This window comes from Malania oleifera, chromosome 9 (assembly GCF_029873635.1).
Source record: "Malania oleifera isolate guangnan ecotype guangnan chromosome 9, ASM2987363v1, whole genome shotgun sequence".
NCBI classification, from domain to species: Eukaryota; Viridiplantae; Streptophyta; class Magnoliopsida; order Santalales; family Ximeniaceae; genus Malania; species Malania oleifera.
The window spans coordinates 2,653,619-2,725,707 of record NC_080425.1 but is presented as its reverse complement, the minus strand read 5'-3'; the positions used below and the strand labels follow the sequence as shown (position 1 = coordinate 2,725,707).

The window sequence follows — 72,089 nt, the reverse complement described above, 5'->3', positions numbered from 1 at the left end:
GATAATGCAAAGACCCCTTTTACAATACAAGTGATGACATATTTATAGCCTTACATGAGTATGCACATTACTTGCTCATGGCTTCTTAAGAGATCAAAGAAATTTAAAACTAAAATAAAACATTTAAAACATAGATAATGAGGTTCCTAGGAAATAGTTTTTCATAGGAAATAAATGCCTAGGAACTAGAATAATTATGATAGTGGAGTCTAAGAACTTAAAATGAAATAAATATTTCTTGAAAGACCAAAACTCTTTGACTTGCAAGTTGTCATCCTCTTTTTAAGCTAACTTCCAAGTGAAGCTTCAATTGTGAGTCTCCCCATGTAGTGGCCAAATTCAAGGGAGGCAAGGGGTGATTTTGGTCCATTATTTCATGGATCTTCAAGTGGTCGTCAATTCCATGCACCCAAGCTTAAGTATTTTATTTCATTCTTCAAGCCCATCCAGTGTAAAATTCCATTAAGTGATCATTTTGGGCTTGCACATCAAAGTACCTGCAAATAAAGTTCACATCCAATGGTGGACTTCAAGTGGTCTTCCATGTAACGCCCTGAACCCACCAAGTGGGGCCCAAAGGTTACATGTTTCATTCACTTGTTTCCGATACCATAAACTACAATCACGCAGCGGAAATAAACAACAATCTCAATTTAAATACCAGAGTTTATCTATAAATCCCAAAAAAAAAAAAAACAACTGCATCCATTTGTTTATATTACATCCCAGTATTTAAACATAAAATTTACATAAACTATTCTTACAGTCACCCCAAAATTACCAAAAATACTACCCTACCCGGAACTCTAAGTTCAATCACCTGATGGACCTAAAAATATAATCATTTGTTAGGATGAGACACATCTCAGTAAGGAAAAATAAATCATAACAGTGTGTGGAAGAAAGTTTAATATTACAAAATATAATCATTTGCTATTCAACATTAGTAAAGGAAGCACATACAGATTACGCACACACATACATAATTATTTTTAGTGATAGTTCTCGAGAATAGGGAAGATTACCCACCCATACAAGTAGCTTCCCTTTGATCTAGTACCAATACCAGGGCACTCACTTTACTCAATAAGCCCTCGGATTATGTAATAGGCAAAGTCTCTGAGAAAAGGGAAGATTACCCGCCCATACAAGTAGCTTCCCTCTACTCTGGCACCAAACTGAAAATTATTAGGGCACTCGCCTTTCTCAGCAAGCCCTCGACGGAGAATTTTACTTTGCCATAAATACTTATGTAATTAAATCCACACATATACATTATAAACCATTTCACTAAGATTCATGTATACACATAACCACACACATCCACACAGGATACCACACACTTTAATTACATCCACACAGGGTTCGTATTCACATAAGAACACCGTCCACACTCACATACACATGGGGAATATAGTCCACATAGGACTCACATCCACACAGGATACATAACATGGCCCACACAGGCGCCATCATCCACATAAGATATAACGTGACCCACACAGGCACCACTCCGACTTTTGCAACACATGGTTCACACAAACACCACTATTCACTAGTATCATATCTCCATGACCTACTTGTAGTATATCAGTAGAACAAACTCCTTAGGCATGCCAACGTTATATCGTGATTATATCTAGGCAATATAACGAACTCCTCAGACCTACCAACGTTATATTGTGATACACACGAATAACCACACAAAATGACCCATTCACATACATCAAAGTATTCATCACATAGTAATCACAAATAGCCAGTATTCACAATCAATCCATGCTCACAAATAAACTGTAACCACAATCAGCCAATATTCACAAGCAGTCAGTATTTATCACCAATTAGTATTCACAACAGCTAGTACTCGCAACCAATTAAATTATGAAAGTTATATTCATGCCACACAATTTTTCCCATATATGATATATAATCAAAAAACATTATTTTCCAAATGCCTAGCTGTTTAGAAAATCATACATAAGTATATAAATTTGTATAATCGAATTTAACCAATTCAAACTTAGTAAAACCTACTATAATTAATTCCCCTTACCTGATTCCTAAAGAAACCGCTTGAATTATACGAAAAACTCGAAACCCTAGGCTCCAAACCTACCGACGAATGAAAACCAATGAGCTACAACACAAACCTTACGTTTGGGAGTGATCACAAACCCCTCAATAGGCTTAGAAACACTTGCAATGCCCTAAAACCCTCCAAAGACCCGGACTAGCAGAGAGAGCGAAGGAGAAATGAATTTTTCTAAAAAAAACAATGAACTAGGAGCTATTCATAGGTTTTCTATCCCTGCAAAAAATCATTGACAGTTTTCTTGCACTTGACAAAACCATCGACGGTTTGGTTCTTAAAATGCCCGCTGAAGAGAAAACTGTCAACAGTTTTTCTAGGAGATCCTCAAACCGTCGACGGTTTGGTGCTGAACCAAACCATCTTCTTCTTTTTTGTTATTTTCCCTTTCCTTTATTTATTTTCCTTTTCTTTTCTTCATTTTAATTTTATTTTTCGGATTCGGGTTACTACAGTCCACGTGTCATAATATTCACAAAAGATACTCGAAGTGCATGTTAATCCCCATCACCTGTGATATTCTTAAGTAATTTAAGACTTATGTTGAGAAGCATACAAAAAATAAAATAAAAATTTTGAGAAATGATTAAGGCCAAGAACATATTGTCGGTGATGATTTTTTTGAAAATCATGGAATTAAACATCAGTTAACTGCTAGATACACTCCCTAGCATAATGGTGTGATGGAGAGAAAAATAGGACCATTATGGATATGGTTTGATGCATATTAAGATCTAAAAATTTGCCTAAAAATTTTTGGGCAAAAGTTGTTTCTTGTGTTGTTTATATTTTGAACAGGAGTGCAACAAGAAGTGTTTATGGAAACCCCGCAAGAAGCCTGAAGTGGATACAAACCAAATATTCATCATTTACGAATATTTCGTTGTGTAGCCTATGCACATAGTCTCGATGCTATTCGAAAGAAGATGGATGATAGAGGTGAAAAATGTATTTTCATCGACTATAGTATAACAACAAAAGATTACAAGTTGTACGATCCTAAGATGAGGAAGATAATAGTGAGCCAAAATGTCACCTCTGATGAGCAGGCTACAGAGGATTGGTCTCAGAAGAAGGTGGAACCACCAGTTACTGTTCCTGAGGAACATGCAGATCAGTCTATGCAGCTTCTTATTGATTCATTTTCATCAGTTAGGCCTCTTATACATGTAGAGTCATCTCAGCGACCTTAATGCACTTATAGGAATATGTTGTTAATGTTGATATTAATTTATTAGATGAAGATATTGTTAATTTTGACTTATTTGCATATTGTGACACTATTTCATATGGTGAGGCATCCTAGGAGGGTCATTAGCTGAGCAATGGATAAAGAAACTTATGTCATTGAGAATAATCATATTTAGGAACTTACCACATTTCCTAGAGGAGTAAAACCTTTTGAGGTCAAATGGGTATTTAAGACGAAGTACAAATCGAATGGCAAGATGGATCACTACAAGGCGATATTGGTAGTAAAGGGATATAAAGAGAAACCAGGTATTGATTTGTAGCACCCTGAACCCGAGTGTGGGCTTAGAGTGCTAGTAAAACATATACGTCTCTCTGATACTATAAATACTGCAACCCGCCCTAACCAAGGAATCCCGAAAGCACATGTCATTACTAAAAATAAAACCATACAGCAAAAGAAAATACCTTAAACATATTACCAGAGTTCTAACTGTTCCAAAATACATACATACATAACTCCATATCATGATATTACAATCCAAAAAGAATAAAAACTTTTGTCTAATGTCTCACCAACTCTGACAATTACTATTAATTGTCTAATCCCAACCCTGTAGTATACTAGGCTTGATTCCTTTTAGGACCTAAAAAATGATTTGTATAATGGGGTGAGACACTTTTCAGTAAAACAGATTATATTATTATCAGTGTGTGGCTAGCATGAGGTTTCGTGTAAACACATTACTGTCATGATTTAACTGTATCTAAAATGACATTTTAAAATTGTACTGCTCTATATATCTGCAGAATAATAAATTTTTAGCTCAATATAGCCCATTTTATAGTAAATTTACCCATATATGCATAGATGATATAACCTGGACTACTGAACTATCGTCGTCACACTTTCACATACTCATACGACATGCTTCCCCCTATGACGAATTGTGCAGCCTGAAGGCTAGATTTAGCATATGGTCGGCCGACCATAATTGAGTCAGAAAAGGCAGTAAGTACGATTGTGCCTACCCCTAACCCGGAACTGCATCGGGAAGGCTCACCCGAAACTACATCGGATGGGGTCCCCGGAACTGCCTCGGGGTAGTACTATACCAAGGTCTCGAATCGTCTATCCATCATCACACTATCATCCTAGTGAGATTGCACCACCTCCAAAAATTAGCTACGGTACCATGCTCATAATATGACATCTCATATCCACAGGATTCTTAAATCATAAATGGCAATTTACGCTATAAAAACTGTATAAAACATAAGCTGTTTACAATTCTATCATTTTCTATCTCGGTATAAAACCGGCATATCATACTCAGCATACAACCGGCACATCATGACTCGGCATATAGCCAGCACATCATCACATGGCTTATAGCCGACACATCATCACACTGTATCATACTGTATAAATATCCTGTTCACTTATGCCACTTTAAACCATTCTCATGCCACACAATTTTCATTTGATAAATCATAATTATATTATCTATTGAAACATGTCATCATACTAAATATTTGCTTTGTTAAAAATACGGGTTTAATCATCTCCACTATTTTTGTTTAACTAAGAATATATATACATACATATATATATATATATATATATATATATATATATATATAAAGGAAAAACGAAGATAACCACCCTACTCACTTTGATTCTTTATAAAACAGGCATAACAATTCGAAATCAATAATTTCAATCAGTCAAAACGTTTAGAAAATCCAGTAATCTCATATTCAAATTTAATCGGTTGGTTTTGAAAATAAAATCTATTAACCAAACCCTAGGCTTGAAAACCTCAGTTTGAATGGTTGGATTGGAAAGTAAAAGTCGTAATCATATGTATATAAACATATACTGCATTTTAATTGGTGAAATTTACAAAATTAACTTACATAATATAATCCCCTTACCTGTTTCTTAAGAAAAATGCCTAAACCTTCGAAACCATCGAAGCCTAACCGCACGAATCCACCGAAGATTAACGGCCTGCGTGTCGGGAGGAGGGAAAGAGAGTCAAAGAGCACTTGCGGAGAGCTCCCGGGGCTAGATAGAGAGAGGGAGTCAAAACCATAATTTTTAGAGAGAGAGAGAGAGAGCAAAAGAGAGTTATGAAGAAAAATGAATAACTTAGCCCTTAAGTAACTCTACCCACAGGAAAACCATACGGTTTTCTTGAGCTTGACAAAACCGTCGATGATTTGGCACTTAAACCATTCCCCGCAACTAAAATTGTCGACGATTTTTTTGAGCCTCTTGAAACCATCGACGGTTTGGTTTTGTGCCAAACCAATTTCTTTTTTTTCCTTTCTCTTTCTTTTTTATTTTGTTTATTTATTTATTTTCTTGGTTCGGGTTACTACATGATTATTTTATGGTTTTTGCTCCTATTGCTTAGTTTGATCTGTTCGTATGATTATTTCATTTGCTACACAAAAGTCATGAAAAAATTTTCAAATGGATGTTAAATCTGCTTTTCTAAATGGTTATCTGAATGGTTATTTGGAGGAAGATGTTTATATTAATTTGTCTGAAATTTATGTTAAAAAGGGTGAAGAAAATAAGGTTTATAGATTGAAAAGATCATTGTATAGGTTAAAGCGACCTCCTAAAGCTTGGTATACCCAGATTGATTCTTGTTTTCTTTCACATGGATTTCAGAGGTGTCCACATGATCACACTTTAAATGTGAAAATTAATTTCTATGGTGGTGTGATCATAGTGTGTTTATGTGGATTTTTATTGGGAACTGTTCTAAGTTAATTTCAGGCTTCAGGGAGGCTATGATAAAAGATTTTGAAATGGCTGATATGGGTTTAATGTCTTATTTTTTGGGTACTCAAGTTACTCAAATAGATGATGGGATATTTATTTCTCAAAAAATAAATAAAATGCTAATGAAATTTTTAAAAAATTCAAGATGGATAATTGCAAGCCAATATTGACTTCGGTTGAAGAAAAATTGAAGTTAGGAAAAATTGGGAGTGGTAACTGTGTGAATAAGTACATCTTTTAAGCAGATTGTTGGCAGTCTGAGATATTTAACTGCCAATAGACCAGACATTGAGTTTGGTGTTGGCATGATTAGCAGGTATATGAAGTTTCCTTATCAATCTCACTTGCAAGTAGCAAAGTGTATCCTTCGTTACATTAAAGGTATGCAATTTGATGGTATTTTTTATTCCTAAACTAATTGTTTGAATCTTGTTAAATACACAAATAGTGATTGGGTTTGAGATGTAGAAACACAAAAAAAAAAAAAAAAAAAAAACTTCAGGTAATGTGTTTGGTCTTGGTTATGGAATTTTTTTCTTGGTCATCTAAAAAGCAACATGTGGTTGCCAAGCTTTTCTCTTCTCCTTGGACTTCTTGTTCTTTATTTTTTTTTTCTTTGATCTTGATTAAATAATGTGGACACCCTAATTTTTACCATGTCTCCCTATTAGCTTATGTGCATAAGATCAATGAAATTTTGAAGTTCCCGTTTGGAACATTCATTTGAATCCTGATCCCGTCTGTAAACCCCTGAGAACAAGTCCCTGTTAGTTTAAGTCCATCATTTAATCATATTTCCTTTAAGTCAAGTCCATGTTAATTATACCCGAGTCCATATTGTCAAAATAGTAGCTAAGTCCTGTTCACTTAATCAAGGTCATGTGTTTGAAATTCGGTCTTTTTGTTAATATGCCTAGGCTATCTTCTGTATTTTTGAAATTAAGTCTTTATTTTGTTTTAAATCTTGGCTAATTCATGTGAACTTTTTAGAAACTAGTCCTTGTTCTTATTGTAATTACCATTGAGTTCCATTTTTGAGCCCATTGTTAAAATCCAAAAATTAGGGGGGCCATGTGGCGAAAAAAAGAAGGAGTTGACATTTTTATTATTATTCTATCATTAGAGTACACAGGGGCACATGCCCAATAAGATACACTACAGGATTGTAAAATACAAGGGGAAATACATGGCAAAATACAAAGAAAATATACAAAAAGAAAATCTTTAGAAAGGCCGAGCTATACCCGCATGGAGCTTAGGATATTCCATAGCATCTTCCAAGAAACCTGTTCACCAATTCAGAAACAAAATCAATGCAAATGGGAGGGAAATTCAAATGAATTAAAGAAGTTTAAGGAAATTGAAAAGTATGCGCAAAGATACCTTGATTCTGAATTAATTTGGAAATAATCCTTGAAAAATATCATAAAAATTAATTTAAGGATTTTTGAAAATTGGATTGTATCCACCCCCATATTCTTAGCCAGACTCTCCATCGAGAGGAGAATAAGCCATATCACAAGAAAATGGGGATTACCTTGCTATAGGAAGGAAAGCACGCATTAGGGTTGCTGCATAGAAGGAAAGAATGAAGAAAGGAAAGACTAGACACTGCCTAAAATGACCTAGGACTAAGCCTATAAATAGAGGAGTTTCGCATAGACCAATGGCACATAAGAAGAGAGGAATACCTAGAGAATTCAGAGTGAAAGTGCAGAAAGCAGTACGAGGAAATTTTGAAGAAAAAGTGTCAAAGTAGCAGAACCCTAAAGGACCCCAAAGGTTGGAGCCCTCTCCTCAGAAGGCACACCCACCGATGCTTGCCATTCACATTCAGCAAGCACATCAGTGTCTCCACTTGACACACAAAGACAGACCTCCTAGCCCAGGAAGGTATCCCAGACAAACCCAAACGACTATCCTAGAATAGACTCAGAAGGGAAGAAAATAAGATCAGAGGATTTGAAGACTGCAGGTAAGATTGGCTTTTCCTTCCCAATTCTGATCTATAATAATGAAATATTGGTGCATATGTTGAAAGCAAGAACTTAAACCTGAACCTAGACCTAAGCTTTGGGTCATTGCAGACCTGAGCTCACTGAGCCCTGAAACCTGAACCTGCACCCTGAAACCTAAATCTGAACTTGCACGCCAAACCTAGACAAGAACTTGAACCTAAACCAGAGTAGACCCAAGTCCACGGAACCCCACAAGCCCATACTGAGAACTCGGAGCCCCAGGCCACCCATTGCGAACCCAAAAGCCTACAATAATTTTAAACCCAGGCCAAAACCCCTATTCTAACAAAGGCCAAAACTCATTTTGAAACCAAGGCCAAACATATTTAAAAAAAAAAACCAGACCTAACATTTCTTTTAAAACCCCCTGGGCTTGAAACCCATTTTAAAAACCAGACCCAACATTTCTTTTAAAACCCCCTGGGTCTGAAACCCATTTTAAAAATAGGACCCAACATTTCTTTAAACCCCTCCAGGCCTGGAACTTTTTAAAAATCTAGGCCCAACATTTTTTTAAAAAACCACCCGGGCCTGAATCTTTTCTAAAAAATCCTGGCCCAGACCCATCTTGTAATAAAGGTGCACATCCCTTTTAAAACAATTTAGGCCTAAGCCATTTAAAAAAAAAAAAAATGGTCATGAACCCATTTTTAAATCAAACCCAAACCATTTTTAAAAGCAAATCTAGGGTCAGCCCATCCTTTGAAACAAGCCCCCCCCCCCCCGGGTGTTAGATTGACCCAACGAGTTTACTCTGTGACAACCTAATTTTTCTACCATATTTTTTTCAACAATAATAATCAATCATCATTTGTCAACTAACTCTGATACTATATATTACACATAATCCGACCACAAGGGGGGTACCGGGTATTCAGTCCATCCAAACATACTATCCATGCAGCAGATTACATACAATGTCTGAGCCCAATATACAATACCATCCAAAATGCTATACAATACCAGATTGCTAAGACCTTTGCGCACGCACACACACATATATATACATTCCCAAAAATCCATAAAATAGTCTAGGAGTTACACAAAACACATCCTCTAGTTCAAACACTACCCTGAATACTGGGGTACTACAGTCTCCTCTACCTCAGAGCTCTCTCTGCTGGTCTGAATTGGTTTCCTGAAATGTTTAAATTCTGGGTGAAACACCTCTCAGTAAGATGGAATAAATTATTAATAGTGTGTGGCACATGAGTTAAGTTATATCATAATACACTCATTTAAATGATTATATCATTTGAGAAAAATATACAGATATGTACTTATAATCATATAGATATAAAACATAGTTTCATAAGTTTTGATATCATTTCTCATATTCATATTCATAAGCTATCATTTCTCATACTCATATACATATACTTTCATATTTCATCTTTATATTCACACTCTTTCATTTCTCTTATCATATACATACTCTCTCATTTCTCATATCATTTCTCATTTTTATAATCGAGCTCATAAGTATCCATCAGCATAAAGCACAACTCATCTGTAACCCATGGCTGTTCATTTCACTTTTCACTTTTCATAAACGTTTTCTAACTCATGAGCATCCACCAGCATATAATACACGCCACGTCTGTAGCTTATGGCTGCATATTATCGCATTTGTAATGAGAAACCAACCTGTGGATATTCACATCGTCATGTACTCACCCCACATGACTGGGTTATGCGGCCTGAAGACTAGACCTAACCGTGGTTGGCCTATCTAGTTAGATGAAAATAGGGAATGCATCTGTAGTACGATTGACCTACTCAATCCTGGTCCGGACCCTAGGGGGTAACACAACCCTTCACTGGCCCAATTGACTGTCTCGCCACACTTTGTACTAGATGTGTGGTTGCACTAATCATAAATATTGGCAACGGTATCATGCTCTGTATACTGTGGTCCATCAAGGTTCTCATTTCTACATTTTTGTGTTCACATTTCATCATTTTTGTAATTCTCATCATTTCTATATAATTCTCTGTTCAACATTTCTGTATAAAACAACTCTATGTATTTCACATATCATCATTTCAATATAAAATATATCTGCATTTCTCATTTCATCGTTTCTGTAAAATATTGTTGTATATCTCGTATATCATCATTTCCCAGTAAAAACATATCTGCATATCATATTTCATCATTCCTTAGTAAAAGCACATCTATATATAAATCTCATATCATCACGGTAACATAACTGGGTTTCCCATATCTTCACATCCAAATAAAATCATATCTAGGTATCTCATATTCTCACATATTTCAATATCAATCACATTCTCCGTAATAAAACTATTATTTCATATTCCTCATGCCACACAATTTTTAACTATTAATCATAATATAATGATCACAGGGAAAATATCAATATCATAGTTTTTCCAAAACATAAACAATATTCACAATTTCACATACTTAATTCCAACCAGTTAATTTTTCCAAAAATATGTATTATAATTTATTCCCCTTACCTATTTACTGAGAGGGTGCTTGCTAAGATCTCTAAACCCACCCCACAGGGTTCGGAGCTCAAAACCCTAAAATCATATTTTTCTCAATTTAATCAACTCAACCTCAGAATTACAATTATCTTAATATTCCTAGGCTCATGCTCCCATTAACCGATTAAATTCTAAAAATGCGGGTTTGATCCACTTCCCATATTTAAATTTAATTTCTCTCATATTTAAAAATACCAATATGATCAAATCCCCGTAGTTTAATCTAATTCCAAAATATTCCCCCAAAAATTTCATTTAATCAAATCCCTGCAATTTAACTTAATCCTAGGAATATTTCCAAAAAACTAATAAAATCCTGCAATTTAATTTAATCCCAAGAATATATCCAAAAATATAATATAATTAAATACTATAATTTAATAATTATATATATTATAATTTAACCTGTTGAATTTCTAAAATAACTGACATAATTTGTACTCCTCACCTTAGCCTTGGAGTGGTGCCTAAGATTCTCAAATCAAAAATCTGCTCTAATTAACTCTTGCAGTTTAATTTAATCTCAGGAATATCTCCAAAAATCTAATATAATAAAATAGTAAAATTTAAGAATTACATATTATAATTTAACCAGTTGAATTTGTAAAATAACTAACATAATTTGTACTCCTCACCTTAGCCATGGAGTAGTACTTAGGATCCCCAAATAAAAAATCTGCTCCGATTAACTTACTCAGAATCAAAGCTGGGACCTTGTGGTGGTGTTTGATCGTTAATTTGGCTGCAGATTTGAGATAAATTGAGGAGAGAGAGAGAGAGAAAGAGAGAGAGTTTACCTTATCTCAAGAGTAGTGTCTACGACGCCCTAATCACAAACCCACTCCGGTTAAAATGTTGGTGACTGAGAATGGAACCCAATGGTATTTTTCGTTCTTCAATCAGTCGAAAATCGAGGAAGAAATTGAGGAAAGAGAGAGAGAGAGAGAGAGTGGTTGAGGAGAGAGAAAGAGAGAGAGAGAGAGCGTGATGAGAGAGAGAGAGAGAGTTGAAATCGGTTCTGTGGGGGGGGGGGGTACTCCAATTGAAATTGAATTGTAAATCAAGTTCCTGAAAGGAACTTTTATGCTTATATATACATATATATATATATATATATATATTCCACTTCCATGCATATTATTTTTGGGGTCATTACAGACTTAGTTGAGTCAACCTTGAACCCAAACTCACCAGGTTTCAGGAAATTTGACTCACTTGAAACCCATTCATACACACGCCCAGATTTGAGCACATACCGAGCACACACATATGTCACAAATCTGAACACACACACTCGAACACATACTCAAGCCAACACATAGATCATCATGCCCAAACCAAAATCACACACATCCAAATCATCAAGCCAACACTCTGTAATACAATATTACGTAGAACACACACTTAAGACAACACACAAATCTACACAGCATTACACAGAACACTCACATTTACAGAACCTAAAAGGCAAAACACAATCAGAAAGGGACACTTATCTTTGAGTTAGGGACAACTCAGTAAACACATCACCATCTCAAGACCCTGATCAGGTCCCTCCTAGATCTCTAGATCAAACTAAAAGCAAAGAGACCAAAAGACCTCATGGGTCTTCGTTGAGAAACAGAGAGAGAGAGAGAGAGAGAGAGAGAGAGAGAGAGAGAGAGAGATCTAGGGTTAGGGTTCTGGTCTCTCATGGAGACAAGCCAGAAGACCTCATGGGTCTTCACTGAGAGGGAGAAAGAAAAGTGAGAGAGTTAGGGTTCTAGAGGGCACTCGGTGAGAGAGAAGAAAAGAGAGTTAGGGTCTTAGAGAGTATGCGCAAGTGAGAGAGAAGAGATGGTTAGGGTTTCGTAGGTATAGAGAGAGAGAAAAAGAGTGAGAAATCTGAGAAGGCTCGCAGGAATAGAGAGAGAAGGAGAGTGAGAGAGAAGATAGGGTTAGGGTTTCATAGTAGAAAGAGAAAGAAAGTGAGAGAGCAAAGAGGGTTCTGGAGAAGAGAGAGAAGAGAGAATGCAAAAATGAACAGAAAATGAAAATCACATTTTATATGTCTTGTTCTGAGGCCACGTGTCACCACTGATGGGTAAAACTTGGCAAACCCTCCTCCGCGCATTTTGACGCGGCGTGGTCACTCCCTCACCATCCAATCTGTACTTTCTTAGGATGTGTCGTCATGAAGTCATCTCCTGCCCCCATTATATACTAGGCCACGTATCTTCACCTGTAATTGACACGTGGCCCGATTTGCTGACCCAGACCCCCTCCCCTTGGACCAGTTTGAACCGATCCAATTATTTTCATTAATGTATTATCTATTTTTTTAATCAAGAAAAATCATAGAAAAATTAGAAAAAATCACAAAAATTTTGGAAAAATATTTTTAAGGTTAGGAAAAGTATTTTGATTTTTTTTTTCTTAGAAAAATGTGAAAACCCCCTAGAAATGTTAGAAAAATGTTAAAGATGTTTAGAAAATTATAAAAAAATTTGGGAGTATTTTTATTAAAAATATTTTCTCAATTTTCAAAAGGGGTGTGTCCCTATGATTTTAAAAAGGCAATGGACCTTTCAAGCCTCACCTATGTTAGCTTTGAGAGGGGATTTTTCTAATAAGATCCTCACTTCCGGAGGTCTTATTAGACAATTCCTAAGGCACACCTCGTTTTAATTATATATTTGTTTGCTTGTACATAGTTGTTAAACGATAAAATAAAAAGTTATTAAAATTTAATTTGGAATAATTCTTATTTAATTAGGTATCATCCGTAGAAAAGGTGCGAAGGGCTGTTAGTACCTTCCCCTCGCATAACCGAACTCTTGATCCCGATCTTGGTATACACAGACCGATACTATTCTTAATTGAATAGTAATAAAGTGTTCTAATCACACTAAAAAATGGTTAGTGACGACCCCAAACTTCTTATTTTTCCCAAAAATCAAACTTATTATTTTTATTCGCCTCCTCAAGGCCCCTTGTGCTCGGGACGTCTCGACAAATAATATTTTAATGAGTTTGTTTTCCTACATTGCAACTAATCGGTTTCTTTTCTTTGAAAAATCATTTTATACTCTCATTTAATATATTTTTTGAAATCTAATTAAGTAATCGAGTGTTAGTACTTGTTAACCAAGATTTCATGTACAAATTGAATCAAATATTTATGGATTTTATCTCATCTAATTTGGAAAAAACTTTGAAAGCTTGATTGAATTTTATATCACTCAAATGGGAATATTTATGCAACAAAGTCAAAAAGCTTACTGTGTACTTTAAGAGGAGAACTAAAAGACCTTTTATGTGCATTGTTTTCATTGAAAGTGTCGTGTAATTGTTGTAAGCCACTAGATTATTTTCTTAATTCAAAATATTATGTACTTCATTGTGTTAATATTTACTTATGCACTTACTTTGATTGTTAATTGTCTATATAGTTAATTAAACAAAAATCACCTAGTTCTCTCCTTTCTTGGATGCTCATAACTGACCCGCAAATAAGAACATGATATCATCAATGGATAAATTATTTAATAGTATTATCCCTTTAAATGATTTTTTGTTTAATAATCTACTTGTTTGCTCCTCATCTTTCGAAATTTAAAATAATGTTTATTTTTTTACCTTTGGCAATGTGTTTTAGGCAAGTAATTACTTTTGTATTAAACAAGCGTTGGAAATGTACTTTGTAACAATGTTCCTTTCGTATTCAAGAGAATGCATTGGCATGTTTTTACCCCCATACAATTTCTTTCTAGCGTGCTCACTTCCTAAAATTTTCATTTTCTAGCGGATAAATTGGTTAATGAAACTTTTTTATTTTTTTCACATCAACTATTTTTTATTACTTGAAATTTTAACCTTAACCTGGCAATGGATTGTTAAAAAGAAAAGGAATAAAAAATTACTATTTCAGTACGCATTCCTTTGAAAGCCTTATGGGTCGAAAACACGTGGAGTCATGGTCAAAATATAGTTATCAATTTGACAATTACACAAGATGGAACTAAATACAAGATTTTAAGTTAAATATTGAAATGATATCAGAATGTCGATGTGCATTCAGTGGTGGTTTAAGCAGCGTAAATGAAAAATAAGAAAAATCTTACAAGAAACAAGTTGTAAAAAATAGTTTTTATTTTTCATTCTAGTATTTCATGAAATTACAAAAGTGTTAACTAATTTTTTTAATGTTGTAAACTTTTAAAAAATAACAATAAAAAAGTTGGTACCATACAAAAATATTAGCTAAGCACAAGACAAGCACTAATTCTTATATAAAAAAGTGCTTTCACAATATTTATCAGATTTCGACAGTGATGCTACTCATCGCGACCATTTTATTTTGTGCTATTTGTAATTTTTAACAAATGCATTATTAAGGAACATGAGTGGTCTAGGGTCAAAATCATGCAATCTTAGTCAATGGTATTCATTTAACTAATTTTATAATACATCTTCATCCATAGGTTTTCTTTTTGAAAAAATGCCTTTAGAGTTATAATTATTTGGCATAAGTGCAAAATCATATGATCTCAATTTTGATTCAAATAAACTGTGTTGAATTCATCATCAAAAATATACAAAGCACTTCTTTATTGTCCCAACATAATTTAACAAGTAAGAATTTTGTGCATGGGACCATTTTTGTAGATTTGTGTAATTTGACAATAGATGCATAAAATTCTTAGATCAATGACACATCTAACCAAGCAATCATTTGATGAAAATAAAATAATAAGACACATAAAATATACGTGGTTTGACCATGTTTGTGTAGATCGACAAAAGATGTATAAAATTTTTAGATCAATGACACATCTAACCAAGCAATCATTTGATGAAAATAAAATAATAAGACACATAAAATATACGTGGTTTGACCATGTTTGTGTAGATCGACAAAAGATGTATAAAATTTTTAGATCAATGACACATCTAACCAAGCAATCATTTGATGAAAGTAAAATAATAAGACACATCGATATACGTGGTTCGACCATGTCTACATCCACGGGAGGACTAATTGTTTCACTAATGAATGAATATAATGAATACAAACATTTATAATATAACCAAAAAAAGAATTACAAAAAGCATACAACAAATAAATAAAGTATACATCAATGCGAAAGACCTCCTTCGTCACTATTCCCAGTCCTCTTAGGACATCGTGTGCGATTGTGACCTTCTTCATTGCAGGTGCTACATCTAATTTTCTTCTTAGTAGGACCCTCTCTCCAACCCATCTCATTGCACAATTGTGAGCTTCTTGGACGACCTTTGTTACGAATTAAATCTCGATTCGGGTACAATGTAGGCATTGATGGCTCCGTCCAGTAGTCTTCATGCATAATTGGGTTGAATTCTTTTGCATATGCAGCATAATGTTCTGTTGTGCTATAACACTGGTTAATAAATTGTGTAGGGTTAAGTGGCATGACAGTACACGCAGCAATTAAATGAGAGCAAGGAAAATGCAAGTTTTGCCACTTTCCACATGAGCAACTCCCTTCATGAATTCTTACTGTTTGGATATTATTGCCTTTGTGTGATTCTTCGGGTGCAGTATTAACACTAAATAATCCACTAGATCGATTAAATGTGGTGACCATGTGTTTGGTTGCCCTAGCTTGCCTCTTTATCATGTTCATCATTACATATGGAGTGTGGGCATTACCTGCTTCCATATCAATCCGAGAAGCCTCTCGTCGACTATTGAAGTATTTACCAACACGATAAAATGTCAACTGTACAATGGCGGTGATTGGGAGACTACGCGCTCCCTTAAGGACAGCATTAAAGCATTCATATAAGTTTGTTGTCATATTGCCATACCTTACACCTCCGTCGTGGGACTGTGTCCACATATGAGGGGGAATCTTGTCAAAGAACGATTTGGCAGGCTCCCCGCCCTCACGGATTATCCTCTCCATTAACTTGTTAAATTTTCTCACTTGATGTTCCTTCCCTGCTTGTTCAACCATCTGTTTCAAAACAGAATTTTGTACTTTACTATTGAAGTTACTAACAATGTGACGAAGGCAAAACCTATGATGGGCATGAGGTGGTTGCCATCTAGAATTGCAATCAACTGCAGCAATTATATCTGGATGTCTATCTGATATGAGGCAAATACCTTGGCGATCAGTGACATGTATGCGAAGACATTCTAAAAACCATTCCCAGGTAATGAGGCTCTCTTCTTGAACTATAGCAAATGCAAGGGGAAATATCTGTCGATTTGCATCTGGTGTCGTAGCTATCAATAGTTTGCCATTGTACTTTCCATTTAAGTACGTACTATCTATACATATGACAGGTGGACAATGATTAAATCCTTCAATCGATGCTGCAAAAGACCAAAAAACGCAGCTCAATGTGGCATAATTCTGGGTTCTAGGAATATTGTTCCAAACCCACTCAACCTTGGTACCGAGATTGTAGTCGCACATTGCACGCATCCATTTGGGAAGGGTTTTGTAAGAAAGGTCCCAATCACCATATATATGTGCAATCGCTTTCTCCTTTCCTAACCATACTTTCTTGTACGATATATTGTATCTAAATCGTGACCTCAAGAATTCCTGTAGAGCACCAATAGAAGTGGAAGCATCTTCCTTGATGATATCCATTATCTCTTTAGCAATTAAGGAGGAGGTCAATTGGGGGTGGTCTTGCGATAGATCTTGGTTCAAGCACGTGTGTGGTCCTGTATATTGTGTGATCTCAAATAAGTTATGTTTTTTACGCTTACAAGCACGCAATCTCCATGCACAATCTGATTTCGTTGTACACTTAGCGACCCATATTGATGGGTTAGATTGCAACACATGGAAGTTATGTTGTTTTTGGGCATGATAAATTCGCACTGCTGCTATCAAATGATCCTTTGAGTCAAAAATCATCCCTTTACACAATTTTGATGACTCGTCCCAATGGGTGCTCTCAATGGGTGTCTCATCTTGGTGTGCGAGGCCCCCGGCTGCAAGGTCAATATGAGAAAATGTTGGTGCAACATCATGTCGTCGTCTTTCTTCTTGAACATCATCAATATTGTCGGAGGATGGATTTGGTTCCACGCATGCTGCGCATTTTGATGAACCTACATCATTCAATCCTTCTACAAATTCCTCCCCATCATCCTTCTCTTCCACTTGCTCAACGTCATTCGTGATGTGCATTGCCTTATTGTTGTACGTAGTCCTCTCTGTTAATACAATATGCCTAATTGTATGAAAGTCAGGGAATGCAGCATCATTTGTATCCACTGAAGTGACTTGTGCTTCCCTATTTTCTCCAGCTCCATAGTTTGTTGTTGTGAAGTGCAGCTCAGATGAGGTCCTGCCAATGTCGTTTAAATCCATAGTAGGTGTTTCTTGCACCTGGTCACCATATCCCTCACAGTTAGCCATTGTATCCATATCACCTCCAACATTGGATTGAGCATCATGCAATGACTCTTCGTGTGGCATTACACCTCCCTCTATATCTCTATTTCGACGAACACGGTGTAGGTAAAGTTCAACTGTGTATATGTTAGGGTACGAACTCTGTGGGTCTAGTGCAATGTGAAGATCCGAATCATCTTTCACTGGAAGTTCTACAAACACTGGCTTGCCATTTTCTCCCAAAAGCGGATATCTTGAAGTCACTTCCACAATATATTCGTTTGCATCGATGTTCAAATTTTCACAAATCTTCTCTTGTAATTTGTGTAACTTTGTATCTTTTTGAATTCGAATGGCTTTAACGGCTTTACTACTATACTCCACTCCTCTTGACCCATTCAAGATTTCTCCATCAATGTACAATAAAATTGTAGTGAGTCCACTGCCTGAACTTTCTGACATTTCTAGTTCTACTAAAATGTCAATCTTTCACTCCAAAATAAGGTTTATGATAAATAAATTTCAATCCCTAAATTTATATAAAAAGGTTTTAAATTATCAAAAAATTCCTAAACTCAACTATAAAAAAGGAGTTCTATTCAATTACATAAACTATAAATTTTTAAATTAAAAGACTTAAATTATATTAAAAAATCCTAAATATATAAGAATCTTAAATTATTAACAAATAAATTTTTCAAATGGTTTTTGAATGGTCAATAACTAAAGAAAAAGTCCTATAGCAATTTTAACCCTCAATTTCAACTATAAAATCCTAAATCACAAAAAATCCAAAATGATCAAATAACCAAAAAAAAAAAAAATTCCTTTAACAATTTAACAAATCCTAAATTTATAAACTAAAAGATCTAAATTATAGGGAAAAAGTCCTATTATCAACAAATGAACACCTTAATTAAAATTAAAAAAAAAAAAAGAAGCTAAGTTATTAACAAAAGCAAAAAAGACAAAAAAAAAAAAAGCCTTATGACAATTTCAACCTCAAATTTAAAAATTATAATGATTAAATTTTTCAAAAAAAGTTTAATTTAACAATTTATCAAAGTCTAAATTTGTAAGCAAGAAGACCTAAATGTATGAAAAAAAAATATACTTCTTATCAGCAAATTAACACAACTAAGTTAACACATTTAACAAATTAAAGAAACTGCGAAAATGGAAATTGAAGCCCTAAACTGAATGTCAAACTTAAAACTTCCAAACACTTCAAAACTATAACTCCCAATCACTTTGATGCAACCACTAATTATCAACCAGTTCAACAAAGATACCACCTCTAAATGTCAACATGAATAAAATCAACACATTCACTATATTTAAGAAATTATAAACAAGGAAATTGAAGCCCTAACCGGGTTGGGGTTCTCTCCCAGATTGAAAATCTCAAACTTCCAACTTCCAACCACTTTCAATTTCACTTCCAATCCCAATCACTCGATGCAGATTCAGAACAATGAATTCTTGGAGCTAGAAATGTAAGAAATCAGAGTAAAGAGTTGGAAGAAAGTGTATGAAGAGGAAGAAAGTGTGACGGGCATACCTTATATTTCTGCTTAAGTAGCTTAAACCCAACGGCTACGAAGAGCCCAACGGCTATGATCAACCCAACGGTCACTGACAAGGCAGAACCGAGGCTTGTGACCGTTAAATTTGCAGAGGCCTCGGGCTTCAGGCCGGACAGAAATGGATTTTGCAGTTTATATACTGATATGACTTTACTGCCCCTTCTCTGAGCTTTCCCCTTTTATTATTAACTTAAAATAAAATATTGAATAATACTTTATTTGGAAAAATATTCTTCAAATTAATAATGCTGCGAGATTTGTTTCAATGTTTTCCCATTGACTTTCTTCTCCAATTAAATTTCGCAGGATCCTCGAGATTTCCAGACATATATATAAAATTAAAAATGTATTAAACTCAATTAAAGAAACAAAATATTTTTTCCCTTCTAAAAAAAAGACAAGTATTTTTAGAAATAAACTCTATTTAATAAAAAAAAATGAAAACAAAAATATTATTACCTTCTAAAAGAAATACAAGTATTTTTAGAAATAATAATTTTAATAAAATTAGATAAATAAACTTTTAAAAAATTTATTTGAATCCAATAAGACAAGACCTAAAAATATCCATTTTATTCAAAAAAAAATAAGTGCAAAAAAATTTATAAATGTTAAATAAAATGCAAGTTACCATGTCCAATGAATGCTTAGTTGAGAATCTCATATATATATCTAGTTAAGATCTAATTTGTACCTTTTTTCACTTTTGTTTTAATTTTAGTCATATTTTTTAATAGCTATTTGATTAAAAAAATCAATTTAATTAGGTTTTTAATTTATTTTAGTTTTCAAAATACTAACAAAAAAAATTTGCTAATTTTTGATCTTTTCTTCTTAGTTCTAATTTTTCAATTCTTGTTCCTAATTTTTAGTTTCATAATTCTTGACAATAATACCAAACAAATTGAAGATTTTTCATAGTTATAACAATATTTTAATATGTAAAATTGGTTTTTCGAGATTAATTTATTCATTTTATATAGAAATTTTAATGGAAATTAAAATAATATGACCATGTGAATTTAAAAATATAATTCAACTAAACATATTCACAAAATTTTAAAAATAATAAAAAATATTTTTTTTACTATTTTTCAATTGTCTGCAAAATTATTTTTTAGAGCAGTTAAATTTTGAAAATAACCGCAATACAAAATGACTATAATTAATATCTATTTTTATTATAATATATTATGATTTTTATTATCTTAATCATGTTTCCTAATTTTTATTTAGTCCAAATTAAAGACAAAAACTAACATACATTCAATTATATATTTTTGTTTACTAGTTAGGAATACATATGTTGTCCATGGAGTAAATTTTATGTATTAGAAGCAATAATACATAGATTATAGTAATAATTTATTATCTATAGTTAATTAACATTTTTTAGTATGAAAGATCTTAATATATACAAATTAATGGATTTCAAAATTAACTCAAGTTAAATATAAAACTCAAATTACATTGAGATGAATAAAATAACTTCTATTTAACTAAATAGTAAAAAATTAAGAAAATTGAAGTATTAATCAAAAGAACTTGATATTTACAAACATTTTAAAAAAAATTTAGAAGATATTAGTAGTATTTAATTAAATAATATATATAAGAATGAATGTTGTGCACAACTGCTTACACAACTACGCGTATAGTAAAAAAAATATTTTTTATTATTTTTAAATTTTTTAAAATTTTACAAATACTTGTTTTTTTTTTTAAATTATTAAATAAAATTTATTTCTAAAAATACTTGTCTTTTTTTTAGAAGATAAAAAATATTTTGTTTCTTTAATTGAGTTTAATGCATTTTTAATTATATATATATGTCTGGCAAATCTCGCAAGAAGATCTTGCGAGATTTAATTGGAGAAAAAAGTCAATGGAAAAACATTGAAACAAATCTCGAAGCCTAGTCCTGCGAGATTATACAAGGGAAATTTTTTCTCAAATAAATTATTATTTAATATTTTATTTTAATTTAATAATAAAATGTGAAAAAACTCCCTTCTCTTATCCATTTCATCTCCACCACTTTTTTCAGTTGCTTCCATAGTTCCATGGCGGCAATTTCAAGTCGCATCATCAACACGAACTCATTGAATGGTCATGGCCAACTCTTCCTCTGCTTTCACTCTTCTCAACTGTCCTCTCTCAGCTTCTTCCTCTGCTCCGTTTCAAGTCGCATCATCATCACGAACTCATTGAATGCTCATGGCTAACTCTTCCTCTGCTTTCACTCTTCTCAACTGTCCTCTCTCAGCTTCTTCCTCTGCTCCGTTCCGGCTTCGATCGTTAACGATTCCAAAGCGTCAGTCCTCCTTTCGAGCTCGACCCAGAAGCAAACCCGTCTGCCTCTCCGTCCTCGATTCTCGAATCGGTGCTCAGCAGGAAGATATTGTCATTGTCGGCGGCGGAATCGCCGGCCTGGCCACCGCGCTTTCCCTCCACAGGTTCGATCTCTTCTCCCACAAGCCCCAAATCCAAAAATAAAAAAGAAAAAAGCCCTAAAAATTTGCGATCAATAGATGCTTGGGATTGTAAATTTATGTGCTTGTGATGCGAATTTCAGGCTTGGTGTAGGGTCGTTAGTGCTTGAGCAGGCGGAATCGCTTCGTACTGGTGGAACCTCGATCACCCTTTTCAAGAATGGGTGGCGAGTGCTGGATGTCATGGGAGTCGGGGATGTTCTCAGAACCCAGTTTATTGAAATTGAAGGGTACGTACCGGTTTAATTTCTTGTTCTGTTTTTTGGAAGTTTGCTCGGCGATTGGTATTAGAAAAACATCACTGGTGGCTGGAATCTGCATCTGTGACATGCTATGGTTAATCTGCAAATTATTCCATCTATTGTACCTTAGTAAAAAGAAATGAAACGGAAATTTAAATCTTGCAGATGATAGGAACTTAAATTTAACTTTTGCAATTTTGAAAGTTGAAAGTTAAATTTAAAGATGATAGGGCATCTTTCTTGAAACTTTTTGGAACTTAAATTTAACGTTTGCAATTTTGAAAGTTGAAAGTTATATGTAAAGCTGATAGAGCAACTTTCTTGAAACTTTTTGGGGCCTTGTTTTTTCTATAAATTTGCTTGAACTTGTTCATGGTATCAGCTCTGCAGGATGGTAGTGAAATCAGTGGATGGAAGGGCGCTGCGCTCCTTTAACTTCAAAGATGAAGATGAAGGGTAACGAAGCAAGTCATCTTCCTTAATTTTGATGCCTAATGCCTTAAAGCTATGGCACCCCCTCCCCCCAGAGGGGCAAAAAACCTTCTTTTTCTCTTTGTTACTTGGTTGATCAAACCATTACTTATCTGCTCACAAATTGCACTACGGTGTGTAGCCAAGAGGTACGTGCAGTGGAGAGAGGAATACTTTTAGAGACTCTTGCCTCTAAGCTGCCATCAGATGCACTGCGTTTTTCGTCGAAGCTGGCAAAAATGGAAAGAACCCAAAATGATGAAATTTTGTTGGAACTTGCGGATGGAACCAAGTTACTTGCCCAGGTTACTTAATTGGCATCCAAGTTCTCCTTATTGTAGTCTTATTATTGCATGGTTCTGATTGCATTGATGTCAGTCCTCCTTTTAATTCTTTTTCATTTCTCTGTTCTCAAACTTTATTCTCATTTTAATTCTCTGAAGTAGCAATGTTCTTGATATTCTTTAATCTTTACTTTAAACAATCTTGTATATGGATTGTTTCTTATTCAGCTTTTCGACTTGCAACAGATTGTGATTGCTTGTGATGGGATCCGATCTCCTGTAGCAAAATGGATGGGGTTCTCTGAACCCAAGTATGTTGGGCATTGCGCTTTCCGTGGGCTTGGATTCTATCCTGGTGGTCAGCTGCTCAAACCCAATGTAAATTACATCTATGGAAGAGGATTGCGTGCCGGATTTGTTCCAGTTTCCCCTACCAAGGTTTACTGGTTCATCTGCTTCAACAGTTCCTCCCCAGGTATTCAAATGTTGCGTGCTTATGCATGAGTCTTTTTTTTATATAGAAAATAACCCATTTTGCATACAAGAATTAGCTCTGACATGTTTTGTATCAGGTCCAAAGATTAGTGATCCATTTATGTTGAAAAAGCAAGCTGAAGAACTAGTCAGGAACTGGCCTCCAGAGCTATTGAAGATCATAGATGACACTCCAGAAGATACCATCATTAGAACTCCGTTAGTAGACCGATGGCTGTGGCCAGTCATAAGCCCTCCCGTTTCAGCAGGAAGAGTGGTTTTGGCTGGCGATGCATGGCACCCGATGACTCCCAATCTTGGGCAAGGTGCTTGTTGTGCGCTGGAAGATGCAGTGGTTCTGGCAAGAAAGCTTGCTGGTGCGATTAAGTCAGGACCTGCATCCGTGGAAGATGCATTTCAATCATATGGGAGTGAAAGATGGTCCCGTGTGTTTCCATTAACAGTGCGTGCAAACCTTGTGGGAGCCCTTCTGCAATGGGATAATCCGGTGGTGTGTTCTGTTCGGAATAGTGTTGTCATACCTAAGCTTGCTCAGCTTGGACCATTGTTGGAGCATACAAATTTCAACTGTGAGCCTCTATATTAGAGTTAGAAAAACAAATTTTGGATCACTGAAACATGATCCTTGAGAAGTAGCTAGGTTTTACACAAATTACCTCTTAAAACCTTCCCATTGTTCAAAAGCTAGTGCCCTGATTCCTTGAAACTAAAATCGTATTATGGTTCTTGGTTCTTGAACTATTCCAAACATTTTTTTTCCCTTGAATACATTATATGGTGTTTATATAGTGTAGATTTTCAATAAATTATAGTTCTTTGGGTCATTTACATTTAATCTTATTCTACTTTAGTTACTTTTTGAACTACTGTGACTTGGAAAGATCAAATACTGTGCCTTGGTGAGCATTTAGACTTTAGAGAGTTAGGGAAGGGGAAATTGCACACTAAAGTAGCTAACGTAGATTGTATGGTTCTCGATTATTTCCATTCATGTGGAGGAAAGCCCAAATAGGCTTTATTAAAAGCCCAAAGCCCAGCCTTTAGTGTGATAACCTAAAGGAAGTTATAAAAAGAGAGGGGAGAAGGGAGATGAGCTGTCATTTCTTAAAAGAAAGAGAGAAAAACGTGATTTTTCTTATGCTACCCAAATTTCATCAAAACTCTGATCCCGCTTCGTCTGTGGTCCGATCGAGCTAAAATTTGGAGGAGAGGTTTACGACTCAAGGAGCTATAATCTGAATGGTGGAGATCGGATTTTGAGCTGTCACTTCTCAAAAGAAAGCGAGAAAAACATGATTTTTCTCATGTTACCCAGATTTCATCAAGACTCTAATCCCGTTTCGTCTGTGGTCCGATCAAGCTGAAATTTGGAGGAGCTACAATCTGAATGGTGGAGATCGGATTTTGAGCTCGGGAGTTGATATTTTTGCCTGTGAACAGTAACCACGATTTTGGTATATTTTCTCCAATTCTCTTTGTATTTGTCAAGATTGTTGATATTTTGATAAGATATATTTGTAACCTCTAATTGCGATTAGAGAAGACTTGGTGTACCCATTATTTGGTTGATAAGTGGAGGTTTCAACTAAACTAGGTCCCGTAGTTTATCTTCCTCACTGGGGAAGTTTTCCACATAAAAAGTTGCTTGTGTTCTTGTGGTTTGGTGTGATTGATTATTTTTCTTATTATTTTCAAAACGTATAAAATTTCTTATTTTTCTTATTATTCTGTTATGGTTATTTGTTGATATATCTCCCAACATTTGCTTGTTAGGAATAGATGTTATCTCATGCAATGTTGAGCATTGGGGAAGTTTTCCACATAAAAAGTTACTTGTGTTCTTGTGATTTGGTATGATTGATTATTTTTCTTATTATTTTCAAAATGTATAAAATTTCTTATTTTTCTTATTATTCTGTTGTGGTTGTTTGTTGATATCTCTCCCAACATCTGCTTGTTAGGAATAGATGTTATCTCATGCAATGTTGAGCATTTCTTCACTACCAAATTTAAGGAATGCTGCCTAGCAGCAAAAAGGACAATGGACAATGAAACCATGAAAGACCTATGAGAGAACTCAAAGAAGTTGAAGGGTGTTGTTTTGACTATTATTTCTTACTCAAAGAAGTTGAACAGTGTTGTTTTGACTATAACTTCTTTGGACCTGTGAGAAAATTGGACTCAACAAATTGCCATTCTATTCCAGCATTACCAAAGTTCGGATAATTGTTTAGATATAAACCTCCAACAGTGAGGAAGCAAACTACTTAAGAAGCCCAAAATTACCTCTTGGGGATGTCTAAATGGGTTAACAAAGAAATGAGAGAATTTGGTGGTTTTAAGGATAACTGTTTAGATATAAACCTCCAACAGTGAGGAAGCAAACTGCTTAAGAAGCCCAAAATTACCTCTTGGGGATGTCTGAATGGGTTAACAAAGAAATAAGAGAATTTGGGGGTTTTAAGGTGTCCTAGCCAAAAGAAATTACCACCCCATCATATGAAAGTGAGCTTGATGGTTTAGTTGGGCCATGGAGAAGAAATTACCATATTGTTCCTGAATTTCAACAGAAGTAGCTCGGTCTTCTTCAAATTTTTTCCCTACTTTTGATAAGTGTAAACCCCTAAACGTGTTTGAATTTTTCTTTCTTACTATTTGATCCCAAACCAACATTGTTCCCCCTAACTGTCGACCTCACAAGAATCATGATTTTTTGTGAAGGAATAGAATCATCAACAAAAATTCCATAATTGCTTGGAACAGAACTTTCATTTACCGTCACTTTCCCACTAATCCTTTCGATACTCTTGCTTCTTTCAAATGAAGATTGAGAACCATCTTGATCATCATGATTTTGCTTAGGAAATGAGCAGTTTGTACCTGGATTTAGCTTGGAAGACTAACATATTTGTTAAGTCCCTTGGCTATCCACACCCATTAATAAGAGAAAACTGGGTTTGAAATGTAGGCTCCCTCAATTTGGGCTCCAACTTATGTCAACTATTGCTTCAGCTGAGCATTTCCTTCTATTAAATTCTTCTCGTAAGTGTGCTCTTTTCAATCCCTCACTCCCAAACGAACAGCCTTTGCCTTTAAAAATACTAGGAGAAGAGTCCTCTTAGGCCTTACTGGAAAACTAATTAGCAATATTCAAAGGATGGGCATGTTTAAAAAAATGACCCATCTAAGGAGAAACCTCCTTTGTTTCCACAAAATGGCTCGAATAAGACTATGGGTTTGTTCAATTAATTGATCCAACTTGGTTAAAAAAGAAGCTCCTCCTTTTCAATTACCAGTCCCAGGTCTAAAACGAAAACCAAGCATCCAAACCCAAAATTCTTTGTCTCATCTCCTCCAAGCACAACCCTAGCCGCCTTTCCTACCTTTGCAACTTCTTTCAAAACCCTAGATGCCCTGACTACATTCTCTGATTGATCAACTATGATTTCTAGCAATGAAACCTCAAGTTCCTTCAATTGCAACTCACCCCCATACCAAAAAAAAAAAAAATTGTGTCTTTCCATACTCGACACTTGCTTCCATGTTTGGATAAGACTTCTACAACCATTGCATTTTCCTTTGCCTTCTTCTCTCTTCCCTTTTGACACCACTCGACTCCACAATCCGGGATCCAAAGGGCTTACTTCACCTTCCCCTTCACATTCACCTTCACCTTCACCTTCACCTTCACCTTAAGATTCATCATTCATGACACATTCTTCAGCTATCTCACAGAAACTCTTTACTAAGGGGTTTCCCACTTTCCCCCACCTCATTGATTCTTAGACCGAAGGTGCTTCAATCTTAATGGAACAATTTTTTCAAGAGGGTCATATGCAATACTCAATTTCAAATTCTTATAGCATTAATTTAAATTGATTTATAAAATTCAAGTTTTAATTTAGTGTGTAAAACTAAAAATTTAATTTTCTCAAACCCCTTTAAACCACATTAAATAGTTTTTTAAGCTATTCCTATTCTTGCCTAATCCACGCGAAAGCCCATACTAATAGGATAAAATAAAATGTTTTTGAATTTTATATTGTACATAAAAATCTTAGTCTACATCGCAAATAATGAGAAAATAAAGCATGTGTTAAAGAAATCATAATCAAACAAACACAAGCATAGATTTAATGGAAGGGATCACACATCTTTCTTTAACAAGTTAGCCACAAAAACTTGTTTTCATTACCAAAACCTCGCTTCATTAATGATATAATTACCTTCATAAGCATTGTTTTCAAAGTCATCTTTATTGACTTTATCAAGCGTTGTTGAAACAACGACAACCACAATGTTTAAAAACTATCATATTTTTTACTCAAATTTCCCTAGATATTCCACAAAAACATAATGTTCACACTTTAGAAATAAGGAAATATTGAAGAATGATGTTCAATTGTTCATGACATGCAAATTAAAGAGAAAATTACAACAACAACAACAAAAAGGAAATCTAAGGGATACACAATAATCAAGTGTCGAATTCCCATGAAATGTTATTCCAAAAACTTAAGAATTGACTATAGTTGCTATATGTCATAAGCCTTATGTTGACGTGCAACAATTTTAATCTTCCGATCAACAAAATAAATCACACAAAAAACATTTACAGAAAAATGGAGACGAGAGATTTTACATGGTTCAGTAAGGTTGCCTAGGTCCACGAAGTGTGCACCTGGAGAAAAATCCACTATGAAATGATGACAATACAAGATCTGATCAGTCTCTTCCCAATCCCAGATCCTCTATACACACTGTAACGACCTGAAGAATAATGGTATTTAAATAATAAAAAGAAAAGGTAAATGGAAACAGGAACAAAAGGAGGCAGCAGACCTCGTCGACGAACACAGGGGATTCGTCGATGAGAAGATACCGAGAGAGGATTTTTGAAAGCCTGAAATTCGTCGACAATGGTTGAGGTTCGTCGACGAACTTTCTACAGGACTCGTTGAAGGTGACGTAACTCGTAGACGAAGTGATTTTTTAGTCAATTTCCTATGCAGAACTTCTCTCTCTCTCATTCTTCGGTTCCTCCTCCTTCTCTCTAAGATTTTGGGTCGGATTTCACCCGGTTCGACGATTTGAAGCCACCACAACGTTCCTGAGAAAGTTCTCTGCAAGTCTACCGGAGTGGATCGTCGGTGGGGCTGAGTTGGAAACCATCCCAAATCCAGGATAAGGCTTTTTACTCAGTATTTGGTTATTTGATAGTTGTAAAAAGTGTAGTATCCGTAGAAATATTGAACTTTAATTATGCGGGTGCGGGACAAATTTTCTTAGGGGCTTTTCAGGACTCAGGTAAGGGGATAAACTAAGCTAGTATTTTTATGGAAAGTATATATAATATTATAGCATTTGATTTCAGAGGAAATAAATATATTTATGTATAATTTATATTCGGGAAAATACTGTTAAAAATAATTATATGTTAAATATATGAAAAACCTGTTTAGTGTGGCATGAGTAAAAATTATAATGAACAACTGTTTTCTAGGAATGTGTTATTGATACGGATTTTTATAATGGAAAACCGGCGTACTGGCCAAGATTTTGATATATTTGCCGACGTACGGGCCGAGCTATGTGTATGATTTGTCGGCGTACACGCTAAGCTATGTGTATGATTTACCGGTATACGGGCCATGCTATGGATATAATTTGTCAGCGTACAGGCTAAGTTATGTGTATGATTTGTCGGTGTACGGGCCGATCTATGGATATGGTTTACCAACGTACAGGCTAAGTTATGGATATGATTTGCCGGCGTATGGGTCGAACTATGGTAAAATGTGAAATACCGGCGTATGGGGCCGATGATTTTCATGATATACGTATATATGCAAAATGATATGATTAATTTGATAATTAATGATATGAAATATTCATGTATCACAGTTTCATTATATGTTATATGATATCAGAACCTGGTTGGCTTGGTCTAGGCTAGCACTTGCACAGTACCATTGCTGTGTCCATGATCATCATGATCATGATATTTGTATTAACGCCGCTGTATGGAGTGGCGTGAGATTGGATGGTCGATGTGGTTTTTAAGAAGTGTGTGAACCCCTAGTATATGGATTAGGTCTGGCAGACCCATTAGATTTACAGACTGTAATTTTGGCTTGGCAGTGGTCGACCAACATTGTCAGGTCCCGCCTTCGGGCCACATAACCCAGTCATATAGGGGTAATACATGACAACAGCCAGCTAACCTACCAGAATTGTTTTCGTATTATTATTTATATGAGATGAATTATGCTATGAAAACCATTATGTTCTGTCATGTTGATTATACATGTTTTCCCAGAAATGATGTACATACAGTTATACTGGTTATGTTTATGATTATATGTATATCATAGAAATGCTTATGTTGTCACACACTAGTGTTAGTTTATTTCCCTTACTGAGAGGTGTCTCACCCCGAATTTTATAAATATTTCAGGAACCCCTGATAGGAGAGCGGGTAAAACCCTGCTAATCTAGTACGGTTGTTCTGTCCTTTCAAAAGGGTAAGTGTTTTGATAGTGTCAGATGTATTTTGTGGGATGGCCTTAATATATATTTTGGGTTGTGTACTGTGTGTATATAAATACAGTGGTTGTAGTAACTCTGGTATTGTGATGTATGGTATAATGAGATGTATATGATTATATGTTTCCTGCTGCTTAGGCTTACGCTATATGATCTGATATATCCCTGGCACCCACGGGTCTACGTGGACTATATTCTAATAAGCTTGGTGATATTGATTTTATTATATTATAAAAAAATATATATGTGAAAATTAAGCAGGTAGTCACAGTTTGGTATCAGAGCCTAAGTTGTTAGGTTCTGTAGACTTTAGAATGCAGCGGAAACAATACCAAAGTATAGGAAATGATTTGAGGTTGTTCTACAGTCTAGAGGCAGGACTTCCATGGTAGCTTCTATGCTTTTGCTGGGGTGACGACTTCAAGAAAATCATAGTAAACTATTGTCAGGTTGTGTTATTAGAATGTAGGAGTGGGGATTAGAAATAAGTTGGAAATGTTAAGATAAGTGGTGAGGATAGGTAGGTAAATTATAAGGATAGGATTTCTAAGTTGTGTTTATTGTTTTCTAAATGGATTCAGGAGGAAGTAGAGCTCATGCGAGTGGCAATGATGAAGCAGTGCCATCAGGTGTAGCTGGGACCGACTCTGACGCAGTATTACGTAGCGTGGCTCAGCAGGTTATGGCTGAGATCGCTAGGAGCTCGAGGGAGTAGGGTGGTCCGTTAGTTGGCCATGTGTGCACTATCGAGAAGTTTATGAAGATGAATCCTTCGACATTCTCAAGGAGAGTCGATCCTACAGCTGCTGAGAACTGGATGCAGGAGACCGAGAAAGTTTTGGTTGCGTTACAGTGTACTGAGGAATAGAGGGTCATCTTTGCTACCTATAGACTGACGGGAGAGGCCGAGAGGTGGTAGACTACGGTGAGACTACTAGAGCAGCAGAGGGCGACTCCGATAGTCATGACATGGGACCGGTTTAAAGAGTTGTTCTTCGATAGATATTTTCTAACTACTATTAGGGAGGCTAAAGTAGAAGAGTTCCTGAGTCTGAAGCAGGGACAGCTATCCGTCTAGCAATATGCGGCGTGTTTCATCAAACTCTCTCGTTTTGCCCCGTACATTGTCCCTGATGAAGTGAAGAAGGCAAGATAGTTTGAGAGCGGCTTGAGGCGGAGTATATTCAAATAGGTGGTGGTACTGCGGATCCAGGATTTTGCTGAACTAATCGATAGGACAGCCTAGGCAGAGATTGGTGAGCGTCTTGATGCAGAGGAGCAGGGACAGAGGAAGAGATCTGCATCTACGGGCTACCAGCAGGGTCCTAGACAGAATCAGTGGAGGAGAGGTAATCATGGTAGAGGGGCGAGGTAGGAGACGGGAGGACGTGAGGTGCAGGCAGTACAGGGTCCTCCAATCTGTCAAACTTGTGGTAGGAGGCACTGGGGAGAGTGTCGAGCTGGTGGTGCGGTCTGCTATCGCTGCGGTAAACCAGGGCATATGGTGCGAGATTGCCCTACCCCACCAAATGCAGTTTCAGCTCCCAGACCATACCAGGAAGGTTATCAAGCACCACGTGGGAGCCAGCAGAGGAATACGGATCCAACCAAGGTATTTACTCTAACGCCGGATGAGGCTGAGATGACTGGTGACTTGGTGACAGGTATGACTATTATGCTTTCTTTTAAAGTTATTGCATTGTTTGATTCAGGAGCTACGCACTCGTTCGTGTCTTTGGGGTGTATTAAACTATGTGGGGCAGGAACACAGTTGTTGAATACTGAATTGTTAATGTCTACACCGATTGGATCGGTAGTAAGATGTAGTAAAATACTCCAGGGTTATCCAATTAATATCCAAGGGAAGACTTTGTTTCCTGATTTGATAGTGCTGGACATGCACGGGTTTGATGTTATATTTGACATGAATTGGCTAGCATCTAATTTTTCCAGCATAGATTGTCGAGCACGAGAAGTGATATTCAGACCTCCGGGGAAAGCGAAATTCAGATTTGTAGGATCGCAGGTGCAATCCCCGCCTCAACTAGTTTTAGCTATCCAGGCCAGGAAACTACTGCTGAGTGGTTGTCAGGGGTTTGTGGCAGTTGTGAAGGAGATGTTAGAGAATGAATTGAAACTTGTTAGCACGCCTGTAGTAACAGAATTTACAGATGTTTTTCCAGATAAGTTACCAGGCTTGCCACCTGATCGTGAGGTAGATTTCCCTATTGATCTACTTCCAGGTACAGCGTCGATTTCTAAAGTACCTTACCAGATGGCGCCAGCATAGTTGGTAGAATTGAAGAATCAGTTGTAAGATCTACTTGGTAAGGGCTTCATACGATCCAGTGTATCTCCGTGGGGAGCTCCAGTTCTATTTGTGAAGAAGAAGGATGGGTCCATGAGGATGTGTATAGATTATAGGGAAATCAATAAAGTGACAATCAAGAACAAACATCTTCTACCCCGTATCGACGATTTGTTTGACCAGCTCCAGAGTACACGGGTGTATTCACAGATGGACCTCAGATCCGGCTGCCATCAGGTAAAAGTGAAAGCAGAAGACATCTCGAAAACGGCCTTCAGGACCAGGTACGGGCATTATGAGTTTCTTGTTATGCCATTTGGTTTGACGAATGCTCCTGTGGTATTTTTGGACTTGATGAACAGAGTCTTCCATGAATACCTAGACCAGTTTGTTGTTATTTTTATTGATGATGTACTGGTCTATTCGAGGAGTTATGAGGAGCATAAGACACACTTGAGGCAAATTCTACAGACACTTCGGAAAAAGAAGTTGTACGCCAAGTTCAGTAAATGTGAATTCTGCCTAGAGAAGGTCGTGTTTTTGGGAAATGTTGTGTCTGGAGACAATATTTCTATGGATCATAGTAAGGTTGAGGTCATAGTGAATTGGACTAGACCGAGTAATGTCCAGAAGATCAGGAGTTTCTTAGGGCTAGTTGGGTATTACCGTCGTTTTGTAGAAGGATTCTCAGCTTTGTTAGGGCCTTTGACACGACAAACGAGGAAGAATGTCATATTTGAATGGGACGATAGCTGTGAGCAGAGTTTCCAGGAATTGAAGCAGAAGCTAGTCATAATGCCAGTACCGATCATCCCGTCAGGGGGTGAGGGCTATACTATCTACAGTGATGCACCTTTGAAAGAACTTGACTGTGTATTAATGCAGTATGGCAGAGTGGTGGCGTATGCGTCGAGGCAGTTGACAGAATATGAAAAGAATTACCCTACACATAATCTTGAATTGGCTGCAGTAGAACACACCTTAAAGATTTGGAGGCATTATCTGTACGGCGAGCAGTGTAAGATCTTCTCCGACCATAAAAGCTTGAAGTACTTTTTCACGCAGAAGGAATTGAATGTGAGGCAAAGAAGGTGGTTGGAGTTAATTAAGGATTTTGATTGTACCATCAGTTATCACTCAGGGAAAACAAACGTGGTAGTTGATGCGTTGAGCAGAAAGTCCATGGAATCAACGTTGGCGACTATGGAGATTCAGCATCCAATTATGATGGATCTGGAGAGACTCGGCATCGAATTAGTTGAAAGTGATTCTCAGGCTCGCATTGCCAATTTAGTGGTGCAGCCTATTTTGCAGGAGAGGATTAAAGTCGCCCAGAAGGAAGACACAAAGTTAGTGGAGGTGATAGATAGAGTACAGAGTGGTCAGGGGGAAGAATCCAGTATTGCAAATGACAGGGCTTTGCGGTACCGTTCCAGATTACACGTTCCTACCGATACTGAGATCAGAAAGACTATTTTAAAGGAGACTCACAAATCTTTGTATACAATTCATCCCGGTAGTACGAAGATGTACAGGGATCTGCAAGAGTCGTACTGGTGGAGTGGTATGAAGAGAGAGATTGCCGAGTATGTAGCCCAGTGTCTAACGTGTCAGGAGGTAAAGGCTGAGCACCAGAGGCTGGCAGGGCAGCCGCTATTTATCTCAAAGTGAAAGTGGGATCATATATCTATGGACTTCGTGTCAGGACTACTGACGGCGTTACATGGCCAGAATATCATTTGGGTGATTGTTGATCGTTTGACTAAGACCGCCCACTTTTTACCTATCAAGATCAGCTACTCCCTTAACCGTTTGGCGAAAATTTACATTCAAGAGATAGTTCGTTCTCATGGGGTGCCAGTATCGATTGTATTAGATCGAGACATGCGTTTTATGTCACATTTTTGGAGGAGTTTGCAGGAAGCACTAGGGTCTCAGTTATCGTTTAGCACGGCATTCCATCCTTAGTCAGATGGGCAGACTGAGAGGACAATACAAACATTAGAGGATATGCTCCGAGCATGCGTATTGGATTTTGGGCTAGTTGGACTCGGTTCATGCCATAAGTAGAATTTGTGTATAATAATAGTTATCAGACCAGCATTAGCATGACACCATTTGAGGCTCTATACGGTAGGAGATGTCGTTCTCTTTTATTTTGGGATGAAGTGGGTGAGCGGCGAGTAATGGGGCCAGAGCTTGTTCAGCAAACGCATGATAAGATTCGGCTTATTAGAGACAAAATTAGTGCAGCTCAGAACCGACGGAAAAGTTATGCTAATAATCGCTACAGGAATGTGGAATTTGATGTGGGTAATCATGTGGTTTTGAAGATAGCTCCATTGAAAGGGGTTATGCGATTTTGGAAGAAGAGTAAACTTAGTCTTAAGTTTATCGGTCCATTTGAGATTCTAGATAAAGTGAGACCAGTAGCCTACAAGCTAGCTTTGTCACCTATGTTGTCTAGGACCCACGACGTATTCCATGTTACTATATTGAGAAAATACGTCACAGATCCTTCTCATATCATCAGTTATGGTGAATTAGAGTTCAGTGATTCACTAGTGTATGAGGAGGTACCAGTACAGATTCTGGATATGAAAGTACGGGAGTTACGTAACAAGGAGATTCCTTAGGTAAAAGTTTTATGGAGGAATCATGCGGTAGAAGAGGCTTCTTAGGAGTCCAAAAAACAGATGAAACAGAAGTACCCACAACTATTTCAAGAAGCTTAAGTAGTTAGGTAATGTTTCTTTTACAAGTACATGTAATGGTTTAATTAGTGTAACATTTTAGTTTTTAGAGAATTTTTCTTTTGTATATGTAATCTCTCAGGACTCAGATTGTAACCACAGTATTCCTCCGCCATAAGTGAGGGTAAGAAATAAAATAAGTAAACCATTTTCCTGTTAAGGGATGATGAGTTACGTGAACAGTAAATTTCGAGGACAAAATTTTATAAGGATGAGAGAATGTAATGACTCAAAGAATAATGGTATTTAAATAATAAAAAGAAAAGGGAATTAGAAACAGGAACAGAAGAAGGCAGTCGACTTCGTTGACGATATTGCATTTTGGATGGGATAACCCCAAGAAATTCTCCAGGCCTCGTCGACGAACACAGGGGATTCATCGACAAGGGTATAAGAGGAGTTCATCGACGAGGATAGAATTCGTCGACGAAAAGATACCGAGAGAGGATTTTTGGAAGCCTGAAATTCATCGACGAGGGTTGAGGTTCATCGACAAACTTTCTACAAGACTCGTCGATGAGGTGACGTGGCTCATCAATGAATCCCGTAGTATAAGGTTAAATGTGATTTTTCAGTCAATTTCCTATGCAAAACCTATCTCTCTCATCCTTCGGTTCCTCCTCCTTCTCTCTAATATTTTGGGTCGGATTTCACCCGGTTCGACGATCTGAAGCCACCACGACGCTCCTGAGAAAGTTCTCTGCAAGTCTGCTAGAGTAGATCGTCGGTGGGGCTGAGTTGGAAAACGTCCCAAATCCAGGGTAAGGTTTTCTACTCAGTATTTGACAGTTGTAGAAAGTGTAGTATGCGTAGAAATATAGAATTTTAATTCTGGAGAATGTTATTTCCAGGGTGTTGAGTAGGAAACCCTGCAGGTGCGGGACAAATTTTCTTGAGGCTTTTCAGGAGGTAAGGAGATAAACTAAGTTAGTATTTTTATAGCATTTGATTTCAGGGAAAATAAATATATTTATGTATGATTTATATTTAGGAAAATACTATTAAAAATGATGGTATGTTAAATATATGAAAAACTTGTTTAGTGTGAAATGAGTAGAAATTATAATGAAAAACTGTTTTCTGAGAATGTTACTGATACGAAATTTTATAATAGAAAACCGGCGTACGGGCCGAGATTTTAATATATTTGTCGACATATGAGCCGAGCTATGTGTATAATTTGTCAGCGTACGGACTGAGCTATGTGTATGATTTGCCGGTGTACGGGCCAAGCTATGGATATGGTTTGCTAGCATACGAGCAGAGCTATGAATATGATTTGCCGGCGTACGGGCTGAACTATGGTAAAATGTGAAATACCAGCGTACGGGCTGATGATTTTCATGATATACGTATATATGCAAAATGATATGATTGATTTGATAATTAATGATATGAAATATCCATGTATCACAGTTTCATTATATGTTATATGATATCAGAACCTGGTTGGCTTAGTCTAGACTAACACTTGCATGGTATCGTTGCTATGTGTCCATGGTCATCATGATCATGATATTTGTGTTAATGCCGCTATACGGAGTGGTATAAGTTTGGATGGTCGATGTGGTTTTTAAGAAGTGTGTAAGCGCCCCTAGTGTACAGACCAAGTCTAGCAGACCCATCAGACTTACAAACTGTAATTTTGGCTTGGCAGTGGTGAGCCAACATTGTCAGGTCCCGCTTTCGGGCCACATAACCCAATCATGTGGGGGTAATACATGACAACAGCCAGCTAACCTACCAGGATTGTTTTCGTATTATTATTTATATAAGATGAATTGTGCTATGAAAACCATTATGTTCTGTCATGTTGATTATCCATGTTTTCTCAAAAATGATGTATATACAGTTTTACTGGTTATGTTTATGATTATATGTATATCACAGAAATACTCATGTTGCCACACACTAGTGTTAATTTATTTCCCTTACTGAGAGGTATCTCACCCTGAATTTTATAAACATTTCAGGAGCCTCTGATAGGAGAGCGGATAAAGCCCCGTTAATCTAGTACGGTTGTTCTGCCCTTTCAGAAAGGTAAGTGTTTTGATAGGGTCAGATGTATTTTGTGGGATGACCCTAATATATCCTTTGGGTTGTGTACTATGTGTATATAAATACAGTGGTTGTAGTAACTCTGATATTGTGATATATGGTATAATGAGATGTATATGATTGTATGTTTGCTACTGCTTAGGCTTCTGCTATATGATCTAATATATCTCTGGTACCCACGGGTCCAAGTGAACTATGATCTAATGAGCTTGATGATATTGATTTTATTATATTATAAAAAAAAATATGTGGAAATTAAGTAGGTCGTTACACACCCCTTCACCTTCAATCCTGTGAAGAAAAATTCTTCCTAGAGAGAACCCCTCTCTAACTCTCTTTGCATAAAATGACAAGCAATCCTCATATTTTTCCCATGGCTTACAAGTATATATATGACACCACACAACCGTTGGATTTAAAGACGATCCAACGACTACGATAAAAGTCATAATAAATAAATATATATATATATATATATATATATATTTTAACAATCTCCACCTTAACTTTTAATCACAGCCAAGCATAACATTTCATCCCCACGCTCTTGGATGCTTTGTCAACAATCAACAAGAGACTACATTAACTAAGTCCAAACGGCGCTTGAACTTAGCTAATGTAACAGGCTTCGTGAGCATATCTGCAGCATTTCCATCTGTGTGGATTTTCAATAACTAGAACTTATCACTTTCAACCCAAACTCTAACTGCATGGTACCGCACGTCAATATGCTTCGGGCGAGAGTGGTAGACCTAATTCCTTGTCAAGTGGATCGTACTCTGACTATCACAGAATACGTGTAACCTATCCTGCATAACACCAAGTTCTTGAATCAGTCTAGTTAACCACAAAGCCTCCTTATTTGCCTCTGCCAAAGCTATGTATTCATCTTCTGTAGTAGAGAAAACTGCAGTAGGTTGCAACATAACCTTCCAATTAATGGAACCACCAATCATGGTAAAAATGAAGCCAGAAGTAGACCTCCTCTTATCCAAATCACCTGCATAATCGGAGTCCACATAGCCCTGAACATTACAATCATCAGTACTTTCAAACAGGATACCATAATCAGAAGTACCACGCAAATATCTGAAAATTCATTTCACCGCATTCTAATGCATTCTACCTGGATTAGTCATATATTTGCTTACAAAACTAACTGCATATGATAAGTCCGGTCTACTACATACCATACCTTACATCAGACTCCCTACTGCACTGGCATAAGGCACACTAGCCATATCCAACTTATCATCATTAGTAGAAGGACACAGTTTAACAGACAACTGAAAATGAGCAGCTAGAGGTGTACTTACCGATTTAGCCTTATACATGTTAAACATTTCCAACACCTTCTCAATATACTTATCCCATGACAACCACATCTTCTTCTGTTGTTTGTCCCTCTTGATTTCCATGCCAAGGATCTTTTTAGCTACACCAAGATCCTTCATCTCAAACTCATCCTGTAACCTGACTTTCAACACATTCAACCCATCAGTACTGTTAAAGGTAATCAATATATCATCCACATATAGCATAAGGATCACATATACACCACTGTTAAGCAATATGAAGTAAACACAACTATTATAACTACTTCTAACATACCCAATCCTCAACATATAAGAATCAAACCCCTTATACCATTGTCTAGGGGATTACTTTAAACCATAAAAAGACCTATTCAACTTACATACGAGGTGCTCTTTACCTTGTTCAACAAACCCCTCATGTTGCTCCATAAAGATATCTTCCTCCAACTCACCATGAAGGAAAGCTATCTTTACATTCATTTGTTCCAAATCTAAATTATGCATGGCAACCAATGCTAACAAAGATCTAATAGAAGCATGTTTAACAACAGAAGAAAAGATTTCATTATAATTTATACCTTCTTCCTGTTTGTATCCTTTTGCTACATTCCTGACCTTATATTTGATCCCTTCTGATTCTGAAGTAGGTTCTTTCTTTCTGAAAACCCACTTACAACCAATCAGTTTCCTGTCCTTGGGCTTCTGAACCAACACCTAACTGTCATTCTTATGAAGAGACTCCATCTCCTCAATCATGGTTGTAGTAACTCGAACCTGAAAAATAAAATAAAAATGAATAAAAGAAAGAAAAGAAAAGGAAAGGATTTTTAAAAAAGAAGTCAATGGAGATTTGCTGACGAACCAAGTGGCTACATCGACAAACATCCTTCTTTGGCCCGTCGACAAAGATTTATTGAGAGAGGTTTTAGATATTTTTGAGATTCGTCAACAATTGCACGGCTTCATCGACGAACGTTCTTCTTGGGCTCGTCGACGAACCCATGTGTCCCTCCCTCCCTCCCTCCCTCCCTCTCTCTCTCTCTCTCTCTCCTCCAATCCGGCTCCATTTTACCCCGTTTCGACAATCGAAAGTTGCTGCGATGATCCCAAGGAGATTCTCTACAACTTAGCCGGAACGGATTGCTGATTTGGGGTTTTGGGGCACCATCCCAAAATCAGGATAAATGAGATATTTTAGAGTTTATGTGTGTATTTGGAGTATACTAGGAAAGGTAGTAAATGATTTTTTATACTGGGTTTGAGTTGATTTTATTGGGGATAATGTAATTTCAGGGTTTGAAGTTTTGAACACCTTGGGTGTGGTTAGAATTTTAGCAAGTTTTTCAGGAATCAGGTAAGAGGAATTAATTATAGCAAGTTTTACTAAGTTTGAATATGTTAAATTAGATTATACAAATTTATATACTTCAATGCCACTGCTTCTATCTATTTCATCTCCACCACTTGCACCCAATACCTCAGTTTTCACTCTTCTCAACTATCCTCTCTCAGCTTCTTCCTCTGCTTCTATCAACAAAGATTCCATGGTGCCAATCTGCCTTTCGAGCTCAAACCAGAACCAAACCCCCCTCTGCCTCTTCGTCCTACACTCGCAAGGAGTATATTTTCATGGTCGGCGCTAGAATCGCTAGCCTCGCCAAGGCACTTTCCCTTCACAGGTTTCACCTACCCAAATCTCCAAATCCAAAAAGAAAAGGCCCTGAATTGTGACAGTTGATGTTTGGGTCATTGGTGAACCTTCTCAGGAATGGGCGGCGAGTGTTGAATGCCATGGGGGTGGGGAGTGTTCTCAGAGGCCAGCTTCTTGAAATTCAAGGGTAAGGTGGCAATCTTCCTTTCAAGATCGACCCAGAATCAAATCCACCTGCCTCTCCGCCCTACACTCGCAAGGAGGATACTGTCATTGTTGGCATTGGAATCGTTGGCCTCGTCACCACACTTTCCTTTCACAGGTTTCACCTACCCAAAGCTCCAAATCAAGAAAACAAAAACACCCTAAATTGTGACAGTGTTTGGGTCATTGATGACCCTTCTAAAGAATGGGTGGCGAGTGCTGAATGCCACGGGAGTGGGAAGTGTTCTCAGAAGCCAGTTTCTTGAAATTCAAGGGTAAGGTTGATTTCTTGTTCTATTTTTAAGTTTGCTCATTGATTGGTATTAGAAAAACATCAATAGCCGCTGGAATCTGCTTTTTTGTTACATGATTAATTTGATCTGCAAATTGTTGCCAAAATGATGAAATTTTGTTGGAACTAACAGATGGAACCAAGTAGATTGCCAAGGTCACTTAGTTAGCGTTCAAGTTCCCCCTATTCTAGTCTTATTGTTGCATAGCTCTGATTGCATTAATCGCCTTCTTTTTTCTTTTTCACTTTGCTGATCAGATCAGGAGATGGTAAAGGAATGATGTTCTTGATATTCTTAAACTTAAAAATTTTGTACATGGGTTGTTCTTATTCACCTTGTACAACTTGCAACAGATTGCGATTGCATGCAACAGGATCCGATCTCATATAGCAAAATGGATGGGGTTCATGTTGTGCATTATGCTTTCTAAGGGCTTGGATTCAAGGCATAAGCCTTTCATCTAAATTAACTTTGACATCTTTCAGATGTTCATCAGGTCCAAAGATTATTGATCCATTCATGTTGAAAGGGCAAGCTGGAAACTAGTCAGGAATTGACCGTAAGAGCTATTGAAGATCCTAGATGACACTCCAGAAGACGGTCATTAGAACTTCGTTGGTAGACCGATGGCTGTGGCCAGCCATAAGCCCTCCCGTTTCAGCTAGCAAAGCACCAGCTAGCGTTATGTGGCACCCAATGACTCCCAATCTAGGGCAAGGTGCTTTTTGTGTGTTGGAAGAAGCAGTGGGTCTGGCAAGAAAGCTGGTGGGTGCTACTAAGTCAGACCTGCATCCGTGGAAGATGCATCCCTGTGTGTTTCCCTTAACAATAGATACAAACCTCTTGGGAGCCCATACTGTTCTGTTCGAAACAATGTCATCATACCTGAACTTGCTCAGCTTGAACCATTGTTGGAGCATACAAATTTCATATATGAGCCTCTATATTAGAGCTAGAAGTACAGATTCTGGTTCACAGAAACATGATCCTTGGGAAACATTATGTGGTTCAAAGCTATTGGTCCCATCCTGATCCCTTGAAACTAAAGCCATATTATATGGTTCTTGGTTCCTTGAACAGTTCCACACAATTTTTTCTTGAATGTTAAGACATAGTGTTTATATAGTGTAGATGTTCAATAAATTATGCCCTTTAGGTCATTTACATTATTTTTATTATGCTTTTACTTTTAACTACTGTGACTTGGAAAAATCAAATACAAGAATGGGGAAAGGGGAAATTGCACACCAGAGTAGATTGTATAGGCATAAGTTGCTTAAAGGGTCTGCTTGCCAGGAATATATCTCATTCACTAACAAATTCAAGAAATGCCACTTACGAGAAAGGAGAATGCAACCATGAAAGATAATAACTTAGGAGTATCAGGGTGTCGTTTGACTAAAATTTCTTTGGAAGGAGCTTAATAACAATGGGAAGATCAGGGAAAAGAGCTCTGTGGGAATTTTTGTACTAGCAATTCTAGGCCTAAACAGTTTTTGGAACTTCTAAACAAATTCCCATTCCATTCTATTCCACTAGAGATAAATCTTTATATTCTAAACAGTTTTTGGAACTTTTAAACAAATTCCCATTCTATTCCACTGGAGATAAATCTTTATATTCTAATATGGTATATGCTCTAAATTTAAGAGTATGACTTAATTTTTTTGTGATTTGTAAATATACCCAAAGTGCATATTCATGATCCATATACTATTGCTTTATTAAGCAAAAAAAAAAAAAAATTAGGCACATTTTTTCCCTCTAGTCTTCCCTGTAAATTTGAAGAAATTTTCTTCTTTTTTTGTATTTATTTTATATTTTTTAAGGTTTTACACACTCAAATTAGCTCACAATGTTTTAAAAGTAAAAAATAATAATAATAATAATAATAATAATAATAATAATAATAATAATAATATGCATATAAATGTTTAAAAAGATCAATTGCCAAACCCTAAATTATTCAGAATTTAAATTCTTATAAAATTAATTTGGACTGATTTGCAAAACTCAAATGTTAATTTAGTGTTTAGAAGTGAATGTTGATTTTCTTAAATTCCAACTCACATCAAATAGTTGTTTAAGCTATTCTCCGTTCCTACCTAATCCACGTTGAAGCCCACACCAACAGAAAACATGTTTTTGAATGTGAGATGAGTATAAAAATCTTATCACATCACAGATAATCGAAAATAAAACATGTACTAAGAAAAATCACAATCAAACAAGCACAAGCATAGATTTAATGCAGTTACACCAAGGTCCAGTTTATAAAATAACGTGGTTACTGATATAAGAGACTACACCTGTCTTCAACAAGTTAGGCAAAACTGGCCTCCAGAGCATAAATACTCCAGTCATGCTCTCTGGTGAACTTGAGTGTTAGTTCTGTACAATTCTTTTATGGTTTGGGGCCTCCAGCTCGAAGTTCAGCTTTCAAGAATGTCTCTGTACCATCATCATCCATAAGCAAACCCTCAATTTGGAAACAATGCAATCACCCCCATAGAATTTGTTTTCGAAGTCATCTTTATCAACATTATCAAGTGCCGTTGAAATGATGAAGACCACAATGTTTAAAAGCTATGATGCCCTTAATTTGAATTTCCCTAAATATTCCAAAGAACATTAAGTCCATGTTTCAGGAATAAGGAAATATTGAAAAATGATGTTCAATTGCTCATGACATGCAAATTAAAGAGAGACTTGCACGAAAATTGAGTAATCTAATGGATGCATAATAATTAAGTGTAGAATTCCAATGAAATGGTTATTTCAAAAACTTAAGAATAGATTGTAGTCTATGTACCTCAACGGTACAATTGACAAAACAGAACTAGATTTCATTTATGAGTGGGGTTGGCCGAGAGGTAGGTGGCATCCACCCTTGTCCCAGAAGGCCAGTACAATGCCCTCCTTTTAAACCAAAATAAATAAATACATAAATAAAAAAATTAATTATATTTCCGGTTGCATGGAGACAAAAAGGGTGACCTGCATAAGAGGATCCCAAGTCCCATCAATATGCAGGTTTTGAGTAAGGTCGGATGTGAACAGCCCTAGCCTACATGAAAATAGACTAGCTGCAACTCAAATCTATGATGCCCAAAGCACAATGGAGCAAGCTTCTGCAAAATTTGAAGATCTTCCCTTCACCAAATAATTGTTTGTGTGAATTGGGGGTTATTGGAATGTTAATATAAATTCCAAATCCATCAGCCTAAAAAGCAAATGAATCAGGCTCCATTTTGCATTCTGAAATTTTCATTCTTCACGGCCAGACACACAGGTCTAGGTTGTTATGAAAGCAGCTAAATTTTTCCAATGCCCAAATATGCTTAATAAGTGATACTACAGGACCAGAAAGGAAGAAGTCATTGTCTGATACCCTGATCAATGAGAAGTGAGCAGAACCAGAACATCTATACATGATGACTACACAATTTTGATTTCTGCCCTTAGATTCCCCCCGAAAAAAAAGGATACATAAAAATGTTTATATGAGAAACTAGAAACTGTTCAAGCTATCTAGTACTTAAATTGTACAAACTAGTTGCCAGATCTCATAGAAAAAGAAACAGAAAGTTAATAAATGGGGTCATTGTGTTGGTGCGCCATAGTTTGACACTTTGACTAATCAACAAATCGCTCAAACAAGGAAAATGATGAAATTAAAGAGTCACATGTTGCTATCTGGTACAAAAAATAAGCAATTAAGAATACAAACCAACTAAACTGAACAAACCAAAATAATTCGGTCAAAACAGTTTTCTGAACCAAATATTTATTATTCAGTTCAGTGGTCGGTTTGGTTTCCAGAAAACGGACTGAGTGAAAACTGAATTGTTTGCATAAGAACCAGTGGAATGGATTATGTTACTCATGTATACACCCCATACCAGGCCCGACTGCAGCTGGCCAGCCCCACCATACAGATTACGGACATTCAATTCAAAAGTAGCAGTTAGTCTTGTTCAGTTAAGCTTAAATTCCTCCTCCTTCCTCAGTTGATTTGTGTCAATCGTCACTCTCACACTCTCAGAGCCTTCATCTCCTCACCTTGCCAGGCACAGTCTCTACTTGTCCCTCGGGACCTCGAGCATCAGTCTCAGAGTCTCACTTTGTTCTCATCTCATTTAGTGTAATCTTCAACCTCATCAGCCTCTTCAGAGCCTCAGATTCCTTATTTGGCTCAGTCAGGCTCCTCTTTTCATTCAGCTTTAGACTCTCAATCCAAATAGTCCCTCCTCCTTCCTCAACCACACCTCATTTGGTTTGATAAGACAGTCCTCAATGGCTCATCGAGTCATCCCGAAACCAAATTTACAGGTAATCTTCATTTTATGTCCTTTTGTGCGTGATTTTTTTTTTTGGGGGGGGGGGGGGGGGAAAAAAAAAAGTAGTTATATATGATTATCTAAGTTTGTTTATTTAGGTAGATCATGTTTTGCTTGTTTACAAGTTAAATAAGATGGTCTAATAAATTAATAAGACGTTTGATTTTGCATGGAAGGTTTGGGAACAAGCTATTCAATTATGCTGGAGAGAGTTAGGTTTGTCCAAGGACAGTGGAGGAGTTTTTGGCAATATCTTTTGCTGGGTTTAGTGGGAAGAAGGAAGGAATTGCATTATGGAATTGTGCTTTATTTTGCAGTTTTTTTGGGGTTTGTGGAAGGAACGTAACTTGCATATATTTTCAGGGAAGAAGTTATCATATTTGTTGGTATGGGAGAAGGTTCATTTTCTGGATTCTTTATGGTGTGGGGGTAAATGGAGACTTTTCAAGGGGATGTGTTCTTCAGATATTCAGCACGATTAGATTCTCTTCTTAGGGCGTGCTGATTTTCTTAGTGCTGCTCTTTACACTTTTTAGTTTTCTCTGGGGGTTCTCAGATTTTGTTAAGGAGATGTCTCTTCTCCTGATTGTACAATCTTTCTCTATCTGATGAATTTATTTTGCATAAAAAACAAAATAAAATAACACATGTTTGAGGTTCAAACAAGAAGTGAACCTTGCATCAATCCATGTTCAGCATAGCAAGGCAATTTCACACTTGCAGGCAATGCAGTTGCAAAATTGCAGTGCAATTCGGTTTGGTTTTCAGCACTGCAGAACTGACTGGCGGTGAATCTGTGTACTCAACACTTGATTGGTCAAATGAGTCGTACAAAAATATATGTTCATTGTCCTTTACAATTGGATGAAAATATGTAAGAGACATGGTTGATTCCTTCAGTTGACTAATGGGGAAACTACTCAGCTAAGAAAAATAAATCAAACTGACCAAACATTTTGCACATGTGTGTGTGATCAAGTTTAAGAAACTTGCACTCTATGTGGCCTTGCATGGGTCGTGCAAGTGGCTAGTATTCCTATGTTGCCAGACCAAGATTCAACCAATCATATTAAACGTGGCTTAGTTATCAGTTTTGATTGAATAGAAATAAATTTGGATATGAATGTACACCAACCAAGTGATAGAATTAGTAATAAGACACTCCTATTTATAGAGTTGGTTAACAAGTCCTACACATTCAAAGACTCAAAATGATGAGATTAAAATAAAATATGCAGGACTCATATTGCCTTTGCAAGAGAAATGGAAGCAGGATGAGCGTGTGTTAGGATGGGCGGGTGGTTGAGAGAGAGATTGCATAGAGAGTAGACATATAAAGTTGTACGGGCATGACAAAAATTAGATGAGACTGTAGATGAATTATTGGGATTACGACTATGTTTAGGAAACAATAAATTAAACTACAATTGATACATGTGTTTGATCTTGATGAAGACTCACTTATAGTGAGATCCCATTCCTAATTTGTGACCATAACTATGCCCATCTCCTAAGAGTCCTATTGTCCTAACCCTCTGATAATTATAGTTTTAGTCAAATCAAAACTCCATGAAGACAAGGATTAGAACATAATAGGATGAAAGGTAGGAAGTCACCATATGGTGAAATTCTCCCTTCCGTCCCATCATATGCTAGGTTGAAGATATACAGCGGATAAATAGGGAGACTAGAGCAAGGATAAAACAATATAAAATAACAATCTAAACCATTCCTAATAGAATAGACAATCTCCTAATGGTCCGGGTGGAAACAAAAGCTATCTCTTGGCTAGTGCATATAAATATTCAAATTTCTTCCTATCCAAACAAAACTAAGGACAAAGCCACCTTTAATGTAATTGGTCAAGTTAATATTAATGCATGTGGTCAAATGCAGGTGGTCAATTACCACACCTAAATCATGCTTAGCCATGCCCCTTTAACTCATGTTAGCACCTATCAATTATTGGCCAAGAAGAATCTTGGCCATGTATGATAGGAATACTAGTCGTGTACATGGTCCATGTAAAGCCATGTGAAAGCCACGTTAACACAAGTTTCTAGACCATACTTGGGGCTTGTTTCGTATTGGGGTTGTGGTTGCTACTGCTGTTACTATTGAAGGTTGTGGCTGAAAAAAGCAAAGGGGCGTTTTGGTATCACTAATAAAAAATTGTGGAGAAAAAAAAATGCAATTTGAAAGCTAACAACCAGTTAATATTTCCAAAAGTGAAAAAAAAAATAAAAAATTCATGTTCATTTTTGTACTTGAATCTAATAATAATTAAAGGAAATATGATTTAAATAACAAAAAATGCAAAAGAATATATATTATAGAATATTAAAATAAAACTGGAAAGTAAATATAAGTATTATATTCTCACTGTTTAGTGCTCTAAGGACAATCTTATTGTACATGACAACTAAACAATGGCAAAAAAGCCTTTTTGAATGAATTCTATTGTTCTGTCAAATTTTTAGAAATTTTATGGATGTTTTATTTTGATTATATTTTAAATTCAGATGGTTATTTTATTTAAATTTTCACTAAAGAATTCATATAGAAGGAATGATTCAATCCACAAAAATTAATTCTAGATATATATATATATATATATATATATATATATATATATAGTGTGTGTGTGTGTGTGTGTTTAATTTTGTACGTTTTGTACTAAGTATTTTAACTTCATAATTTTCCTCGGGCGAGTGGTTTCCAAACTGGTCAAATTATAGCATCAACAACTGAGAAGCTATTTATATCTATGAAAATTGGAGAAGAACCAAATATTAAATTAGTAATAAACTAGACAAAAACACTTTATGTCCTCAATTCTAAAATACTCGCGAACAGAAAATGGCATTTAGGTATTACACTGAGCAAATCAAACCCTTCAAAAGAAATTATATAAAAACAACGCTATCCAATAATTTCAAAGTATAATATACCACAACGATGGCGTTGTTAGCTTGTAAGATAAGAATGAATCAGCTAAATGACTTGTTCAGAAGTTTCTCGTGCTGCTGGATTAAAGAAGAACTAAAATAAAATAAAATAAAAATCATGAAAATTTCAACTTCCTCTGCCTTCAAATCTAACATAAACCCCCAGCAGAAAACTGACCAGCTGCAAATTAACAGAACCTACCAGCAATCACAATCTTCAACAAACAAAAAATAATGATAGTTGGTAGCAATCCAGCTCTCGAGAATTTAATGAGCAAAATGATGGCGTCAAAGGATGAGATCAAAAGGAAAATAAAAAAGCACCTGGGGTGGAGAAGAACCAGAGGATGAGGGCGCAGAGAAGCAGAACAAGAGGGATGAGGTGGACGGCGATCTCGGCAGATCTGAGACGGGACCTCTCTCTCTTTGCGGCCTGGGAGAGTGGGTTGTAGGTGGGCAAGTGGTCGGAGGAGGGTCTGGAGCTGTGAACCGGCAAGGAAGGCGGCGGCTGCGCCGATAACTCATCGGAGACTCGAGACGCGCTCGCCGATCGATGCATCTTTTAGATGATTGATCGAAAAAAGATGGAGACGCCACGAAACGGAGAGATTTGAAAGTGAGATATCAGGATATGAACACGGCTCACAGAAGAATCGCCTGCTATGCTATTTGGTCATTGGGTCAATTTGAGTTTTGGTATTTGGAACTCGGGTTCTATTGCCAGGGTTTTTCCCTCTTTGCTTTTACTTTTGTCTTGTATTTACAGCCCCTATTTACATTTTTTTTATTTTTTATTAATGAAATTCAAAAAGTTAATAGTAAAATATTTAAATAATTATTCCTAAATGTTTTCGTAATTAGCCCCTATTAACATTTTTATTTTTTATTAATGAAATTTAAAAAGTTAATAGTAAAATATCGTGTCTAGTAATTATTAGTCATTGTCTTCTATGTCGTCTTCTTTTTTCTCTATTATTGTGAATTTGAATTTGTGATTTCTAAAATATTAATTAATCGAGAAACCTTTGATTTATATTTATATTAAATTTAAATAAGATATAATATAAAATTAAATTGAAATTTGTTAAGTTCGCCTAAATGGGCATTAATGTCCTATCCAATTAAAATTTTCAACTAACACATGCACATGGCGAAATATGATTGGTCTCCTGTACCAATTAGCATTTAGCTTATATATCGGATGATATAATATTTTCATATTATGTATGTATATTTAGGTAGGGGTTCAATGAATTTGGTTATTTAATTAAATTAACTGAAAAAATTTAGTTAAAAAAACTCACTAATCGAATCGACCGAAATTTCATATTTAACCGAACTCAAAACCGATCAAATTAAATTTCGGTTAAATCGGTTAATCGATTTAATATTTTAATATATATAAAATATAGATTTTTAATATATATATAATATAAATAATATAAATAGTACACATAAAATATTAATATATATAATAGATAATAAATAAATTAAATTTTAGTATATATAATATATAAATATTTTAACATAATATATAACTATTTATTATTAATTTAAACTATTCGGTTCATTCGGTTAACTGAATTAACTAAACCAAAAATCAAATATCGAAATTCAACAAAAATGAAAACTGAACCAAACCGAACCAAATTGATCAAATTTACTCAATTAATTTGGTTAATTCGGTTTTAACCGAATTATGCTTACCCCTATATTTAGGGCATCATACGACAAATGAATATTAATGTCTAATCCAGTCAAAGTATATTACTTTTTCATCTAAAAAAAACTAGTGCATGACATATTTTGATTTATCATCATTGTACCAACTAGCAAGATAACTAATACACCAAGCATGCATACTATTTTCTCTAAAAACATTTAATCGAGTCTAAACACATACCTAGCCCATGAAATAACGAAACTTTTTTTTGTTTTCAACCCGTCTAATATTCGTGCAAGGGCTATAATATTGCTCCCACGAAAAGAGCGAGCAAATAGGCAAATTTATATAATATTGAGTGTGGGTTACAACCTTCTATCAAAAGACCAAAAAATCATATATGTGTGTATGTGTGTGTGTGTGAGAGAGAGAGAAAGAGAGAGAGGTCGTACTTTTGGGAGTTGCACCCACTGAAGTTGCTTACGGGGGTCACATTTAAAATAAAATAGTTGGCTCAACGATACTAATTTTTACGAGATCTTAAAAATTCTACTCTTGTAGGCCTTTAGACGTTTGTTTTTTGGGGCATTTTTGCTCTTTTGATTAATTTACCTTTAAGTTAATAGAGAAGGTATAAATGTCTCGAAGTTCTACCACGTTATCTGAAAGATATCCTTCAAATGGATAGGTGAGGTCTTATTTCCGTTCGTCGTTAATTCATCTCTAAAGTTTCGTTTGGTGTATTTCGTTTTGTTTTTTATTGTTTTTATGTTTTTATCTCCTTTATTAGTTATGTTTAATTTTGTTTGTCCTAATTTTGTTGGTTGGTTTTAACTTATAAACATGGTTTTCCTCCGCCAAAAGTAAAGGTTTATTAATAAATAAATGGAGGTGTTGCTCTCTTTTACCAAAAAAAAAAAAAATGTCTCAAAGTTAAATGTTCAAGTGGCCTGTGGGATACTTAAAGTTTTAAGGTTGGTCATGTATCTTTGGGTAAAATCTAAAAATTTAGTAACAACACTTAATTTTTTTTGAATACGACACTTCATCTTTTGAGTTATTGAAAATGACAAAAAATTTGTAAGATTTAAATTTTATTGGTAAAATAAACCTTCTTTAGTTGGTCCTTAATTCTAGTGAAAAAAAATTACCTTTTATAAAATGATAAGTTTACCCATTCATTAAATTTTGATTAAATAAATTAAAAAATGACATTAATTTAATAAATTAAGTTTGAAAAATTGGTTTGTTAAGTATTATATATTTTTTAAAATTGAACTTAGAAGTGAATCAAAAACCCAGGAACTGGTTTGGGTCAACCAATAGATAAGTATGATAACATGATTATATTATTATTCTAAATTTTTAAAAATATAAAAATAAATAAATAATGCTGATAATTCAAAAAAAAACTATTTAGATAATTACATTGTTCCAAAATATTTGTTTATACATTCTATGGAAATTAAATGAGTAAACATTTTTTTTTAAATATAATTTAAAAAATAGCCTAAATCGGCTAATTGGTTAAATTGTAGCTTGCTTTCCCGAGTTTGAATGGATATCATATTTAATAACATAACAACTGAATATAATTATAAAAAGTCAGTGAATTGACTTGAACAAAGTCAACCAATTAATGTAAATTTGAGTTTTTTTTATCTATTTGAATATTTATATTTTACACACAGAAAAACTAACATTCAATTTTATAGTTTTAATTTATAAAGTATAAATTTTGAAATTTTAGTTTATATTTTTAAAATATTATGATCGATAGGCTACTTGAATCTTTTTTAAAAAACATTGAACTAAACTTTAATTGTTTTATGACGTGTTTAGTCATTAAATTTTTCTAAAAATTATATCTAGCAAATATTTTGTAGTATTATAATCACTGAATATTTTTTTTGTTATGTTAATGCAATTGTTTGATGCAAAAAGATTGAATTGACTAGACGAGTAAATTTGAAAATGGTTAGGTTTTCAATTCACTTAGTCAATTTTCAAAAAAGTATACTAACATATTTTCTCAATCTAATTTATGAAATTAATATCATTTTAAAGGTGTAATCCATTTTTCACATATACTTATGATTGCCCAACATTCAACTAATGGAAGATTTATTATTTTATTTTATAAATAAAATTAAAAATTAAAGTTTTTTTTATAGTTTTTTGCTAAATCTTATTCTATATTTTTTTTTTATCAAATCTTATGAGAGGTTAGGAGACATTTTGAAACTTTGAGTGAGAGGGACGACAGGAAAAATCATTGTCTTCTGTCCTCTATCATTCTTGTAGAGATCTAAAGAATAATCACCAAGACTAAAGGAATGGCATCAAATCATTCGAACTCCTATCACTCCCTTGGGGTCAGAAAAATTATCGCTAAGATAGGAGGAACGACATCAAATTACTCAAACTCCAATGGGATCGAGGGGGTTTAAACTCCTAGCACTCTTTTTGGAGGACAGAAACATTGAGCACAAAAAAAAACTAAACTAAACATATCTTTATTTTTTATATGCTTCTACTATAAATTGTTTTATTAAGGTTTTAAATTTTTTTTTTCAATAAAGTCCTGAAAAAGAAGGTGTACTCCCAAGAGAGAGGTGAGTTGGGATTATAAAAATTTCTTTACAACTTCTTTTATTAGTTCTTTCTCAATTCTTTTTAATTTCAGCAATCACAAGTTCAGTTGAGAATTAATTCAATTATAAGTCTTTATGAATAAGAATACTAAATTTAATACTTCGTAGATTTTTCAAGACTTATTTCAGCACTTTAAATCAACACCTAATAAACCAATTCAATCAACCAAGATTAGCTTTACAATATGAAATAATATATCAATTCCAACAATGCTTCAAAGATTCAGATTTTGAATATGACAACTCACTCAACAAGAAAAGTTGGATTTCAATATGAAAAGAAATAAAGAATTCAACCAAACTTTCAAAACTCAAAATGAGTCTTGGGTGTTAATCAATCAACGTACTCCTTTACGGTTTCCGCAATATGTATTGATCAACCAACGTACTCCCTTTTGGTTTCCTCAATTCTCAAAAGCAAATTAATTTTCAGCAATTTGATATCCAATCCACGCATTTAATATATGTGCAGGAAATTAAATAGAGTAGGGAAGAGAGTGACACCGAGAGTTTACGAGGTTCGGCTATCCCCGCCTATGTCCTCGCCTTAGGCAACACACCTAAGGATTCCACTATACCACTCTTTTACTGGCAGAGCAAACCTTTACAACACTCCTTCAATAGGATAAAGTCCTCCTCTCCAAGCGACACCTCATGCTCAGTACAACAATTCAATAATCATGAACCGTCAACAAAATAACAAGAGAATTCGGTGTACAAAGACACTCTCAACAAAAGCTTGATTAGTATACGTTTAAAGCACAACTAAATACTTCAAATCAAAATATCAAATATAGAGTATTTGAAGCTTTTAGACATATATCACCGTAATCTTCTTCCTTTGATTGAAAGAATCAAAATTTGTACGCAAAGATTGGTGAGAAAATCTCAATAAGACTTAGTAAAAAACTTCAGCAAGTATGTGAGCAAGAGAGTTTTGGAAGATTGTAAGCAATAAGGCTTGACGGCTCATTTTAATTCTTGGTATGTGAAATTCTTTGTCTTAGGGGGTATTTATAGAGTTTAGAAAGTGTATTTTGTGTTCCCCAAGTGACTTGAAGTGTTTTCCAAGTTTTCATAACGTTTAGAATTTGAAAAACTCCATTTTGGAAACTTCGTGTTATTTTAAAATTTTGAATTTCGAAGGGTCAGTCGTCTATGCCTTTAAAAAAAATGAAATTTCAAAGTTAGTGTAAGGTCAGTCGACTGGGCTCACCAGGGTCAGTCGACTGAGCCTTTACTGTCTGCCCAATTTTGTTCTGTATAAAGTTCAATCGACTGGGCCAACAAGGGTCAGTCGCCTGGACAGTTCAAAAAATTTGTTTTCATTTTGTTTCCAAAATCTTTTGTGTTCTTTTATATTTGTCAAACCACTTTGAGACTCTTGAAAATATATTCTAGGGTTTTTCAAAATACGGTCTCTGAGTCAATGATTTATCCTAATAAGTTCCAAAGAATCTATATTGACTTTTGAATAAAGTACTTACATAAAGACTTTCTTAAGACTTAAAAACGTTTTAAGTTCAGAGTCTTCATGTTTGTCATTTGTTGAGTCCATCTTCACTTTGAGCTTCAATACTCTTTTAAACTTTCATCAAATCATCTTTGAATCCATGCTTTCATACTCTTTAAGCTTTCATTTTTCAATTTCTCCTTGGAATGTAATCTTTCAATAAGACTTGTGATTACTTAATCTTGAATTCATATACTTGATTCCTAAAACATCATCACTTTAACCAAAACATGTTAAATACTCTTGATTTATTATCATCAAAATAAGATTCGTAAGTCATGTTAGGTCAACAAGTCCTACATTAGACACTTTAGTAAGAGATAATTCATCTTTTATCATGCATCCCTCTAACTCTTGATCGGATTGAACCTTTAAAATGCCAAATTTATTGATTCCATGTTTGAATAGATTTTAGATTTGGAATTGTATTGAATTGGATAAGATATAATATAAAATTATATTGAAATTTGTCCAGATCCATCTAAGTTTAAATTAAAGATTTAAACTTCATGCTCTCAAATTTAATATAAGAATCTAAACGTTAAATTTATAGTTTGTTAATAGATTTGGTATATTTTTTATTTTCTTTCCCACTTTCCTTGATAACCAAACATAAAAAATGTGGATTCTTTGACATTTTCTTTCCCTTTCCCTAATAGTATCTGAGTTCTAAGTGGAGCCTAAGGATCAGTTTGGACCAAGGATTTTTATTGAAAAAAGAAAAGGAAAGGAAAATAAGGAATAAATTTATTTTCCGCTTCCTAATATACCTCAACAGAATGAGCTTACTGAAAAAATGAATAAGACATTACTGGAAAGGGTCAGATGCATGTTGATTAATGCTAAACTGCCAAAAGGTTTCTGGTAAGAAGCAATAACTACAGCAGCCTACCTTATAAATAGGTGTCTTTCAGTTTCTTTAAATTTTAAAACATTAGAAGAATACTAGACATGATATCCTCCAAACTTCAGCAATCTTAAAGTGTTTGGTTGTGTGGCATATTCACACATCTCTTCTCTCTCTCTCTCTCTCTCTCTCTCTCTCTCTCTCTCTCTCTCTCTCTCTCTCTCTCTCTCTCTCTATTCCTTCTTCCTCGTGAGGCTTATGCCTCTTCCCCTTCCTTCTTCCTTTAGCTCTCTCTCTTAGATTTGCTATCCCTCATATACCTGATGGCTTCTACCCTTCTGTGGTGTGTCTTGGTCACCCCCATGGCTCGTTCCATTTTCTCCATTAGATCTATGACCTCTCGACTCCTTGGTGCCTTTCTCACCTCTCTCCTGGCTCATTTTCTTCTCTCGGTTCTCTCACTAGGATCCATGACCTCTTGGATCCTCATGTTTATGATTTTTCACTCTTTTTTACCTGATCTCTATATTTGTATCGTGACTACCTTTAACCTTAAATTTTCAACAAGTTTTCTTTTTTCACTCACTCTTTTTTTTTTTTGGGAATACGCACTAAGTATCCACGTGTCCGTTTTACAGTCCACGTGACTAATCCTGTGCCCCTTAAAGTTGACCCCACAACTCCAAAAGGAGGGTAAATTCAGGAGTCCAGAGGCGGAAACGAGTCCAGGAGGGTTTGAACATCTGACCTCATGAAAGGCACTCTCACAGCCCACACTACCACCTGAACCACACCCTGGGGGTCACTCACTCTCTTTTTGATTATCCTCTAGGATGCACAAAAACACAAACTTCCAACAATAACTTCCTTAATTTATTGTCTTTAACTTCTTTATAAATGATCATTCATCTTTCAAAAAAATCACAACAAATTAATTAATGAACCACTTCTTGCATGATACCTAAGTAGGCTACTCCAAATATAAAATTCTTCTACTTTCACTTAGGCGTTGATTCCACTTGGGCATTGGTCAAGACATCAAGATAGATTAATCCACACATGCGGGTCATCCTTCACATAGGGGAGAAACTCGATATATCTTACTATTATCAATGTTGAGTTGGCATTGAGCGTAGATGAGTCCATAAAACTGGCTTAGACCGCTTTCATCAACGATAAGGCCTGCTATGAGAAGTGGGAGCACTTAAATCAACTGTAATTGATGTTTATGAAATGCTATCGGAAAATCCATTAGACAGATCTTTTGAGATAGAAAATTCTAAGGCTTTTCTAAAATAGCTTGTAAGAAATTTATCAAGTTTGTCAAAGTGGAATATTTCATAAGATAAAATTAATTATATATATTGGAGAGGGAGATTTGCATGTGCGTAGCTTGGCCAGGTGCCATGTCTACTTTACGGCTAAATGAAGCATCTAGGAAACAAACAGGCCTTTATGATTATGCTGGCGTTGCCTCTTTTTGACCATACGCTATTTCAACAGTGCATGCAGACCCAAAAGCCATTTTTTGGGGGCCAAATTACAAAAACACCCATCCTGATTTGCATTACAAATTTACCTCTTATTAAAAGAAGTGCCAAAAACTTAAAATGCCCACAAAAAATATATTCTTTCTCTTATTTCTTTTTTTATGACTCGAGACTTAACTTAGAAAAATTATACTGCGACCTTCCTCTCTACATATCTGTGTGTTTTTATTTTAAATATTAGACATGTGATAAATTAGTCATATATTCAGTAATATCGAAAAGGGACTATTTTCAATAACTGTATAATTTAGGAAACAAACACACAGATTCGTAAAGGGAAAAGGCTCTTGTAGGGGTGAGCATTTGGTGCATTCGGTTAATTAACCGATTTAACCAAAAATTTTCAGTTAAAAAATCTCATTAACCGAACCGATCGAAATTCCATATTTAAACGAACTCAAAACCGACCGAATCGAATCTCAGTTAAATTGATTAGTCGATTTTAACCAATTTAATATTTTAAAATATATAAAGTATAAATAATATATGAAAAATAAATAAAATTTTAGTATATATATATATATAATATAATATATTTTAATATATAATATATATAATTATTTATTATTAATTTACATTATTCGGTTTATTCATTTAATCGAATTAATTAAATCCAAAAATCGAACTGAAAACCAAAAATTGAAATTCAATGAGAATGAAAACTGAACCGAACCGAATAAATTTTAACCGAACTGAACCGACTGAATTTACTTGGTTAATTCAATTTTAACCGAATTATGCTCACTTCTAGGCTCTTGTGTAATTTCTTTTTTAACTTGGATAAGTTGTTTACATCCATCCAAACAATATCAAATTGGAAGGATCAAAATATTACCATTCGTCTATTGACACATTCATAGTAATTCTCTAGGCAAAGCACATGTGAAAAATCGAATTTCAAATCTTAGGATTACCAAAAATTAAAATAATTAATATTAAGCTAAAATATTAATTGATTACATTCATACTCACACGAACATTGAAATTTAATATTTGCTCAATTTCAAATGCATTTTCATTACCCGAAATTAAATGCTGATGTTATGAACAATTGTTTGACATCATGACATCATCCTTTATAAATGCATTTGCTACTTTCAACATTATTGTCGTTTTCAGTTGTGACCCATATTATTCTATCATCATATCCACCTTGTCATAGTTTTGAAGTTTGGCTAGTATCAATAATAAAATCACAAAATATCACTTTGTTCTTTATTTAAACTATCGGGAGGGTTATTTTTTCCTTTTTCTTTTTTTTTTTTTCCACGGGGGGAGGTCGGGAGCCTTCCTTTTTTCCTTAAGAACTTAAGAACATAAAGTTTTTTTTTTTTTTTCATTGAAGTGCAATTTATACCTCGATTAAGTTTAATTAAAAGAAAAATGCATGACTAATAATTACCTCACTAAGAATCCTTACAAATCACTAGGGCTAAAAAAGTACCATAAATGAAATAGTCATCAAGCTAAATGTTGAATATGTTTTTTCGTTTTTGAGATATTGGAACTCAAAAGAACAAACTAAGACCTAAGAAAAAGAAACACAGGATAAATTTTCAACCAATAATAATATCAGCTCATTCAAAAGATGACGAGCGAATGTTCAAATACACCCTGAAAAATAATGATGGTTAATTCCTGGAGTTATTGATTTTATGAGAATTAGTGTCTCTTATAAGTTTCTATTAGTAAACATCTCTTTGTTCAAACTTCAAAATAGCAAGAAGTTCAGTTTTAAAGGTAATTAATTTGCTTGTTGTTATTCAAAATAAATACTTTGAAGTGAGCCAAAAAAAGTGGATTTGAAATCACCTTGCACAAATAATAATGTCATGAGTGGATGAGTCGAAAAATATTTTTAAATGGTGTTGATTAGAGTGAATCAACCTTACTCTTTCTTGATTATCGTTGCTTAAATCATACTATCGAACATATATAGAATATATCGAGTAAGATATAAGTTAGAGATTTAGTCAACTTTGGTTATCACTACACTCTTTTATGGAGATACGATTTGATTTAAGACACTTGGCTATTGGTATAGTAGCATCTTTGTTAGTAATCACGTTGACACCTAAGAATCCCACTCGAAAAACAAAAAATAGTGTACAAATTTGGAAAATTATCATCATTTCTATATAAACTCATTTAAGCCCTCTTCAACAAGACAGTACTAGACCTAATATCAATCTACATTGATATCTAGTACATACATTACATAATGCAAGACTTTAGATTATTTGATTTTATTCATGTCTTGAGTGACATACATTGTAAATAAACCACAAAATATTTCTTAATCCATCATGATTTGATGTTGAACTACCACTGCTGAAACTACTGCATTCCCTGACTTCCAACTCAACGCATCAACTACTACTTTTGCTTTCCCTGGGTGGTAGTTAATAGTACAATTATAATCTTTTATCAGTTCTAACCATCTCATCTGTCTCATATTCATCTATCAACTCATATTTTAATATTCTTTCTTGTCAACTTTGTCAGTGGACTCAATAATTTGAAAAAAAAAAAAAAACCTTCCACAAATTGGTGGTAATATCTTGTCATGCCTAAAAAGCTCCTGACCTTGTGAACATTCTTCGATCTCGTCTAGTTTACTACTGTCTCTATCTTACTTGGGTCCACAGAGATGCCGCTCTTGGACATCATATGCCTGAGGAATGCAACCTTTTCAAGTTAGAACTTATATTTCTTGAATTTAGCATACAACCTCCTTTCCCTCAACACCTGAAATATCATCCTCAAATAATTTTCATGCTCCTCAGGACTCTTTGAATACACCATGTGAGTCCTCCAGAAATACATCAGGGAAATCCCTTACTGTTGGGATGTCCCCGAGCTTTACTTCTCTATCTGGCGCCTCTTTCACACAAGCTAAGTATCCCTAACACATATCCAAGAATAGCATTTTTGCCTGTATCGCTAACAATATTTGTTGAGGTGCACACGCACGACCCAACAAATCTGTACTGCTACTCCCCTGGAGGTCTGAGCACCACTTCCTTCTTATAACAGTCAATATCGGTGATTACACGTTAAAGATGCGTAATTAGGTGTTTAAATTCATGCATTGATTATTATAATTTTAATTAAATGCCTAATTATGTATAATATTTTAACGTCGAGGTCATTTGATAATTTTGAGATAAATAGCCTATTTTTATCTTAAATTTATGGTCATTCATGTCCTATTATTGCAGGACAATTTTTGGACATTAAAATGTACGCGATTCGTGAGCATGAAGAAGTGTCATGTACGTGAGGCGAAGTCCAAATCAAGACCGTAAGCATTTTGGATATTGATTTTCATTTTGTTCAAGATAGGATGACTATCGGCTCGCTTAAAGTCTCTTTCATTAGCTGCAAAGATCAAATTGCAGATGTCTTAACAAAACCCCCGGTTGTTGACAAGTTTCTTCGATTCAAATCGAGTCTCAACGTTGTAGATACACCGTTGGACTCAAAGGGGCATATTAGCATATAAAACCCAACAGCACACAAAGAGGCATTTCACCAAATAGTTGGTGTGCAAAAATCTGCACAATTGTAATTTGTTTTTTATTCTTTTATTCTTTTATTCTGTTTTACACATCTAACTGTAAGTGATTCTTCTATTTTCAATTATTCTTCTTTTTACTGTATATATACTCCAGCACATTAATGAGAATTGCGTGCAGAAGCATTCCACAGCTCTTCGTCTCTTCTTCATTGTTTTCTAATTTCAATCCTTCATTTAGCCAAAGCATGTGATTCAAGATCTACTAGTTAATGGTGGGGAACAAGTCCTTCATGACCCTTTTGTTGTAGTATCATGTTGAACATGTCTTGCATCTTCTTTTGGGAAGTTGCCATGTCATCCATTATCCTTTGAAAAGCAAAAATTTCTCCCCTTGTTACACCAGAATGGTCTCCGGGTGTGGAATATATGGTATGGAGTGATTGATCACCTGCAGCCGGCTCTGAGCTTGAATCGTTGGACATTGTCATGTTTCAAGGATCGAAGATCAGTAGTAGGAAGGAAACCTCTCAAAGGCGTTCCTATAGACGGTGCCAACAGTTCCGGAATAAAAATATCGAATGACCTCCGATGAACTTTTCGATCTTGATCACCTGAAAAAGGATGTAATAAAAGTGGTTTAGAAGACGTGAGGTGTATTTTGGGGGATCTCTGCGATGCTTAAGTAAGGGATTGGCTTGAGAGGTTGTAAGCAATAGTAAAGTAGTTTAGAATGAGATGTCCTACCTCTTTGCGGTGCTCTCCTTTTATATTGGCGAGGTTTGACCTTTCGGGGATTCGCCATTTGTGAGCGTATTTATGGTGCTTGGCGTGAATCCTTCTAATAATTACAGCGCTGGCGTAGATCGCTTTGGTTATCAAGGCGCTAGCATCAATTGCTCTGACCGAACAATTGACTTAAGTGGTAACTGCCCTCATCAATGCTGGGCTTTAGTCTCCTCTTAACTTATGGTAAATGATATATTTGGGGTGTATCAGTAGGTAAGGTTATAAGTTTTTCCTTCTCAATGTGATTTGATTATTCATCCGAATGCATAATATATAAGTTCATTTGCAATGTTTGTTTAATTAATTATATGATGTTTGAGAATGAGACCTAAAAAATGGTGAGTAAAGCTAAATATGGTTTTCTATTAAATAAAAAGTGAAAATAATTAATGTTTTATAGTAACTTTTCTGTTATTTCTTGATATAAACACAAGCCAGATATATAGTTAGTTGAGATAGTCCAACAATTGTGATGCTCAAAGCCTAGATTCATTGTCTATCTGTATTAATCTCAACTATTTTGTCACTTTATTATTTATTTTATTTTATTTTATTTATTTAATTTTATAAATTAAAACTCTTAACTTCCAAACATTTACTTTTAATACCTGTGCTACAAAAGTGATGAGTCAATATATATATATATATATTGAAGAGAGAGTAACATTCATCTTGAGAATAAATTTGGGAAACCAAACATATCATAATGATTTAATGGTTGGGCATTGAAGAAATTAAATAAGCGATGAGTTTCAATTTTGACGTCCTTTGTCCCAAAAAAGTAATTTCGGTGAACATTTTCGTCCTCATTCAATTTCGCAATTGCGTTTCGTGTATGCCACGTGGCAATCGGATGTTCCTTCCGCTACATCACGCCTCTCTCTGTCTCTCTCTCTCTCTCTCTTTCATTTTTCTCTGTAAAATGGTCCTTCCCTCTCTGGCTCTCTTGTTATATTCCCCACTTTCTCGGCCGTTTCTCCAAACGCTCTTATAAAGTCTCTCCCTCCATCTCCTGTCTCCTTCCCTCCATCTTCTCTCTCCTTGTTGCCTTCTCCGGCGACCGACCTCGATTACTCCCGCGCTCGCCGGACACCTCGTCATCCGGCACCTGCACCCTACATCTTGTGACTCGACCGATCTCAACAGCGGATAATCATGAATCCTGAATAGTGAGTAGTTTTCTCTCTCTCTCTCTTTTGTACCGAGTACTAGATCTCAACCGTCCAATACTTTGTTTTTTTTGCTCAAATTCGAACGGTCGGCTGGCAATTCGCGTGGATCTTCGATTGTAGGCTGTGAATTTTCATGTTTCATGATTTTCTGTTATTTTGGGGATATATGCGTGGCCTTTTGGTTTTGCTTTGATGATCTATAGTGTTTTGTGTTGAGGCTACGATTTTTGACTTAGATCTAGGTGCCTTTGGTATCAGATCCGTTGTCGTGGTTTGCTCAATTTGTCGTTTGGACCTCGGAAATTTTGATTTTTAGGAACTTATTTTTTGTTGCAAGGAGGTCTGAGGAGATTGAAATTTATTTTTTGTGATTTATCTGTAAGTTTATTGGTCGGTGATCCTGGTTGCTTGACTAGGATACTTGATACGAAATTTTAGTTTTGATGGAAGTACATGATATGATTTCCCGAGCTTTACAACTAAATAACTGTTGAAGCAAATAATACTGAAAGAACGAAATTTCACCGATAGTAAACATGGTAATAAATTAAAAATTTACTTTTGAATCTAACTCTAAGATGAGTTTGTTTTGGTTTTAGTAAAGTGGTTTTAATTCTTGAAATTGGATGGATATTTTATCTAAAGGATAGTTATTGTCTTCAGGTTCTTGTAGTACGAAAGTGGCCACAGGCTAGGAGAATAGATGCCTATCTATCATCTTTAGCTCTGCATATTTGCCAAGAAGATCAGAACGAATTAACTGATGTTAATAAACTCCTCTGCTTGCATATCTTCAGTGCTGTAGCTTATGATCTAGTTAATAACTCATGCATTTATTTGGAAAGCAAGCAACTCTTGGCTTTTTATAAATTGTTTTGTATTGGGAAATGGACAATTAAACACTTGTTCTTTATTATGCTTGATTGCTTTTAAAAAAATCTTAAAGAGCCTATTAGGCTCATATATGAAAGGTAATTCTTCATTGGCATGTATTCAAGAGCAACCGCAAGGGTGCTCAGATTTAATTTAATAAGGTAACAATGAACCCATTGCCAAAACCATTGGGAAACAAATGAATAGGATTTCGTGACTCAACTCAAAATATTTCTATTCCAAATGATTAACTATCTTTGCACTTGGGTCCATTTGTGTACATTTAAACCTAGGTGGTAGCACCACCAACTATATGATAAGGCCAAGTGTAACAATCTCAAGCCAACTCTAGGTATTGTCCGCTCTCGGCCATTGAACCTCACAATTTTGTCCTATGAAATACGCTTTAGATTGAAGCCTAAACCATCCTTATATGGCAAAGGTTAATATTGCTAGTACATGTCTGATCGGGTATCATGCCCGATCGGTCAAACCCTTGATAAAGTGGCCCACATCCTTGTGTGGGAACTACAAATCTATGTAGGGTCCACCCACATGATAGTTCTTCAAGATAGCTTTGATACCAAATGGTCACTACCCAACTCTGGTGAGGTGCACTCTAGCTCATTGGGCATTAAGGTTTTGGAATATAAAAGGTGCTTAGGTTGAAGCCTAAACTATCCTTGTATAGCCAAGATCTCCTTACTACATGGTCAATGTGGGATCGTGACACCAAGCACAATAATTTATGGTTATTTTGTGTTTCATACTTTCCAAAGGGTGTTTGCCATAAAAAAAAAAAAAAAAAGTGGTTGGTGGTGCTTCTACGCTCCTATCGGTGTATGTTCACTAGTTTTTTTCATCTTTGTACATGTGAACATTGTTTTATGATTTTTTTTATCTTATTCATAATCCACCCTACAATTAAGAGGATTTCTGATGCAGTGCCCTCTTTCACTAATCCTGAGATATGCTCATGCACGAACTTCAAAGCACTGCACAGAGATCAAGAGTGAATTTTAAAACCTTTATTACTCACTAGGGGACAGGGAAAGAGTCTTTGATATTCTTGCAACTCAAATCACTAGCATTTGACTGTTATTTCCTCTCATTTCCATTTGTTGTTTGCTCGCTGATGCTGAGGTCTCCCTGTTGTTCTACCATAACTCCTCAATTCCTGGAATTTGAATGGGGAACTATATTCTGTATGCACCAGCCATCTTCAATAGAAATTTTGCAGAAGCCTCTAACCATGCATAATGCATGCTGGAGGGTAGTTTTATGAATTATTGCTTTTTGCAGCCCTCGTAGAAATATATCGATGGTTACTTACAAAGACATGTTTGTGCATGGTTTACTGGCTTGCGTTTTGATTGTTGAGTTGTATCTACTTTCATTATTAACTTTTTCTACTGGCATATACTGGCTTACTGAGGAAAATCTGCTCTTTTATTTAAAATTTCTTCTTAATTGAAGATGACTTAGAAATATTCCTCTCCACTTTTTTATTTGCAGTGACTATCTGTTCAAGCTTTTGCTGATTGGAGACTCTGGTGTTGGAAAATCATGCCTTCTCTTGAGGTTTGCTGTAAGTTTGAGATTGTCCTTCCATTCTGTTGTTTTTTTTTTTTCCCAGTCCGTACTAATACAATGAAAATATCTTTTTTCTCCCCTTTACCCAAAATTCTAAAATCTTGTGGTTGCCATTTGTGAGCTTGCTCTATTGCTGTTATAATTTGGATGTTTTAATGATTCCCATACAAAGCTGTATTTGCGTGAAGATTAATAAAATGTTTCTTTAATGGACATAATATGGTTTATTGTTTCACATCCTACGGTAGCATCATGAAGTTCTTTAGTTTCTTTCTTTTTTGTTCATTAGCAGCAGTACTATATACATAAGCAGCTTCTGATAATTTACATTTCAGTATATTTAAATTCTCTGCTATTCCATTTATTCGGAGAATATGTGTATTTTTTGGTCAGATGGAGTATAAAAAATTAAGGTGATTCAGAACTTTTCCTGTTTAACAAATAAAAGCAGTTCTTATTGCTATGTATATTTTCCTCTTTTTTTAATTAATATTTTATTTTAATTTTCTGTGCTCTATTGTTATGTTTGCATCAACAGATTCAGAAAGTGTCCAATGTCTATATATCTTCCAAGTCCAGTTTAATATAAGTAGTTTGATTTAGAGGAGTCCGTATGCTTATGACCAATATCTTTCACTTTTCGAATACAGGATGATTCATATCTGGAGAGTTACATTAGTACCATTGGAGTTGACTTTGTAAGCAATTAATTTTCGTTTGCCTTATGATTTGGTACTGATTTACATAAATGTGCGAAACTGATCTTTTTCTCTTTTTCCTTTTCTTGGTTTGGTGACATAGAAAATCCGCACGGTGGAACAGGACGGGAAAACCATTAAACTGCAAATTGTAAGGCTCTGAATATCATTGTTACCTTCTATTCTGTTTAATAATGCTTTATGTTTTGATTTTGGCATTTTTGTGTGTGCATTTTCCCCCCCTCATCTTTGTAGAATTTAGGTTTCAGCATTATTCTGCATTTCATCAAAATCAGAATGGAATTTCAATGATTCCCACATTGTCAAAGGTCGAAATATTTTTTTGGTCTGGAGCTTGTATAGGAAATTTTTAAAATGGGTCGTTGAAATATTTTGGAATTTCTTTTGGGTCATTTTGATCAAAGCCTTCTCAGAAACTTCTGAAATGGTTTTAGTCGAAATGATTTAGAAGAAATCTCAAATTCTTTAGAAACTTAAAAACTTGTTTGATATTTACTTGGGTTTGATTTATTTTTAATAAAGTCTGGGTTCTCTGTGATAGTACCTGAAACAGAGAGGCACACTTGAATGTAGCTAATCACCTTTCTGCTTTTCTGGATGTGCAGTGGGATACTGCAGGGCAAGAACGTTTTAGGACAATCACCAGCAGCTACTATCGTGGGGCACATGGCATTATTGTAAGTGGTGCATTGTCTTTATCCATGAAATGTTCATTTTAGTAAGCTTTTCTACACTATTGATCTCATACTGTTGGTTTTTGGTCAGGTGGTCTATGATGTAACGGACCAAGAAAGTTTCAATAACGTCAAGCAATGGTTGAATGAAATCGACCGCTATGCAAGCGAGAATGTAAACAAGCTATTAGTTGGGAACAAGTGTGACCTGACAGCAAACAAAGTTGTGTCCTATGAGACGGCTAAGGTAACTTCATTCTCCTATTTTCTTTTCTCATTTTAAACATCTCTTGCTACTATTCTTTTGTGGGAATGAAAGTAATTATGACAATCCATATATCATAATCCCAATTTTTTCCTGTTCTTAGGCATTCGCTGATGAAATTGGGATCCCATTCATGGAAACAAGTGCTAAAAATGCAACCAATGTTGAGCAGGCTTTCATGGCCATGGCTGCTGAAATTAAGAACCGGTATTTGCATCTATATGCTTTTGTTGGGTCTTAATTGCTTTTGTGTTTTTGCTGCTTGTGTGCCCCTCCCTGGAATGATCAATTGTTATCTCAATCTTTGGTTTTTAATTGCAGGATGGCAAGCCAACCAGCAATGAACAATGCCAGGCCTCCAACTGTGCAAATCCGAGGGCAACCAATCAACCAGAAATCTGGCTGCTGCTCTTCTTGAAGGGCAAAATGTATTGGTCTGCTCGTGATGCCTGCCTGTGTTCGATGTGGCATGTAAAAGTAGTTCTCTCTCACCATAATGCTTTGAATGAAGAATACTGTTCATCATGATTTTCCTTATCAGTTGTTTCAGCACCTCCGTTAGAACTACCATTCTTTCAATGTATTTTGATTTAAAAAAAATGTCTGTACAAATTAGGAATATTGGTGAATAGCATTATTTGCCTTGTTCTATTTTCCATTCACTACTGTCCTTCCATCTTCTATGTTCACAGAATCTGTGTTATGCATGCAATTAAAATTTTCATAGTTATCTGATACCTGAATCTTTTTACAGTTTCACATCCTTGGATGCAATTATGAACACCATGGTATTGTGGCCAGCAGCTGGTTTGCTTAGAGTTTTTAGATTTGGTTTTTTCCCTAGCTTGTGTCTGAAAGCACCAAAAATGGATCTTAGTTAAACCAATGTAAATATAAGATACAACAGGCCTTTTTTAGTTACCAAATGGTAGTAGTGGGAGTGTAAGAATCCTGTCCTTGTAAGCAAGACCCCCACCCTAACACAAAAAACCATCTAGGGTTTCCCTTGGGCTGAGAACAGCTTCCCCTGGAAAGGCCTAGATCGCAAAGAAGGGCAATAATGGATTTTGTCTTCCACGCCATGCCCTTCTGATCTGTGCTGGTGCATAGTACTACTTAAGATATGTTTATTATAGTACTGGTTAAGATTTGTTTATTATATTTAAGCATCCCCCTAAACTTTATTAGATCTAAACAGTAGACATACTGATTTGCCTTGAGCTATGGTATGTTTGATCCAAAACAAACTGGCTGAATTGAACCTACTTTGGGTTCTAAAAATAAAAGGTACTGTTGCTTTGATCCTTTTTGCGTCATGAACAGTATCAGCTATTTATTGTTTTGGGGAAAAAAATAAATAAAACCTGCTATTGAATTTTCATACTTTGCATTGGAAGCATGAAGTTACTGTAGATTCGGATAAAATGTAGCATAAAATTGTATTGAATTTTTTCAAAGTCTACATTCATGTCTTGAAATCCATAATTTTGAAAATTTTCAATTTTTTTTTTTCCCCATTTTCACTGTTGTGGTAGAAAATTACATGATCATATTGGGTGGATTTGTGTGATGCATGCTTGTGTGCACGACGTGTTGCTCAAAATGAGAGCTAGAAATATTTATGACCTTATCTTTGTAGTAAATGGTTTCAACAAATGAGAGCTTTGATGTTGTCCAAATGAGGCTCTTTTTGTCCCATGCACGAATATGTTGCAAACGAACTCACATGGAGTGAAAGGATTGTTGTTTGATGCGGTTGTATAGCAGAATTTGTTCTAAAGGGAGCAAATGATTAGGTGGATTCCTTCCTCAAACGGTTGGATGAAGTTGAATACAAATAGAATCTCTTATGTTTGGATCGTAGAATGGAATGTGGGTAAGAAAAAAAGAAAAACCTTTAATGGATAATATAACATGATCAAGCCATAAATTCAATTTTACTATGACCTATTTCATTCCTTTTCATGTAGCAAATGTCTAGTAAGAATAATCTTGGGTTGGCAGAATGGCTGGCTGTGGAGGTATAATCAGGGATGGGTATAGTTTAAAAGGTGATTTTGTTTATGACATTGTTATTCTCAATTTATTGATGTTAGAAGCCTGGGAAGGAGGTTTCAAACAATTAATGAATAGAATCTGACTTGATAATGATCGTTTGGTAACAAGTAATGAATAGAATCTGACTCGATAATGACGTTGTGGTGCATTAGTGGCTTGGCTCTCTAATTACATGCTCGCAAAGCCAATTTCTTTTGTTTAGAATACTCCCTCACAACATTTTGAGTTCTTTACAGAATAATCTCGTGGGAAATAGTTTTTCTTGTTAAGCTAATTTGTGATTTTTTTTTTCTTGCTTTGGGCATTTTGCCTAATTCAACCGAGAAACGAACCTCAAATGCAATTCAAAACAAATACCATCATTGCCTCGCAAATAAAAAATGTTAAAAGCATAAAATAAGTGCTTAAGTACTAAACATGTAAAAACTAGCTTTGGAGAAATGTGCATATGCTAATGCGTTTGGTAAGAGAGGGTGTCAAAAACTTGCCTTTGTTACATAATTGGGAGAGAAGCTCCTTGTTATGGAGCTAATTATCATCAAGGAGCTTAGGTAAGTGACAATGTAACATGTCATTTGTGTCCAAAAAAGAGTGTTATCTAAAGGTCACCCGATGTTTAGGACCTTTGTCAGAAGTCCAAAGGTTATATATCCTGAGCATTAGTTGAAGGGATGATATTATTTTGTTGTCCCTGTGGAGGAGGCATGCTATAAGGCCACTTAGATAATAACAACATAAGCAACTGCAACATGCTTTTACTTGTTAAGTGGTCCTTGTGTCCTTGCTCTTCAAATCATTAGGCCGTGAATAAAGTGCCTCTAAAGAACCAAAATATATATCATAGTTGTCTTATTTTAAGATATGGTTGAGCTCACTTGTAGTGACGCAGATCTTCTGGTTTTAGTATGGAAATCATGGTGCAAAACGTTTGTGCAATATTATGTTGGAACCATTGAGGGCATCCATGTGGTCACACAGGCTCTTTCATCAAAGCAAACTTTATGTTAGGAGTGAAAGGTTCTGGTTATACAAAATGTCTTCATTGTTGTGCATTTTACACGGGTAGGGAGGCATTATCACTAGTAATCCAGTCTGCTTTCGTAAACGATGAAATAAATTTTCCCTAAGCCTCCAAAATGTATAATAAAAGGAGTTTGATAGTGAGCTTAAGCTGAGTTAATAGTTTAATGAACAAACTTAAAACAAAAATATTCAAGCTTGATTAGATTGTTAAAAATTTAATGAACAACCTCAACTCTTTTTGCAGTCCTACCTATGGGATAAAGTGGACATTGCAACACTTAAAATGACCATTACCTATAGATTTGTTGATTGGTACAGGGAGCATAAGTGCTTCTAATGGATTGCAGTGCCCTGCATGCATTCTCAAATGGTTGGAGTGATTAACTGACATTGAATTGCAAGTCATGAATGACTCATGATCACGGATTTGTGCTATAGGAAGTAATACTCCAATAGGTCAGGCATTCTTGCTACTATTGACTTCAAGCTTGGCTTTTCATGTCTGGGCTGATCAAATCTTTTGATACAAATCAGAAAGACATGAGACTCTGTTTTGATATATATTGTTTCGCTTATGCTACATTTGATTCACGAATAGAATGATGCAAGAATGAAACAGGATAAAAACTTAAAGATACCAATAAAGTGTCATGATAAATTTGATACTGTTTCATAAATTTTTATTCTATTTTATGAACCAAACTATAGTCACAACTCCAGAGACCTCTCTCTGGGGTCACTTAGGAATCTACCTGTGTCTGTTTTGGCTTAATATTTTAGTCATAGAGGAGTTGTTAATTTATGGGCCTTCAAGTGATGATTTAAAGTAAAATTTTTTTATTCGAACAATAACGATAGAAGGCTGTTGTCCCATCCAAATCAAACTGAATTCGATGATAATCTTCAACTTATGACAAACAATTCTTGCCTTGCATCAAATCAGATGGAACCATAGAGAACATTAACAGAAGGATTTCATTAGGTGACCTTCCCAGAGAATCAGATGACACTGCCCACAAGCATGACTAAGGTCAGTGCTCTGCTGATGTATTTCCTCAAGCATATGAAGAATAGTAATGTACAACTAATGCTTGTGGCCATGAGTCAGGAACTCGAGGGGAAGTTTGGTGAGAGTTTATGGTATCCAATTGTATTGAGTTCCATTGTTGAATAACCCAATAATGCATAGCCTTGGAGCAGAACTTACAAGAGAACTGCCAGATGCATCAAAGTGCAAGCTATAGGCAGCAAATGGACCTCCATCCTCAAATAATAAGGGATTTTTTTTCGTTACCTCCACTTACAGTTTGAGTGCTCGATCATCATCTTGCAACAATTAGATTGCCTGATGACAAATTCACAACTGGCTGATTTGAGTTCTAACATATGGCATGGAACTTGTCAAATTGCCATCGTGGGGTGTTCCATCTCTAGCTTTTTTCGCTATGGAAACATTACTTCAAAACAAATTTCTCCAAGCCCACAAAGGGAGATGAATCTTCTAGCTTTCATTCAAAAAATGAAAACCAAACAAGATCCAACTCAGAAGCACTTTCAGTTAAGTTGGCATCTCCAACATTGCTTTGGAGAACTTCCTCAAATAAATTCCCTTCCCTGCACACCTTCAGTTTAGTCAGGTGCTATAACTTGCCTGTTGAATCAGACTCTCTTTTCATTGCTCATCCTACCAAAAATGGTTAATGACGGAATTAATTTATTCACAAAAGGATTAGCTGGGTTTTAGTACCAATGACCCATTAATAAAATTTCACACCCAGATTTCCAAGCATAAAACAAGCTACAATGGACTATCAACTTTCCAGCATTCCAAATGAACTGAAAGCTTCTCTCTTATAACTTAAAACCCTTCCATTTCTTTGCAGATGAATTAAATTTTCAAAAGAAACTTTGTATCACAAGGTTACCAGTAATCACCACAAGAGCAAATCCCATCCCTGAAATGATGAAATCTAGTGGTATCTCTAACGATGATTTCCCTCCCTTCTATTGCTGATATGTATTTTGTGGCACAGTGGCAATCTCCACATACTCTCAAGTTCTTGAATACCCGGATTGGAGTTCCCAGTGGCACTCTGATCAGTCCAAAAGCTATTGCCAGTTTCTCACTATGCCATAATAGTAGTTGCTCTTTCTGCTCCTCCCCAACATCATGTAATGCAAATTCAAGATCTGGCACATAGCCAGCCCACTTCATTTTCTTCTCCAAATCATATAGTTTTTCGTGTATAGAAGCCAATTCTGGGTGAATCCTATCTCCTGACCTGAATTCATGAACCACAGCTTTGACCTCAATCCAACTATACCCAGGTGTTTTGACTACTCTATGGTCCTTCATTGATCTACGAACCCTAGCAACATGGCCCCATCTGTTCATTGCTGCATAAACATTAGCAAGCTGAACATAACCAGCTGCACTTGCAGGATCAAGATCAAGCAAGTTTTTTGCAGCAAACTCAGCCAGCTCTAAGTTTTTGTGGATCCTACAAGCACCCAAAAGAGTTCCAAATATGGCAGGATGTGGTCTGAAGGGCATTTTCTTTATCAAGTCTACAGCTTCAACTAGCATACCAGCTCGACCAAAAAGGTCAACCATGCAAGTATAATGATCTGGCTCTGCCTCAATCCTGTAGTCCCTTACCATTGACTCAAAATATTGAACCCCAGTATCTACTAATCCCGCATGGTTGCAAGCCAATAAAACAGCAACAAAGGTAATCCAATCTGGTTTTATTCCCCCATTGCTCATCTCATTAAATAAACAAAGAGCCTTTTCAGCCACTCCATGTTGTGCATATCCAGAAATCATCGCATTCCAAGTAACAACATCTTTTTGTGGCATCTCAATAAACAGTTTCCATGCGTCCTCTAAATCTCCACACTTGCAATACATGCTGAGCAATGAGGTCCCAACAGTTGTGCTAGAGTACAATGGAGATTTATAAATGAGCTGATGAACTTGCCTCCCCAATGCCAATGCAGACAAATTACTACAACCCAATAGAACACTACTCAAGCTTGATGGATTTGGCTTAACGCCAGCTTCCACCATCCTCCTAAAAAGCTTCAGCCCGTATTCTGCTCGACAATTCTCAACATAACCTGCAATCATGGAGTTCCACGTCACTAAATTTTTCACTGGCATCTCTTTAAACAATCTCTCTGCCAATT

The 72,089-nt window shown here is 35.6% G+C and overlaps 4 protein-coding genes across 6 annotated transcripts in view; 2 read left to right on the top strand and 2 right to left on the bottom strand.

Annotated features, from left to right (window-relative positions):
* The first annotated feature begins 21,611 nt into the window (after positions 1-21,611).
* Positions 21,612-24,401, top strand: LOC131164557 (monooxygenase 3-like). 2 transcript variants are annotated; one of them, XM_058121833.1, is made up of 6 exons: positions 21,612-22,045; positions 22,165-22,311; positions 22,714-22,779; positions 22,937-23,099; positions 23,325-23,553; positions 23,651-24,401. In XM_058121833.1, the coding sequence occupies exons 1-6, from the start codon at positions 21,801-21,803 to the stop codon at positions 24,157-24,159; spliced, it is 1,359 nt and encodes a 452-aa protein (XP_057977816.1). In that variant the 5' UTR covers positions 21,612-21,800; the 3' UTR covers positions 24,160-24,401. The 2 variants fall into 2 exon arrangements, with proteins under 2 accessions (XP_057977816.1, XP_057977817.1); XM_058121834.1 differs by lacking the exon at positions 21,612-22,045 and having other exon boundaries at positions 22,171-22,311; positions 22,706-22,779.
* Positions 24,402-42,844: 18,443 nt separating this feature from the next.
* Positions 42,845-48,714, bottom strand: LOC131164555 (uncharacterized). Of its 2 annotated transcripts, none has more exons than XM_058121832.1 (2): positions 48,315-48,714; positions 42,845-43,314 (listed from the first exon to the last, which is right to left on the bottom strand). In XM_058121832.1, exons 1-2 carry the CDS (start codon positions 48,547-48,549, stop codon positions 43,289-43,291), a joined length of 261 nt encoding a protein of 86 aa, XP_057977815.1. In that variant the 5' UTR covers positions 48,550-48,714; the 3' UTR covers positions 42,845-43,288. The 2 variants fall into 2 exon arrangements, with proteins under 2 accessions (XP_057977815.1, XP_057977814.1); XM_058121831.1 differs by having other exon boundaries at positions 42,845-43,153; positions 48,315-48,681.
* A 12,651-nt stretch (positions 48,715-61,365) lies between these two features.
* LOC131164372 (GTP-binding protein YPTM2) lies at positions 61,366-66,554 on the top strand. The gene is made up of 8 exons (XM_058121513.1): positions 61,366-61,692; positions 64,084-64,156; positions 64,812-64,859; positions 64,963-65,010; positions 65,486-65,557; positions 65,646-65,801; positions 65,923-66,026; positions 66,141-66,554. The coding sequence occupies exons 1-8, from the start codon at positions 61,679-61,681 to the stop codon at positions 66,235-66,237; spliced, it is 612 nt and encodes a 203-aa protein (XP_057977496.1). The 5' UTR covers positions 61,366-61,678; the 3' UTR covers positions 66,238-66,554.
* Positions 66,555-69,720: 3,166 nt separating this feature from the next.
* The window catches only part of LOC131164371 (pentatricopeptide repeat-containing protein At4g16835, mitochondrial), a 3,158-nt gene continuing 789 nt past the window's right edge, over positions 69,721-72,089 (bottom strand). The window contains exon 1 of the mRNA XM_058121512.1: positions 69,721-72,089. This exon is cut by the window's right edge and continues 789 nt beyond it. Within this exon, the coding sequence (XP_057977495.1) occupies positions 70,822-72,089 (1,268 nt within the window). The 3' untranslated portion in view covers positions 69,721-70,821.

Coding starts and splice junctions, on each gene's coding strand:
- LOC131164557 (XM_058121833.1), top strand. CDS start 21,801: ATGCTCATGGCTAACTCTTCCTCTGCTTTCACTCTTCTCAACTGTCCT. Junction 22,046..22,164: donor ACCGCGCTTTCCCTCCACAG/GTTCGATCTCTT, acceptor TGCGAATTTCAG/GCTTGGTGTAGGGTCGTTAG. Junction 22,780..22,936: donor TTCAAAGATGAAGATGAAGG/GTAACGAAGCAA, acceptor TACGGTGTGTAG/CCAAGAGGTACGTGCAGTGG.
- LOC131164555 (XM_058121831.1), bottom strand. CDS start 48,549: ATGCATCGATCGGCGAGCGCGTCTCGAGTCTCCGATGAGTTATCGGCG. Junction 43,154..48,314: donor CTGGTTCTTCTCCACCCCAG/GTGCTTTTTTAT, acceptor ATGATGGTACAG/AGACATTCTTGAAAGCTGAA.
- LOC131164372 (XM_058121513.1), top strand. Junction 64,860..64,962: donor GTACCATTGGAGTTGACTTT/GTAAGCAATTAA, acceptor TTGGTGACATAG/AAAATCCGCACGGTGGAACA. Junction 65,558..65,645: donor GTGGGGCACATGGCATTATT/GTAAGTGGTGCA, acceptor GTTTTTGGTCAG/GTGGTCTATGATGTAACGGA.